Below are 70,047 nucleotides of genomic sequence, written 5' to 3'. Positions count from 1 at the left end.
TATCAGTGAAAATACTACTACGTGAGATGTCTGAGATTTTACTGCCTATGTTTTCTTCTAGAAGTTTTTGGTTTTGTGACTTACATTTAAGACTTTTATCCATTTTGAGTTTATTCTTGTGTATGGAATAAGTTGGTGTTCTAGTTTAATTTTTTTTGCATGTACCTGTCCAATTTCCCAACACCATTTATTGAAGAGTCTGTCTTCACTCCATTGTACGCTCTTGCCTTCCTTGTCAAATATTAATTGACCATGATGGCGTGGGTTGATTTCTGGGGTCTCTGTTCTGTTCCATTGATCTATATGCCTGTTCTTGTGCCAATACCAGGCTGTTTCGATTAAAATGGCTTTGCAGTATAGTTTGTTATCTGGTATTGTGACCCTCCAACTTTGTTCTTCTTTGGGATATGTTATTCAGGTGTGGATTTAGGTCTGACTTTGGAACAGCATTGGTGGAGGTGGCGGAGGGAGTGGCAGAAAGGAGATTGGGAAGCTGTGTGGTTTAAAACAAAGCAAAATAAAACAGTGGCCTTTTGATTGTCCTCCCAGGTGGGGCTTTGCACAGGTGTTTGTTGTCACTCTGGAAAAACAAGAGGTTCCCAGGTGCCTGAGTCACTCAGCTCCCATTGTCAGGCCCGGCTTCCTGGCTTGGAAATCTTCTTCCAGATCTGGGGGGAGAAGGGGGGAGAAGGGAGAAATCTTCTTCCAGATATGGGAGGCTAGGGGACCTGTTTCCCACCCTGCCAGGTCCCCAGTCTAGGGTCCCATAGTGGATGTGGATGGGGAGGCTGTGTTCCTGGGTTTAACTGTGATGTTCTATCCAATGCGTGCAATCCATGCCTATACCCACTATCATTTCTCAAATGCCTTCTGTGTGCCAAGCTTTGGGCTTTACTTGGATTATCTCATTTATCCTTAGGATCACCTGAAGGGTAGGTACAGTTATCATCTCTATATTCAGAGAGGAACTGAGGCTTAGAGAGGCCACCCAGGTAGTGGTTGAGTAGGGGTTAGGACCCCATTAATTAAATTCATAGCCTACATTCATAAGAGTGCTGAGTTTCTGTAAGACAGTAAGAAAAATCATGACATTGTAAAGGCAACATGGTGCAGTGAAAAGTGTACATATGCCGGGGAGCCCAGGTCCTGAGTTCCAACAATGGTTGCATCATTCAACGTGTGTGACCTTGAACAAGTCCTTTACTACACTGAGGCCTTGGTTTACCTACCTGTCAAATAAGGGATTATGATCAGTAGTCTCCATGGCCTCTAACGTGGTGGGGTGTCCTGAAGTCAAACCAAGACTTGAAAAGGGGTGGGTGGGTGGGGAGAGATTAACCTAAGAATTTATATGCATAACTCATGGACACAGTAGTGTGGTGAAGCCCTGGGGGGAGGGGTGCAGGGTAGAGGGGATCAATGGGGGGAAAGGGGACATTTGTAATATTTTCAACAATAAAAATACATTTAAAAAAAAAAATTTTTAAAAAAGGATGGAAGAGGTGGGTGCGGTCATGCCTTTGAAGAGATGAGTTTTCTAGAACATTGTAATTGTTAAGAAAAATTATCCCAAAGTAGGAATATAGGCAAAAAGGTGAATATGTAACATTTTTATGTTATACTAGGGCATTGTCCAAAAAACCCACCTAGGAGTCATCTGGCATTTTGGGGAATGAAATTATTTTCCGAACTCTCTAAGTTCCGTTAGACATTTTGCAAAAACAGCCGAAATAGTTTGGAAACAAAATGCAAATAGCTGGAGACTTCACTTTTTAAAAAAAGTAAATTTCAGTATTCGTGAGAAGACCTGGGCTGGGATTAAGAAGACAGCATTCTAGGAAGACGCCATTTGGGATGTACAAATGAAGAACAGGAAGAAAACCAGTTGGGGGGGTGGACCCAATGGGTAGAGTTGATGCCTGAGGGCTGCCATGTAGATTCTCATCTCCCTGCACCCTTCCCCTGGGTGACGCTCAGTCGTGCTTTGGCGTTTGCATTCCTCAGCTCCCTCCCTTTCTTCAAAATCTGGGTATATGTGTGCTTATTTTCATAATTAAAATGAACTTGAATTAATATTGTTTTGAGAATTCGATAACACCTTTGAAGTAACTGAAGGGATCCCAGGATATCACAGAGCCTGAGAGTGCTTGGATTAGGCATAGGTTTGGGGTGTGTGTGTGTGTGTGTGCCCGCGGGCACAATCACAGTTGATTGCCAGATTTCCCAATTTGTAAAATGAGGGCCTGTGTGAAATAGCTCCTCAAATCCTTTCGGAAATTAAAACTTACCCTCTTTAAAATAAAATGATGATATTAAAAAGAGAAAAAAAAAAGTCTCCCTAACCAAATTACTGTTCCTTATGGATCTGGGAAATCCCATATCTGTTGGGGTGATCTGGCCCACCTAAGATATACTAGGTAGGCAGGGCAGGTGGCCAGCTCTGGATTTGTCCACCTGGGTTTGAATCTTGGTTCAGCCACTTACTAAAGCCATCTAACCTCTCTGTGCTTCGTATATTTATGGTTAAAAAAAAAAAAAAAAAAAAAAGGCAGGTGGTGGTGGTGCACAAAACCTGTCTCACTAGGGTGGCCGTGCATGCAAAGTGCTTACAATGTCCGGGGCAGTCAATGTTAGCAGTAACAGGCGGATTCCTGAAGGGCCCCCCCAGCTCGGAGTTTCTGGGCTCTGCTACGCGGTCCGGGAGCGCCCCGGACGGAGCTCTGGGGCCTGAGCTTTACTCCGGCCGAGCCCCAAATGCTTACGTGCCTTTCGGCAAGTTCCTTCCTGGCTCTGGCCCGGTGCCCCTCGGCCAGAGGAAGTTGTGGGGTGGTCTCTGCGGCTCGGCTCGGCTCCGAAACTTGGGCGTTCAAAGTGGCCGTAGCCTCATCCCGGACCACGAGGCGGGGAGGACTGGCAGGGGCTGGTGAGACCGGGGGAGCGGCGGGCCCGTGGGACGCGCCACCCGCCGCCGCTCCGCGGGCTCTGCGGCTGTTTACCTCGCTGGGCCCTACCCCGCGGCTGCGGTCCCGCCGGAGAACACGGCGCGATTGGACGACTGGCCTGTCAATCTCCGGGGACTTTCCCAGGGGTGGGGCAGCCCGGCCCCCGGCACTTCCTCGTCCCAGCCCCTTCCCAGGAGCTGGCGGAGTGCTGCGCGGCTGGAGCCTGGCCTGGGCCGCTACCCGGTCACTGGACGCGGGGCTGGACGCGGAGAGAGGGGCGCTGTCCCTCAAGGCCCTCCCCCTCAGGTAAGCCGGCCGGAGCAAGGGTGGAGGGAGAGGAAGGGAGCCTGCGACCCGGCGGGTCAGAGCCTCAGCGGTGACTTAGCGTCGAGTGGGAGGGCAGGCCCGGCCAGGTGGCCTGGCCTCCTCGGCTCCTGGGCTCTGGCCCGTGAGGTCCCCGGTTTCGGGGCGCCTCCTGGGGCGGCTGGGGGGTCCGGCTGTGTGGGGAATCCCTGCCCCTCGCGGAGGGTGGGTGCGCGTGCGCACTGCGTAGCCGAGCGCTTCTGGAAACGGTGCGCCGGCGAGTGCAGGGCTCGCGGGCGGCGGGTGCCGGCCGGCGGGAGGAGGGAGGTGCGAGCGTGAGTCTGTTTACAGTGCGGGAGACCCGCTTGGGAAACGGTGTGCGCAGGGAATGGAAAGGAAAGTAACAGCTGTCGTGGGGCACTTTCCGAGCGCTGATCTAAACCCTTAACACGCATTAAACTCACTTAATTGTCACATTCCTCTTCAAAATGAGTAGTAGTATTACCCCCATTTTGCTTCCAACCGAGGCATTTGGAGACTGGGGTCACACAGATAGGGGGTTGCAAAGTCAGGATTTGAAAGCTGGCGTTTGCTGCCAGAACCCCTGCTCTACTGTTCCTGTTGAACATATTTGCACAGTGTAGGAGACTACATTTGTGTGCATGTGCAGGGTAGCTGTAGTGAGTTTCTGGGAGTGATTTTGGGTGTGGAGATTCTACATATGGGTGACTTTTCTACTGTAGAACATTTGTGTGCATACGATGATGTGTATGGAAGCGATGGCATTGTACATTCATTAATTTTGTGTATGGGAGCGGGTGGGAATTTTGTGTGACTGGGCCACCGATTGTGTTTTGGTTGGGGAGGGCGGGACTTTTGTGGATTACCCAGAAGAATCAGCAACATTCATCCCCACCCCTTTGCAGAATGACAGTGCAGGGGAAGCTGTGGATTCCTAATGCATCATTTTTATTTCACAGTATAGTCAAAATGGAATTTAAGCAGCACTTACTCACTTTCCAAACAGTGGGGTATGGTAGAGGGGAATTCGGCATCTGATGAGAAGTCAGGAAAGGGGACTCACAAGTTTTTTTTTAATTCCTGACAATGGATATTGCACTAGGAAGCTGGGATATTTATTAGTACAAACTCATAGCGATCCTGTGATGTATCAGTATTCCTATTTTACAGCAGAGGGAACCTGAGGCAGTGAAAAACTAGTAATGGTAGTAATAACAGCTTACATTTATGAACACTTACCATGTGCCAGGCATGGTGCTTTACATTCAGTCTCTCATTTAATTTTTTCAGCAACCCTAGGAGATCATCACTATAAGTAGCCTCAATTTTCAGGTGAGGAAACTGAGTCCCAAAGGGTAAGACTTACCCCCCAAACTAGTAAACTTTGAACCATGGATCCTGTTCCCTTTCCACTGGCCAAGGCTGTTGTCCTGGCTGTGTTCTGGGAAAATAATGTGATCAGGGACTGGCACTTCATGGAAGCACTTGATCATGTCCCTCTGGAAGCAGCAGCCATGAGAGCCCTGTGTTCTACATACTTATGTGACCCTGTTTTCCCCCACCTGTGGGTGTCCTGTGGATATGGCGTGGCACTCATGCTGAGAGTTGGTGCCTGCCCCTATGCCCACACCAGTCCTTTGGGGCCCCAGGAAGCCATGGGGTCTGACTCATACCCTTACCCCCAGTGCTGCTTGTCACTCGGGCCCGGATGTCCTGGGTTGGGTCAGGCCGACCTGATTTGAGCACCTTAGAATTGTAAAAGGTTGTCTGCCTCCCTCTCTGGTTGCCACTGGGTACTACCTTATTTCTGCACTCACTGTGGTTTAGCCATGGCACCTGCTTTTCTTCCCTGCCAAACTTGGTCTTTTCTTGAGGTCTTTGTATGTGCTGTTCTTTCTGCCTGGAACACCTTTCTCCAGCTCTTTCTATGGCTGGTTCTTCCTTATCTGTCAAGTCTCAGCTCAAATGTCACCTCCTCGGAGGGGCCTTCCCTGACCTTTCTATGCAAAGTAACCCTTTTTTCACTTTCTGTCATAAAACTGTTGTATTTTTTTAAAAAATACTTTTGTCATCCTCTGAAATAATCTTGCTTATTTGTGAATGAGAAAGTTTATGTGTAGCACTTAGTGTCTGGCATATAGTTATTTCAGTGTTTACTTGTTTGTTGTTTTTCTCTTTTCCTAGAAGAGAAGGGTGAGAGCAGGGACCTCTTTAGTTTCACGTGTTGCATCCGTGACACTAGATAAGAGTGTCTAGGGTAAGACGCTGCCAGCTTTGTTCAATGGGTGAGTAGAATTGAAGAAACTAGAATAATGGTGCATTTCCCAGGTGAGAAGACTGAGGCCTAGAGATGGAAAGGCACTTGTCCTGAAGAGGTGGTGGCAGAGTTGGGATGAGAACCAGAACTTGCTTCCCCAGGCATTTTTTTTTCCTTCTGATAGTCAGCAAAAATTTTGTGAGGACCCTCCTGCCCAGTGCTCTGAATTTGGCATGGTGCTCAGGTGCATAAGAAATTGGCTCTGCCCTCTAGGAACTTGTAGTGGAACGGGGAAGAATTGCTCTGAGCACTGTCTGGAAGCCCTTGTGTGGCAGCAAGTGCCTGGCAGTAAGTCTGGAGTGTGGAGCAGTTTGGGGGTGCCAGGTGGGCAGGGGGCTTCTGGAGGGAGGTGACTCCAAGGCCAGGCCCTAGAAAGATAATGAGGTGCAGAGCGGGGCTTAAACCCCATCTGGAACTTGGTAGTTGGGCAGTGGATTTGGGGTAAGGCTCTGCTGGGTTGAGGAAGCTGACCAGCCAGTCTAGGAAAAACCCTAAGGTCTTGACTACCAGGCAGAGATGTGTCAGTTTTTCCCTGTGGGCAGCATTGGGAAGTGATTAGAGCATTTGACTGGCAAACTTAAGCAGGCATCAGAACCACCTGAGTGGCTTGTTAGATCGCTGGACAATGTCCCCTGACATTTGATCCAGTGGGTACTGGTGAGGCGGCTGCTGGTCTGAGTGGCTCTTTGAGAACCCCTGGTGTGGAGTGCATGCTTCAGAGTTGGGCACACCGGGTGGGTACTGCCCTTCCTTCCTCATCTCCTTCCTCATCTGTGAGATTCTGTTACATCAGTGCTACCTTCTAGAGTGGTGGGAATGAATGAGACAATGCGTGTCAAGCGCTTAGCACAGGGCTGGTGCACGGTGAGCCGTCAGTAAATGCCCACTGCTGACCTTGTTAACGATGATAATCATAAGGATATTGAAGGGATTTCAGTAGGAGAAGGTGAGGATGGTCCATATTTCTGTGCTTCAGGAGAACTTGCCTCTGACCCTCTGCCACCTATGCTGTGTCGTCCTTTGCCTCGTCTCAGATGTCTTTCCATCCCTGATTGGAATAGTGGAAGTTTATCTGTGCGAGGGGTGCAGAGGACACCTGGCCCAAATTTCCTTAACAGCACCCAGCACCTGAGCTGGTGATCATCCAGCTTCCACTTGGCCTCCACCCTCAGGGCCAGGGAGCGCTCTGCCTCCCAGTGTTGTTACTGATGGCTTGCTTTTACGGGAGGGGGAGGGGCTTGGTGCAGGTTCTTCCTTTCTCACTTCCTCTTCGTTCCCTTATTGCTCACCTGACCACTTTGGGGGACAGAGGGAAGGAAAGAGGCAGGGTAGTAATGTGGTGTGGCAAAGAGGGCACAGCTGGCCACCAGAAGACCCAGGTCGCCTCCCCTCTGCATCACTGCCATCCCATGCAGCCTTGGGCAGGTCTCTTCTCTTTGCTGGCTCTGGTGTCCCAGCTGCGAAATGAAGGGATTACACTGGCTGGTGCCTCAGGGTGTCCTCTTCCAGCTCTAAAAATTCTGTAGCCCAGCAATTGGGCCTCCAGCAGTTTCTGAGCTTTTCCTGGTTGGCCAGGCCTTTTGTGCCCACCCTCCCTGCTTGTAAAGGCTGCGCCACTGCCCCTCCTTTCCCTGTCCTTCTTTGACGGGAGGATGTCTGGGGTCCTCTGGAGAGTTAACCAAAAAGAAGGCACAGGGAAGCAGGGAGAAGATCCCCAACTCTAGAGACAGACTTGGCAGCCACTGTTTTTCCCCATGACTGGCCCAGGACAGTCACTCTTCCGATGGGAACGGATGACTGGCCTGAGGAGCAGCTGGGTCTTTGTCTGAGGACTGCCCCCCTCGTGGAGCTTTCCTCTTCCTGAGGCCCTCTCCCAGAGGCTGTTCCCTGTGTCCTTGAGCACCTACGGGGTGGGCGTACAGGGTGGCCCGGGCAGATGGCTGTGTGCGCAGGGGGAGGGCAGTGGGAGGGGTGCTGTGGGAGTCATGTCACCAAGGAGTCATACTCAGAGGCCAGAGCTGATATTTTTAGGGCAGGCGTGGGGGGTGGCCCATGAGTCAGGGGCCTTTGGTTTGGCCTCCACCCACACTGAAGAGTGCTCACTAAGCTAGCCATTGCCCTCTGCCTTTATCATGGCCAGCCTCGTCAGAGGGCTGGGAACCTTGTTCCCTCTACACCCCACTTCTGCCTCTGCAAGTGCTGCCCCCTCCCATTCCAGCCCCTGGGAAGAGAGTTTGCGGGTAGCAACATGAACTTTTAGAAAATATGAAGGACTCTTTCAGACATAGAGGGTAATATGCAGATACCCGGGCATCCACTAGGACACATTTCTGTGCACCTGAAATTTCTCCCCTTCCCCTCCAAATTTAGAGTTGATTCTTTTGCTTTCCTCTATGTTTTTTAATAAGTATATGCCTCCCTAAGCAATATGTAGTAGTTTTGTATGTTTTAAAATGTTACTTAAGTGCTATCATATTGTCTGTATTCTTCTGAGACTTGCTTGTTTTGCTTAATATATTTGTGAGATTCATCCATGTTGATATCTCTAGCTCTGGGTCACTAAGGTTCATTTCATTTTTTATGGCTGTGTAGTATTCCATGATAAGAAATTGCCCCATTATATTTACTTATTTTCTTTTTCATTAGGTAGTTTCCAGCTCTTGCTGTTAAAACAAGACATATTTGGCTTTTATCTGAGTGGTCTTACCCCTGTCCAGCTGTCCCCTTCCTAGCCATTAAGGCTCCTGTTGGGATAGAACTTTAAAAATCTACGAAGAGCTCTACGGTTTCTAGTTGGTCATCCCAGCATTTCCATAGGGAGAAGTAAGGAAAGTGAGGTCACTCAGCATCATCTGGTGAAGGAGCAGAGTCAGGATTTAAACCCGTTCAACCCTCTTTCCATCATATTTGGTATAAAGGAATTCTCAAAACTGTCATCTTCCCTTTTAGAGGGGGCAGTTACAGGGCTGGAGAAACCCTTCATCGGATACACCAGCTCTGGGCATCCTGGGGACTAGGAGACAGAAGGTCAGTTAAGTTCCCCATCCCTTTTGTCCCAAGGTTGGGCTAGTGTCCTTTGTCCTGTAGCTGATAGTTGAGGTCCTTCGGATTGAGTGAGGTCCCAGCTGCTGGGAGGGAAGTAGGCTTCTAATCATGGAGTGTGTGCACTGTAGGTTCCAGGAGCTGAGAGGAGGCGTACATGTGGGGAAGGAAAGTGGGCTGGGCTTGCTTGTGCTGTCTTCTTAGCCCTCCTTAAGGGGCTGTTGGCTGTGGGGTGCACAGGGTGGGGACTGGTGATGGTTCCACTTTGTGCCTTGGGAATTGTGTGGCTTTGAGCCAAGCTCTGCACCTCTCTCAACCCACCTTCCTCTCCAGCAAAGCATGTGTCAGGCTGGGTGTGAGGACTCACAGGCAGTGGGCAGGGAGCTTTGCACCTGTTCCCACAAAGTCTGGTGCTTCTCTTTCCATCTTTGCCACCTCAAGGCCAGCCCTGACCTTCCTGAAGCCAGATCCTTCCTGGTAGGTTCCAGTCTGAATCTCTCCTCTGTAGTTGCCAACTCTCCATCCACCAAATTCCTCTACTAGGAAACTTGCTCCTGGACTTTTCCTTCTGATTTGTGATCATATCCCTATAGCCTTGTCTGTCCACGTGAAGCAGATACATGGCCAGGAGGCCCTCACCCCTGCCCACAGCCCTTCAACCTTATTTGGTGCCAAAACAATAGGCTTTCCTTATTGTTCTGACATTATTGTCAAGATACTTAAATTAAACAAACAAAAAAATTATTTAAAAATCTCCCCTTAAAAAGTTACAAACTAACATAGGCTCATTGGAGAGAAAAAAAGACCCAAAACCCAACCAATACAAAGGTATAAAGTAAAAAGTGAAGTTGTCTTCTCTCTTCTTTCTCTTCCCTGCCCTGTCCCTGCTGTATTTTAAAATTAATTAAAAAAAATAGAACAGGACTAGGTTTCCCATGTAAAGAGCTAAACAATTATAGGTAAAATAAAAGCTTCTTTTCATTCTAGTCCCCTATCCCAATTTCTCCTCTAGAGCTGTCTACTAGTAGCAGTTTGATGTGTATCTGTCCAGACCTTCTTCTATACACATTTGAGATTTTATACACACACACATACACACATAGTTGTATATTGTTGTTTTAAAAAAATATTCCTGTTATACATGTAAATTTGTACGTTACTTTTTTCCCTTAACAATATTTTATGGGCACCTTTCTGTGTCATTGTAAAGCAGCCTTCCCCGTTCTTTTTTATGCTGTATAGTATTCCATTGAATAAGTGCACCATACTTTATTAAACCAATCCCTTCTGGATGGACATTCAGGACATTTTTGCTGTTACAAAGCATGTGACAACACTTTGTCCAGCCCCTGTACACAGTGATGCAAAGATTTCTAAATTCTTAGGGGATTACTCAATCAGTTACCTCTGAGTCTCTAGATAATTGAAACCTCAAGCATACTTTTCTATAAGAGAACTTTGTTCTCAGCCAAGCAGGCATACAAGCAGGTTGTTGACATAATTGAGAAAGAGCATTCTTTACTGCAGGTGATCCAGCTGTAAGAAAAATACATGCATATTAGATGAGATCAGTAGAAACAATATATTAAAGGGTGGAGGTGAAAGTTTCTCTGTTTGGTCAGGCACACCACACCTGGAATATTGTGTTCAGTTTCAGGACCAGCTACAGATAGGATAGAGGAGGTGGAGGGTTGAGGGGGGCAGTGAGTGGGGAGGGGTCTGGAAGCCAATCCCTGTGAGAAACGATGGAGGGAACAGGGGCTGATCAGCTTGTAGAGAATGCAGCAGAGTCCAGATCTTTTCAGGAATGGAATGGAGAAGAGAGGCATCTTATTCCTTTTTCCAGGGGACCCCAGAGGCAGAGCGAGGGCTGGTGGAAGCAGAACTGGGAGTAGCCTGACCACAACCAGTGCTGGCCTCCCAGGGGAGGCTCTTTGGGAAGGAAGTCTGGGTCACTAAAGGTGATCAACTGCTGTCCCTTGGCTCCTCCCCTAGGGACTGGACAAGCAGAAGGCTGAATTTCCCAGAGCTTCCTTCCAGCCTGAGATTCTTAGCCCTGGTGACTGCTGGTGATTAAGGGCAGCCAACAGCAAGACTGGTTTCCTCCCCCTGAGCTTAGTCCATTGCCTTAGGCAGTGCTGGCCAGTGGACAAGGCACCAGTATTGGAGTCTGACAGATAGAGACTGGATTCTTTGTTCTGCCACTAACCAGCTGTGTGTCCTTAGGCAAGTGACTTAATCTCTCTGAGTTTGCTTTCTATGTGAAAAACAGAGATAAAGCTATCTAGCCTAGAGAATTGGTTTCCTTGCTGGAAACAGGGATCATAATTTTTATCTCTGTGTGGTGAGAGAAAATTTACCCAATATACATCTTGACGCAGCCCAGGGTTTGGCATATGGGAGCACTTCACAACTGTCAGGCCCTCTCCCAGCTTTAGTCAGGTGCTCCTTGGTCTTCTTGTGCAGTGATTCCAGCTGGCTATGGCCCTGGTCCACCCCCTTGTCCCCAGGCTGGTGGTGTGGAGCCTAGGTCTTACAGGCTGAGTGGAGACAGTGGGGCTCCCTCGTGGGTGAGTCAGGGGAGGGGAGGAAGGACATACGGAAAGGGAGGAGGACCCAGTGAAGGGCTACAGACACTATCTGGGAGTTTCTGACTGCTCTTGGGGAGTCGACAGCACCCACGATAGCACTTGTGGGGGCTTATGGGTCAGGGAAATCCACTTGGGTGTTAGGAGAACTGGAGCTGCAGAGAGTAGCCTTCTTAAGGTCATACAGAGGGGTGGTAATAAACTGTAAGTTCTGGAATGTTAGAACTAGAAGGGGCCTTAAACTAGCCTCTCCATTATGTTATATTATGGCTATTGTTGCAAACTCCTCCTTTTAGGAAACTGAGGTCCAATCAGAGGAAGATGCTTGCCCCTGGTGTACCTTGACTAGATCCCATGATTTCTGAGCCCCAGCTCCTCATACTTCATCTGATGATGCCTGCAGCCTCTTAATTGCTGAACTGGTTGCAAAGACTTAGTAAGTCCTTGGCTCCTCACTGGTGAGGATGCCAGAATGGGCTCTCTGAGTACACACTGTCTAAAGTAGGTGCTCTCTTTGCTGACAGTCATCAAGAGGGCACAAGCTGCTCTTTGTTGGATGGGCCTGGACCACAGTTTCCCTGGCTGTGAAATGGGTGGGGCCAGATTTTTGCTTTAGTTTGCAAGGTGCTTTCATGATGCCTTACTTCCTCTCATCCCTGGGGAGAAATGAAGGATATTTCCATTTACAGTTGAGGAAATGAGGCTCAGATGATTCTCAGTCTTGCATGAGTGTGGTACCGTGGTCCATGGACTTGTACCTACATCTTCACTGGCTATGGTATTATGTCAGTGTCCCTGCTTAACAGTTATTTGCAGTCACCATACATTGGGTGGATGCCACGACCCAGTTTACTGAGCCTACAAAGGAACCCAAAAACTTGTTAAAAGAAGGAATAAATGGGGTAGGGGAGACTTCCCTTAAATGAGCTGGGAACAGTTATGGGGCTGCCTCATCCTTTTACTAAGAACCTACTATGTGCTAGGTACTTAGCTAAGTACTGTACACACGTTATTATTATTTTGGAAATTTTAATTATAAAATGAATACATTTCCTGTTACATAAACCAAATAATGAAGAAGTATGAAATGAGAACTTCCTTCCAACTCTACGTATGTTGTTTCATATAATTTCTTTAATTTGATACCACGTAGATTCTGTTAATATTCCTGTTTTGCAGATGAGGCAGCTGAGGCTCAGAAGAGGTGAGGGACTGGTTCAGTATCACACAGTCTGCAGGGGTAGACAGAGCTGGGACTAGGGTGAGGCAAGCACAGGTGTGGCCCCAGGTGCAGCACCTGAGGCAGACTCTCGCTCAGGGTCACATGCTTGCACGTGAGTGCCCCCTTCAATGTTGCACCCTGCATGCCCCACTGCTTCACCCTAGATCCTGCCCTGTTTGGACCCGTTCTTCCTGACTCCCAGCCTGCATTATCTCCAGTGTGCTGGGTCCCCTCTCTTTCCTTGACTTGCTGCTGGCTCCTGAGGTGTCAGTCAGCCCTCAGGTCAGCTTTAAGACATCCCCCAGCTTTTCTCTAGTCCAGGTGCCTCCCTGTGCACACGAGGGAACTAAGGTGCCGAGAGTAGACAGGCTCACTCATGGCCCTGAGCAGCAGGGTAGACACTAGGACCCTCTGACTTTCTGTCCTGTGCCTTCCTTCCTGGAGACCCCTTTGCTTCACCTCTCTGTCACTCCCTTTGCTCCACCAGCATCCCCGGAAGCCCCTACCTCTGCCTGAGGCATTGATCATTGGCCTTTGTGACCTTTCAACTCACAATACCAGAGATCTGCCTGGGCTTTTCCCTCTGGGGCAGGGAGAGCTTCAGTTCCCCCCAGGGTTGCAGGGTACGGGGATAGCCAGTTCCCAGCAGCATTAGATCCTGCTGATTCAGTTCCGAAGTGGGCCTCGGTTTCCTCATCTGTCAAGCAGGCATCAGTCCTGCCTTCCTCCCAAGGCTGTGTGACAGTCAGATGGAAAAACAATGCTGGGGAAAATACTAAGTGTTTTGCAAATGTTACTGGTTATGCAAATTTCTATCATTTGGGGGGCCCAGGAGCCCCCCTCCTAGTGATAGCATATGGCTCAGATGGGCTGAAGCATTTCAGGGCAGAAGCCGGGATATAAATTTAATTCTGAATCTCACCTTTTTCAACCCTCTTCTTGGTTGGAGGCTGCAATTTGGGCCCACACTCCCACCCTCTCACACCCCCTTAGCTGCTGCCTGTCACCCTATCACACTGCTGCCTCCTCCTCTTTTTTGGGCTGGTAGCTCCTTCAGTTTCAACAGCATCACTTCCATCTTCACTGTGTGGTCACTGCCTGGCCTGTCTGGGCCCCTTTCTGCCCCCAAACTGGGGCTTTCTGGTTACAGTGGGCACCCCAGGCCACTCGGAACAGGCTGTGGGGACATCCCCACCCCACCCCCTGCCCCTAGCTGAGGTTTTGTTTTGGAAGGAGGTCTGAGCTGGCTGCCTCTTCACCGCTGGCTGTTTCTGATTTTGGAAGACAGGTTGGTGTTCCACTGCTGGAAGGGCATCTGTTGATCTGTAGCTGCTGGAACAAGGCCAGGTGATAGGGTCCAGCACAGACCCCAAAATAATCTAGGGTGGGGACTGTCCTTTCCAGTGAGATTCCAGTGCAGGAGCAGAAATGGAGGGCTGGGGCATGGGCAGGCTGGAGAGAGAGCAGGGACCTTCTGGTTCCAGCTCCATCCTGACTTTTGGTGACTTTGGTCTTCATGCTCTGGCCCTGACTGGTGGCCTTCATATCATGAGGGAGAGTTAGAGGGCTCCAGGACCCTAGGTGCTGAGTTCCTGCACTGCCCCAGGTGAGGGGTGGGATCTGTGACCCAGCTCACTGTCAGCCTAGGGGGCAGGAGAGTATAATGCGGCCCCTCATCTGGAGAGCCCCTGGACGCTGGTTGCCGGGTTATAGTCTTGGCCTCGTTGCCCTTGAAGATTCCTGTGCAGCTCTGTCATCCTGGGAATGATCCTCTCTCCAGGAAAGGTTATAAAAACCACCCTGGTCTGGAGGAGAGTTCCTGTCTGCCCAGCAGTCATCCTGGAACTGCTGACGACCATCTGGGTGTGAGGTCATAGAATGTGGAAATTCCCTTTTTCTCTCTTTGTCTGTCTTTTCTCCAGAAGTCCAGACCCTCCCTTGGGTGGCTCCTCTGATCTCCAGAGCTGGTTTTCTCACAGTAGGCTCTTTCATCTTTCTTCATCTGCCCACTGCCTGGCAGCATGATCTGCTCCCCACTGAGGCTGTAGTTGAGGAGAATGGCACTGCGTGCCCCCTCTTCTGCTTCCCCTGAACCCCCACTGGTCTCCCCAGCGCTGAGGGAGAGCCTGAGCGCTGTGTGGTTTGGAGAATGTGGAGGTAGGCTTTTGGTTCCTCTATCCTGCATCCTGCTGTGTCTCCTAGCCTTATATCTGGGCATCTCTGAGGGAGCATGGCTATGCCAGCCCTGATTCTAGAAGTGTGTGGTTGCTCAGAGTGCCTCTGATCAGCAGGTCATAGTCAGGCTCTTGGAATGTTTGCACGTGGCCTCTCAGGAGCCAGGGGCAGTGGCTCCTCTGGTCCTCTCTCTGCTCTGATTAGAGATTTATTGAGGCTTTCTTCTGGACCACTCTGAAGATACCCTGGTAGATAAGATCCACAACAGCCCCTGCCCTTGTGGAGCTTCTGATCTATTGGGCAAACCAGATGTGACGCAAAAAGCATGCCCAACTTATCACTTAGTATCTATCATCTGTCAATTCCATTGTGGGTGGGTGCAGAGTGGTGAGCAGGAACTGGGACTCCTGCGCCACTTATCGCCAAAGGTGGCTACAAGCCCCTTCCAGCTCTCAGTCTCTCCCTTGGTGAACTCCATTCAGCTGTCAATCACCAGCTCACCTTCCAAGTGTCACACCTGTATAAACAGAAAGTTCTCCATCAAATGCACAAATGCTTACGGCACTCAGATACAGTCCTTACTGGTCAGTGAGCGTGTTGCTGGAGCAGCACACAAGGGGAAAGGGGAGCATGGAGGAAGGACCCCCTCCCAACAACATCTACCAACATTTCTGAATACCTTGCTCCGCTCCAGTCATTGCAGTAGTGCTTTACGCACACTGTCTATTACTTAATTCAGTGAACATTTCAGGGCTTTCTTGTTCTACTGTGTAGCACTGACCTTTCAAGTTGAAAACAAGCCCCCACCCCCCCAGCTGAGTGATGACTTTTACGTGGGGCGGGCAGGCAGCTGTCCTTTGCCTCCGTGGGGCCCAGCAGGGCGTGGGTGCCTCTCTCTTTGTGTACTCATCTTCTCTGTTTGTCAGGCTTTGAGGGAGGGGTCCCGCTCACCAGAACTTTATTTTTCTTTCTGGTCCATGATAATATGGACCCTGTGGGCAAAATCCTTGTTATTTCTTGTGCTTCAAGGCAGGGGACACAATCCAGAGGGTACCTAAGATCTCCCTGTTACCCTACAGACTGGCTTAAACTCCTCTGTCCTGAGTCTTGTTGGGGGAGTGTAGCAGGGGTGACAGATTTCTTAGTCCGAGCTGGATTTGCATCTCGGCTGTCACCTGCTGGCCATGCAATCCCGGCCCAGTGACTTAACCTCACTGAGCTTTCCACATCATGTGAGGATAATTTAGTATGTATCTTAGGGTTGTCCTGCAGCTTACCTGAGATAGTATACCTGAGGCTTTTAATGCAGTGGCTGGCACATAGGGGATTCATGAATGGTGGCTGTTATTATTAGTCCCTTTTCACTGTTTTTTCAGAGAGCACTGTGTGGGTGCTCACAGGGCCTGTGGGGATGGTGATCTTGCGAGGGAGGTTTCGGTGCCCCAAGTCCTTCTGAGGTCCTGGTGGAGGCCTTTGGAACCTTTTTGTGTTGGGGAAGCTCTTTGTAGGGCTGGAGGCTGGATGAGTTTTTCAGCCTCAGAGCCTTTGCACTTACTGTTCTGTCTGCCTGAAATATTCTTCTCCCAAATATCTACATGGCTAGTTCCTTCACTTCCTTCAGATCTTTGCTAAAATAACTCCTTCTCTGTGAGGCCTTACCTGATGGTTCCACATACAATTAAAGTCCCTGCCTTATGCATCCCTGTTTAATTTTGTCCATAGATTTTTCATCACCCCTAATACTATGTCTATCTATCTATCTATCTATCTATCTATCTATCTATCTATCTATCTATCTATCTATCTATCTATCATCTATCTATCTATCTATCTATCTATCTATCTATCTATCTATCATCTATCTATCACCTGTCATCACCTCCACCACTAGAATGTAAGCTCCATGAGGGATTTTTGTCTGTTTTGTTGGCTGATAATTTCCCAGCACCCAAACTGGTACCTGGCACAGAGCAGGTGCTCAATAAATAACTGCTGAATGAATGAACGAATGCAAGAAATAAGTTTGATTCTGAAATCGCTTCGCAGAGTGGTTTCAAATGAAAGAAAGCAGATGAAATTGAACAGATTAATGCAAAAACATTTGTGCAAGTAGATAGCGGTTTAGTGGAAAATTCATCTGTTCATTAGAACTGGAAGGGACATGCCATACATGATATGAAACTGAAGGAGGAGGGCGACAGTGTCAATTAGTATATTAAATATTAGTCAGGGTTTTTTCTTCTTTTAAAAAAGGATGGTATACATATAAATGGAACTTTGGGTTGGATTGACTTGCTTATCCCTTAGGGCATAAGCATTTTGCTGTAAAGATCACTGATTTAGTGTAAGACTTTCATTTCCCCTCCACAGGGAGGGAAGGGACTGCCCATGATTTCACAGTGAGTTAATGGTTAGACCACTTATTTACTCAGTAAGTGTTCATTGGGCATTCATTTCATAGCTAATACTGTGCTGTGTGCTGGGGATGCTGTGATGCAGGGTCCCTGTCCTTCTGGACCTCACCAATAGGACATAAACTCAAGCTTTTTGACTCCAAATCCAGTGCTTTCTTATATTCCATCCACATTGCACTTTATAGTTGTTTGCTGTTCCAAATGAACCAGCAGTGCAGTGAGGCTACTGGAAGAAACTGATGCCATTCTTAGGTTGCATTAATAGAGGCAGAGCATCCAGATCAAAGGAGATGACTGTCTTGATCTGCTGTACTGTGGCCAGACCAGCCTGAAGTGCTGTGTTCTCTTCTGGGTTATGGGGATTGCCTTCTGGGGCACCTCAGTGGCCTGGCCAGCCCCCTGATTTCCTGCTGTTGTCCTTACAGCCAGGCGGGTACCACGGCAGGGGCTGAGCCACCCTCATGGAAGGGAGAGGACCGTACCGGATCTACGACCCAGGGGGCAGCGTGCCTCCTGGAGAGGCGTCCACAGCTTTTGAGCGCCTAGTGGAGGAGAATTCCCGACTAAAGGAAAAAATGCAAGGGATAAAGATGTTAGGTAAAACAGATGCCGCACTTTCCTTGCAAGCCTCCTCCCTGTAGCCTGCAATGCCAGCTGGCATATGCCTCCACCCACATCATCCCTCTGTCCTTCCTGGCCCTGCGCTGGCTCCTGCCCCACAGCTGTGTCTTTATGCACTTCCATAGCATGGTGGCAGCATTCCCAGCTCTGAGTCCCCAGCACCCCAGAACCACAATGACAGGACTCAGAACATCTCGAGGGACTGAGAAAGAAGTGTGGGGTCAGGGAGAGGGAGCTGGAAGGCCCATTTTGTGGATGTGGAAACTGAGTGGCCTTGTCTTCCAGAACACCAGAGAGAGGGAGAGCTGACATCACCGGGTCAATCAGGGTATGTCCTCCAAGTGTTGGAGCAGGGAGCCAAGCTTGGCTTGAGGCAGATGGGAGTAGGTCCCTTGATTTCCCTTTTCCTGGCTTTTCTCAAGCTGTCCCTACTGCCAAGAGGAGCCCCACCTACCTCCGTATAACTGAGTTGTCCCTATCCATCAGCACCCAGCTCAGATGTCATCTCCTCCTCCACGAGAGACATTCATTGATTTCCCCATGCAGAGAGGACTTTCTTTCCTCTAAACTCCTAAAACTCTTCCTTTGCCTTGCTGCCACCTTCTCTGGTCTTGGACTTTGGGGGCCAGCTCAGTTCCCCAATTTTTCAAATGTTTTCTCCTTGCTTTGCAGACCGCTGCTCAGAATGGCAGATTGGGGAACAGGGAGTGGGGTCCCACTGGTGGGAGGAGGAAAACAGAGGCCTGGAGGGTGGTTAGTACTATCCAGGGTCTTGTCCCTTTAGACTGCCCTTCACTGTGGACGCAGGCTGTGGGTGGCCCCCGGGTGCCATGACGGTAGGTTTAAGAGAGCCCTGGCTTTCTGTGGAGTCCTAGCCAGCTATGGCAGGAGTGGGGCAGGAAGAGGGTGCCAGGGGCCAGGAGTTTGTCCTCGATCCCCCTCCACTCCTTCTTCCCTGATTTCAGGGCCTATTCCCCTCCACTCCTTCTTCCTTAGTGGCCTATTTATGGCTGTGGGCTGGAATGATCTGTGTTCCACTCAACCCACAGGGCAATGATGGAAGTGTCCAGGGCCTGGAGTGTCAGAAGCCAGGCTTAGGGGCACAGGGTAGGGAGAACCCGCGCACAGAGCTAAGTAATTCTTTCACTCCTCCTTTCCCTGTTCTTTCCAGGGGAGCTTTTGGAAGAGTCCCAGATGGAAGCATCCAGGCTGCGGCAGAAGGCAGAAGAGCTAGTCAAAGACAGTGAGCTGGTCAAGGACAGGAAGCTGCTCCCACCACCGTCTCCCACTTTGGCCTCCTTCGATCACCTCCCTGAGCTCACAGGTCCAAGGGGACCCCGGGTTGTCTTCTGCCTTTCCTTGTACTCCCAGCTCCCTGAACATTTACCCTTGGGCCACAGGCCATGCTTTCAGTCGTGTTTTGGATAGGACTGCAAAATAATATCCCCAAAAGGCTGGTGACTCAGCCCTTCCGAGGCCCTGGCAGACATTAGTTATTGATCACAGTAATCCACTGCATCTAAGATATGGCCTCAAGATCTTTATCAGCACATTTATTCAGCAAATATTTAATGAGCAGCTACTGTGTGCCAGGCAGAACACTCCAGGCATCTATTTCAGGTCACTCAGAGTCGGCATATGAGTCAGTAGCTCTCTGGTCTGGCCCTCCTCCTGGGGAAGCTGACGCCCATGGAAGAACCTGGACTTGCCTGTTAGCCTACTGCAATGTATTTCAGATTGAGGTTACATGTGCTACCTGTTAATGGAGAGTGCTGACTGTGACTAAGGGTTAAAGTCCTGTGTGTGGTCACCGTGCATTCCTCTGGCATGTCTCCATGTCCAGGGCAAGATCTGGGGCCAGGGGAGAAAAGGTCTCCACACGTGGAGCTTAGAGGCCTCCTGCTGCAGCCCCACCTACAGTGTTAGCCCAGGCCAGCCTGCCAGCCTTCCATGTGGCTGAATGGACAAATGGAGGAAAGTAATGATCTCAGAGTCCACTGCGCTGTGTTCAGTGGGTGATTCCAGCCTCCACTTTTCCCCTCAGCAATGTTCTCTGAGTCCCAGATTGGTGCCAGGTCCATCCCCAGAGTGAGATGTCAGCTACCCTCAAGGGACTCCCTGTGGCAGTAGCGCCAGGAGGTCAGGGAGGGAGAACCAGGTTTGAGTTTTGGTTTTTCTCTTGCTGGCTATGTGACTGTGGGCCAGTTGGTGACTTTTCTATGCCTCAGTTTCCTTACCTTTAAAATGAGAATTCAAAGCTGCCATGAGAATTGGCTGAGATAATAAATATAAAAAATACTTTGTTAATTGTAAATTGTCATCCTTGTCATCATTGAGGTAGGTCCAGGGTAGCAAGCAGCAGTGACCAGCAAGTCCAGCGAAGATTCTCTCTGCCCAGGTTCTGTCCCTGCCATTTCAGGGCCGGTCATTTCCCCAGGCTCCCTGGCCCTGGTGGGACTACCTCCCATTTCCCCAGACTCATGGAGGGAACTCAGAGAACTCTTCTGGCCAAGGTTGTCCTCAGGGGGCTGGTATCTGCGCTTTTCTCCTTTCCTGCTGCTCATCCATGTTTTTTCAATTCTTCAGGAAAGAATGCAAATGTCCCAGCACCCTCTGCCGACCCTGCACTCCCCAGTGACAAGCCAGAGCCAGTCCAAAAACCTCCATCCAGTGTAAGTTGCATTTGGAATCCTGGCTGAAAGTTGCCTGGACTTCCAGGTCCTTTTGGTAGATACAAGGACATGAAGAGAGAGGGTTGGGGTTCTAGAAGCCCAGGTTCTGACTTGCTGGGTGATGTTGGGCAAGCTGATCTCAGTCTTTGTAGGGTCTCGGTTTCTGCATTTTTAAATGAATGTCACAGTTGAAACTTAACCAGGAAGACCCTGATATGCACAAGGAGTTCCTCCCATGTACTAAGTTACGCAGTGTGAAGCATGTGTACACTGTGCACAGTGCTAGGAAGACAGATGGAAGTGACATGGAACTCACATTCTCAGAGGGGCTGAGGATTTGCCTCCAGAAATTTCGCTTGGTGTCCTAGGACTGGAAGGGACTCAAGTAATTGTATCATTTAGCGTCTTCATCCTACAGATCAGGTCTGGAGTGAGAAGAGCATTTTCCAAGGTCACGTAGACAGAGGGGGAAAGGTAGAGGTGAAAGGGAGATTTTTTAGGGCAGGGTCAAGATTCAGAGCTGGCTTGCTGGTGGCCCTGAGGCTCAGCAGAAGCTGCGAGTGGAGATCCTCTCATTCATGTCCCTCCATCTGCCCTTTCCGAGGGAAGGCTGAGATCATCTCTGTAGACCAGGGTTAATAGCAATCCCAGAGCCAGTTGCTAGTTCAGAGGGACCATCGGCCTATCTGTTGGTTGCACAACCTGTACATTCTACTTGGAGTGGCTGAAATCAGAAAAAGACAGAGTCCTCGACCAGCCTGGATCTGGGTGAATCCTGAAAAAATCAAAATTGGTTCACTCATCTTTGCGATTTATCCCAGATCTGGGCTTTCTGAGGCTGGTTTGGCAAGGCTGGCACAGGACTGCCTTGGTGGTGGCCACACTGCTGTCTGTGTTCTCCAGGTGATCAGCCGGGGACACCTGGGAGACAGCTCTGGTGCCGTAGCAGAAACATTGGTTTTGTAGGCCTCGGGTTGAGTTCCAACTTTTGCATTAACTAATGAAATGCCCTCAGTTTCTCCATCTGTCCAAAGGGGATATAACCCTCTCACCATGGCAGAGTTCAGGAAAAGATTTTAAAAGTGCAAGTTTAAAAAAAAAGATCCTGAAGTTTTCGTGGTTCAAGATCAGCTAGTCCAGTATCCCTGTTTTACAGATGAGGAAACTGGTCACGGAGGGCCTGTGAGCTCAGATCTCACAGTGAGTGGGTTGTGGGCAGACTTGTTGTATCCTGCTTCATGGTCTCACATGAACTGACTGCCTGGGGAGCTCAGCTCTGCACAGAGGGGCTGCTGGGATGAATAGGATGTGCGAAAAGATTTTGTCCATCCATTCCCTACCCCTCCCTGCTGCTCTCAGCTGTGGGTTCCACAGGAGGAGCATGGAGTTTTTCTCTCAGCCACTAACTCCCTTTCTGCACAGGGCACCTCCTCTGAATTTGAAGTGGTCCCCACTGAGGAGCAGAATTCTCCACCAGAGAGCAGTGGCTGCACCAGAAACGTGATGGTGAGTGGATGGCAGGTCCCTGTGCACATCCCATGTCTCCTCTCTGTTTCAGTCACCTGGGCCTGGGTGAGAGGCACAGGACCTACCCAGGTCCCTTGGGCACCCTGGAGTCACTTGGGGATCCATGGGGGACCAGAGCAGGGGATGCTTCTCACTCACACATGCAAATCCCTTGCTGGTGACTTCCCCTACTTGGGTCACACAGGGACCTGCTCATTGTGAAAGCCTGGGCACATCATCAGCCTGCTGGTCTCCGCTGAGTGCCGGGCACCTCCACACACTCTGACTCAGCCTCTGGGCTGGTGGGCTTCTGCCTGGGTGGAATAGAGCAGCTTGTGGCAGGCAATTTACCATTTTTTGCAGGCTGAGTATTAGAAAGGTGCCGTGTTTTGTCTCCTGGGAATTTCTGTCCCCTTGTCCTGTTCTGTCCCTGAGGGCTCTGAACCCCCAGCTCAGAAAGTATTTGCCTTATGACCTTGAACCAGTAACTTCATATCATTTATAAGTTCCTCCTTAGCTCCACCATGTGCCTAGTCTGTGCTGAGCAAAGACAAGATGCCTCCCTGCCCTCTGGGAGCTGGTAGGCTAGTTGGAGAAATCAGAGGATGGAAGCAATTCATGGCCCTTAAGTAGATGAGCATTCGCCACCTCAAATCCTTTGTGAAGAGAGGCAGTCGGGGCAGGGGTGTGTGTGATGAATGCAGAGTTGAAGAAACAGCATTATCTCCTGTTAGAATAAGGTATAACAGTATTACATGGGCACTCACTGAACATCAGGAAGCCTAAGTTCCAGTCCTGGCTCTGCCACTGGCCCGCTGGGCGACTCTGGGCAAGTTCCTGCTCCCCCTACCTTAGTTCCCCAGCTTGAACCCCGAGGCTCCCCATAGCTCTGATGTCCTGAGACTTTCATAAATGTTTAGGGGAGGCCTGTTAGAGGAGCTGAAATTGTAGGCAGGGCCAGGAACAATGAGCAGAGGGGACACTGTGGGAATGGAGCTCAAGGAGGTGTAGGGGTTCAGCTAGGGGAAGGTGGGGTCTCAGATGCCTGGCAGGGTAGCAGCCATAAGGTGCCACTATTGATCCTCGGGCACAGTGTTGGCGTAACTAAGGCACTGTCTTTGGAAGGAATGTTGTAGGCACAGGAGAGATGGAGAGAGAGAGTTTGATTATTGAAATTGGACTGTCTTGCCCACAGTATGCTTCCTTTCTTATGTACTCTACTGGATTGGGATTCTTTAAATATCTAGAGCTATGATTCTTAACCTGTTTTGAGTCTTGGGTCCTCTGAGGAGCTGATGAATGCTGGGGCCATTCCCCAAAAGACATATGTATAGACATAAAAGTCAGGCAATTATGATCTCTGCATGGCTCCCTGGTCAAAACTCCCTGAGCCAAAGAAGCAGTACTGTAGAGTGAGGCCCTTTTCCTGGGCTTGCTTCTTTCACGTTGTCAATTCACCCTCCTGAGAACTTTGTGAGATGGAGGGAAGGGGTGTGTGTACATGTGGTAGATGAGGATTCTGGGGCTCAGCACATGAGTGATCCGCCCTGAGGCACTCGGCGAGGCCGAGTGTGGGAGGAAAGTGGCTCCACTGCTGGTAAGCCAGCGGGTGGCCTGGGAGTCCCGGGTCCTGCCCTGTGAGTCAGCCCCAGAGAGGGAACCTGCGTAACTGGAGAATTTCCCTGGGCTGAGCTGGGATCTGAGGGGGAAACTGAGTCATGAAGAATGGGGAAGCAGAGGGAGAATGGCTGGCAGCACCTACTCAGACCCTGGTAAAGAATGGTCCTTGTCCCCTCCCCCTTGCTAGGAGCTGGGCCCCCTGCCTCACGAAGACGGCAACCTGATGCTGCACCTGCAGCGCCTGGAGACTACCCTGAGTGTGTGCGCCGAGGAGCCGGACCACAGCCAGCTCTTCACCCACCTGGGCCGCATGGCCCTCGAGTTCAACCGGCTGGCATCCAAGGTGCACAAGAATGAGCAGCGCACCTCCATCCTGCAGGTGAGGCTGGCCGGGACAGTCACCTGGGGTGGGCAGCTCCCCCCCCTCCAGCTCTTCTTGGGAATCGAGGGTACTCTGAGGACTTCTGAGAATGACGTTGACATTAGGGGCTGACCTTGGGCTTCTTTAGGGTGGTGAGCAGGGTAAGGAAGTTGTGGGAAGGCATGAGGAAGAGGAAGGAAATTAGGAAATACGGGATCGGCAATGCAGATTTCATGGTTGGGGTATCCTCGGGCCTTGGGTGTGGGCACGTTGGCAACAGCCCTGCCCTGTTCTTCACAGACAGGTGGGGAAAGGGAGGGGACAAAAGCAGGAGGACCATCATTATCCCCACTTCATAGGTGGGGACACAGCCCTTGAGAGGTTATTTATTTATTTTTGTGTAAGTTTACCCAGCTGGTAGATGGTGCCCTTGGGATTTGAACCTCAATCTGTCATATTCCAAAGCCCATGCTCTCAACCACCATCCCAGCTTGGCCCCCCCAATAGAGGAGGCTTCCTTTCATAACCCTCCTTGTGCCATGGGAATGAAGCCAGATTTACTTCCTAGGCCAGCCCCAGGCCTTGAAATCATATGGTCCTTGATTCCAGTAGGGACTCTATTGCAGAATGACCTTGGACAAGTCATTTATCCTCTGTGTCCTTCACTGTCCCTGTCAGTGAAATGGTGCTGGGAGTGCCTACCTCATGGGATGGCTGTATTAAATGAAGCCCCTGGTACAGTCTGGAACATAGTAAGTGCTCGAAAAGGGCTCACTGTTAGGATGTGATGATGACCAGACATCCGTTCTGGGCAGAGGATCTTAGCCTTGAGGGTTTGAGGGTAGGGAAGGATTCACAGATGGTGAAACTGAGGCTCCTAAGGGACCTCCTCAGGACCTGAGCACCTGTCCTCTTAGTGACAGAGCTGTTACTTTAAGTCTCCTTCCTCCCTCCCAGGCCCTACTATACCAGTCACTGATCTGTGGGCTCATTTGTGGCAGCAAACATTCACGTGCCCAGTTAATGGGGGAAAGGACTACCGTGTGTGACCTCAAGAAGAGCCTAGGTTGACAAGAGCAGGAGGGGTATCCAGGCTAGAGACACAGTGTGGGGAGCAGAGGACCTCAGGAAGAGCTCAGGATCCCCATTTTACCTCAAGGAGTACGCTGGGAGGCAAAGCTGGAGAAGTGATTGGAACCCGAGAGTCAGGCTGAGGGAGAGATTCTCAGATGTCAGCAAGGCTGAGAGGTGTCAAAGCAGGGCACTGGGGAGGAGAACCCGGTGCATCACATGAGTGAGATGATTTTCAGTGTCAACTTTTCGGCTTTGAAATGGGGATCGATACTGGGCCTCATAAAAGGAGGTCCTGTCAACCTCGGCTATTTTTTATATCAGGCCCCTGTTTGTTTCCTTCTTAGCTCTTATCATAGTTTATAATAATTTTATTAGGTGGTTTATTTACTTTGCGGTTCTTTCCCTTGCACTTTCCGCTAGAATATAAGCCTCACAAGAGGGGCGGTACCCTGCCTGTCATATTCATCACTGTATCCCAGTGACTGACACTTAATAGGTGCTTAATGCACATTTGGTGAACAAAATAACGAATGTATGAGCGAGTGAACTGACTAACGAACTCAGAGGTGAGCTCTGTTAGCCCCTTTGGTGGAACGTGATGACCTTTCTTCATTAGCTGCTTTGTGCCCAGGTCATTTTCCCAAAAACTTAGAGGAAACCACTCTCTAGCCTAGAAGGGTAGACAGCACGTCCTTGCCTTGCCTTAGTGGCCAGGAGCAGGACGTTCTGTTCCCTGGAGGCCCCACCCAGGGCCGTGGCATCCTGGATCTTTTCCCCGCCTGCGGGTATAGGCACATTAATCCGGTTCCTCTTCATTCATTCATTGATTTGTTTCTTGGTTCACTGGACAAACATTTTCAAGGTCAGGTATGACGCAAGGCCTCTGCTAGGCATTGGAACCAATAACAGTAGTTTTCTGTTCTCTCTGCCTCAGACCCCTCGTGTCTGACCATCCCTCAGTTCCAAGCTTTGATGCCTTCCCAAGTCTCTCCTGTGAAACAAACAACACTGAAATCCCTCAAGATAACAAAACTTTTCCCTCATTCCGTGTGGCAGGGACTTGTTTCTGCTCCACAGTAACTTAGTGGCCCCTTTATCTCTTGCCCTTTGGAACATGAGGCAGACACAGGGAAAAAGAGACCAGAGAGTGTGCATGGGCCGGTCCAGGACGGACACTTAGCACTTCCACTCATCTTTCCTTGGCCAGAACTAGTCACATAATCGCAGCAAGTCTGGGGGAAATGGAAATGGAAGGGGGTGGGTGGAATGTCTGCTAAATTCCAGAGTCTCTGCCCCTAGTCCAGCTCACAGCCATTATCTCCCTTCTCTGCTCTTTCATCAGGCTTGGGGGAGGTTGGGGGGGAGAGATCAGGTTAGGGCCTGCCAGGTGGAGTTTAATCCCCCTCATGGTTCTTAACAGCTGTACAACCTCATGCAAATTAATTCACCTGTGTTATTCTACTTTTAAAATAGACATGAATTATGTAGCTTTGGGGACACTGGGGCTCCGATGAGGCAGTGAGTGGAAGAGCACCCAGCCATGTACTTGGGGCAGTTAGGTGCTCACTAAGTATTTGTTGAAAGATTGAGTACTTAATACTGACACAGCTTGTCACCATTGCTATTCGACACCTTCTTCCCCTCCCATCTGTGATGCCTTGAGTCTGGCTGTTCATCTTACGTGCCCCCACCTCTCAGTGCTCAGAACACAAGTCCTCAGGTATCATCAACTGATTTACAGTTCACAAGGTGCTTGCCCTCTCTTGGTCTTGTTTGTCCTCATAGCAATCCTACAAAGGAGGCAGACAAGGAACCGTTTCCCACATTTTATAGGGGAGGGAACTGTGTCTCAGAGGCGAAGGAAGCCTGAGCCACACCTGAGGGATCAGTGAGGTCTTGACCAAATACTCCGTCTTCCTGACCTGCCAGTTGACCACACTGGAAGCCTTGCCCTCTTTCCAAATCAACTAAGCTCATGGGGCTCCTAGGTCTCAGTTCTTCACTTGTTCGTTCATTCATTCAGTTGGCCATTCAGTCCTGTGTTCCTTGAACAGAGTTAAGTGTCAGCCTGTGCTAGGTGCTGAGCTGGGGCTGGGGATCTGGCAGTGGACAAGAGAATGGGGAGCGGGTCCCAGCCCTCTGGTTGCTCACAGACTAGTGGAGGGGGAGTAGAAATTGGATATTAAGAAAATAAGGACACAAATGGTTCTTTAGTTCTAATTGTCACACGTTACTGAGAGTGGGGGCTCTGAGTGAGGATAATGGAGATGATCTAACTCACTGAGATATATAGAAGTCTGGCTGACTTGAAGCAGGAGTAGAAATCAGGGGAAGGCCTGTGGGGAAGAGCTTTCTAGAGTGTTCTAGGATGTGGGAGCAGCAGTGAAGGAGGGGGAATGGAGCTCTCTGCTTTGGAGAACCAGAAGGCCCTTTGGCTGATTCTTGGTTGGGCATCTTCATGGTGGGCTCTGGAGGATGCATAAAGGAGCCTGGATGGGCTTAGTGGCTTGGCCGTCAGCTGTGCTGGGAGGGATTGGCTCAGGCCATGCAAAGGGATAGTGTGTAGAGACCTGGCAGCTGTAGCCCCTGTCCTGTCTTCCAACATCAACCTGCATTAGAAATGCACCCCTCCCCTTCCCTTGCCCTCATCTACTTCTCTGCCCTGCAGACCCTGTGTGAGCAGCTTCGGAAGGAGAATGAGACCCTAAAGGCCAAACTGGACAAGGGCCTGGAACAGCGAGATCAGGCTGCTGAGAGGCTACGGTAAGTCCAGGCTCCTCAGAGCAGGGGTGAGGAGTTGGATGGCCAGGAGGAGGGGGTTGGTGAATGGCGCTGATTTCTGGGCTGAGGGCTCTGAGGCTTTGGATGTCGCTTGGTTCTTCTTGGGTACCTTGGGGAGTGTCTGTTTATAAAATGCCTTGAGAACTTCAAAAGAAGGTCTGTACAAATTGCACTTCTATCTTGGGAACTTGTCCCTAAGCTTTGCCTGTTAGCTGCTGGCTGGATGTAGAGAGGGCTCAGGACTGTGCTGCCGCCTGCTGGTCATCAGTGTGTTCGGCTCTGTTTTCCTGAGAACAGTCAGGGCTCCCTCATCTGGGCTACTGGGTCACGGATTTAATTATGCATTAGGATCACTGAGGGACAGGCAAGGCATACAAGTTTACACTCCCACCCCTCCCTCCCTCTGCCAAGATTCTGAGTCCGTGGGTCTGAGGCAAGACCTAGGCATCTGTGTTTTCCAAAGGGCCCTGTGATTATGATGTAGGTTAGCTCAGGATCTCATTTGAGAAACACTGATCTTGACTGTCAGAACTCGAAGGGCCCTTTGATATCACAAGGGCTAAACCTTTACCTCTTCATGCAGAGGGAGGCTGAGGCCCAGCGAGAGGCATTGAGGTCCAGATAGAGTAATGTGTAACCACTGAGCCACTGTGCCATTTTGAATCTGCATATATTTATTTACTTCCAAGCAATTGGAGTTTTTTGTTTTTCTAAAAAGTATGTTTTTATTTCTTTGAGGGGGGAGGGAGAGGGGTAGAGAGATAGAAGTATCGATGAGAGAGAAACACCGATTGACTGCCTTCTGCGTGCTCCCTACTAGGGATTGAGCCCACAACCTGGTTGTGTGCCCTGACCAGGAATCGAACCAATGACCTCTTGATTCATGGGTTGATGCTCAGCCACTGAGCCACACTGGCTGGCAGCAGTTAGAGTTTTATAGCTATAATAACTCCATCCATGGATCCAAAAATCCAGGCTGGGGGAAAAACGCAGGACTAGAAGGCAAAAGTACAAGTCCCGGCTGTGTGACCTTGGAAAAGCCACTTTGTTTTTCTATCATTATGTGGAAACTCAGCTGGCAAACAGAACATAAATATTTCCCATATTTCAGTCACACCTGAATCTGCATCTCTGCTTTCATTATGTCCTGTATCATCTACCTTATTATTTACTGATGTTTTGACTTAAAATTATTATAAAGAAAGCTTTCACTAGGGTAAGTGGAAGACAGCATTATTTCTAATAAATAAAAGATAACTCTAACAATAAATGCAATGAAAATTGGAGGATGTTCATTGATTCTGGCTAAGTACCATTGCCCACTGAAGGCTCTGAGCCTGAAGCCTGCTCTCTCTTAGAACAAGGGAGCCTGGCAAGTACTGGAAAGGTGCTCAAGATGTATTAACATCAGACTGAGACTTTTTCCATGCTTTACACAGCAAGTTTGAACATAATAGGAAAGAATGTACCTTTGTCACTAGGGTGTGGTCCAGGGTTATTTAATGCAGGTTTGAATGCATCCTGAAGATCCCATGACTACAGGCATCCAACAGTTGGGGAAACCCTGCTATTGATGATTTGCGACTTCTAGGGAAGCCCACAGATTGCCACAGTAGCTTAAGGATGTCCTTTTGGTTCCACCCAAGGACAGGTTTCAGAGTCATGCCTTACAGCCCAGGAGTCAGCTGAAACTCAGATGAGAAATAGGTCTGAGGCCCCCAGCCTCCTTAACCCAGGGCCAGCAACGTGACTTCTGTGTTTGCCTCCGACCCAGGGAGGAAAACATGGAGCTCAAGAAGTTGTTGATGAGCAGCAACAAAGAGGGTGTCTGTGGGCTGCCCGGCTCGCCAAAGATGGAAGGCACAGGCAAGAAGGGAGTGACTGGACAGCTGCAGGTATGTGGTCAGAAACTCCTTCCACAGCATCCTGATTGCCGGTGCCCACCCTCTGTTGCCACCTCCAATGGCAGTGAGCTCACTGCCTCCTGCTGCAGCCAGTTCCACTCTTCGAAGGTTCTAATTGTTAGATAGTTTTCTTTAGCTTGGCCTGACAATCCACCTCCGTGGAGCTTCCGCCGCTCAATGCTTGTTCTGTCTTCAGCCACATGGAGCATCCATTCCCTGCAACACACTCAGGCTGCAGGCCATGACTGGCTCTGTGGCCCCCACAAACCCTCTCTTCTCCAGGCTGCATAGCTCCAGTTCCTCCAGCCATTGCTCATAGAAGGTGGTCTCGAGTCCTTGGCTCAGTGTGAGCGCATTCCCTAAAAACATCCCAGTTTGTCAAGCTCTCTCTTTTTTTAAAAAAATACGTCTTTATTGATTTCAGAGAGAGAAAGGAGAGGGAGAGAGAGCGATAGAAACATCAATGATGAGAGGAGTCATTGATCACCTGCCTCCTGCACACCCCCTACTAGGGATCGAGCCTACAACCTGGGCATGTGCCCTGACCAGGAATCTAACCGAGACCTCCTGGATCCTAGGTCAATGCTCAACTGCTGAGCCACGCCGGCCAGGTGTCAAGGTCTCTCTTACAGGGTGGCTCCTAAACGTCAATTTAACATCTCAGATATTCCTGGCAGAATCAGGGTGTTAGCCCCCTGCAAGCTTCTCAGGGGACTCTGCTAAGCTCCTGTGATAGCACCCTGGAGCCTCTGACAAGGAGAGAGGAGGCCACCAGGCCAGCCCACTTCACTTGCTCCCTTCCCACTGCTGCTCTAGCACTGGTTCACATCCATCACATCCAGTCTCCAAGCAGGACCTGGCTCTCTCCTCCCTTGCCCGGCCTGTGCCCCACCCTCCCCAGCACTGAGTCTTAGCTTCTTACTAACACACTTTTTCCCCGTTTAATGGGATTAATGGCTACACAGCAAGCCCCACACCTATGTAATAGTAATTATCCTAATAACTTAATTACTTCTTACTGTAGAGTTTACTCAAGACTCACAAATCTGTTGTCCTATTTGGACCTCTTCTGCCCCTGTAAGGTAGGCAGGGTCAGGACTATTACTCCATTACCCAGCCCTCCCTGGAAGCTGGAAAGGGTGACCTTCCAGAGGCCATGTGTCATCACTAATCAAGCTTCCTACACCACTAGCTGTCAGGCAGATCTGGGGTGGGGCAGGGAGCCATGCTGAGAAGTGGCCATCTCACTTCCATTTACCCCTTCTGTCTGAGTCTGCCTTGTCTGTCCTTTCATGGAAGTGCTTTGGGGACTCTCCTGATCTCCTCTGGGTTCTCGGGATTCTCTGTGCAGGCCTCTTTACTTTTCCAAAGCCCTTTAATACCAGCTCATCTCAGTTGACTCCCCAGAAGGCCAGATGTTCTTGCTGCCTGCCCAGAGGAAGGCCCTGTGGGAGGCATATGTATGGGCAGTGGGGAAGCCTGTGTCCTGGATTCCTGTGGGAGTTGAAAGCTGGTGCCACCTTGGACAAGTTACATATATTCTCTCTGGCCTCAGTTTCCTCCTCTGCATAATGGAGATATTAACACCTATCTCAGAGGGCAGTTGGAGGGTTCGGTGATGTGATACCTATAGAGTAGGTTTAGTGATTGGCACGTGGTCAACAGTGAATGTTAGCTGTTGCTTTTAATGGCAGATTTGGTGCCAGCAGCTAGGTAGTCTGATTCCTCTCTTCTTTGTGGAGGTTAAGAGTGTACCCTCTGCAAGCCTGGTACCCCTTCTAGAGTCAGGCTCACCTCATCTTTCTCAGAGGAGGTGGGGGTCCCTGGAGGGCTCCCCCAGCCTGCTCCCTTTTCTCCAGGTTCTGTGGTGTGCTTACAGACCTTAGCCTGCAGGGGGCACTTGAGCCTTCCAAGTTCTGCTCTCAGGGCTCACCCAAGCCTGTAAGTCCTATAAAACCATAGTTCAGTGATCGAAACTAGAAAATGAAGTATGAACTAAATTCAGACTTTACAGATTTCACCAGTTTTTCACTCATGTTCTTCATCTGTACTGTGATCAATTCTAGATGCCACATTGTATTTAGTTGTCACAACTCTTTTGCCTCCTCTAACCTGTGACGGGTCCCAGTGGCTCCTTGTCTGACACTTTGGGGTTATACTGGCCAGTTATTTTGTAGTATGTCCCTCAGTTTGGGTTTATTGGGTGTTTTCTCACGATTGGATTGAGGTTATGGATTTGGGCAAGAACACCGCAGGAATGACGTCATGCTCTTATTGCATCACATCAAGGGTATACGATGTCAGTGTGTCTTATTACTGTCAACCTTGATCACATGGCTAATGGGGTGTCTCCATATAAAGTGACTAATTTTTCTTTGTAATTAATAAATACTTATTTTTGAGGAGAAATTTGGAGGCTGTGCAAATGTCCTGTTTCTCCTCACACGTTCGCTCACTGATTTAGGTATCCATTGGTGAATCACACTGCAGTGATTATGAAAGCTGTAGTATTATAATGACAACTTTGTATTTTCCCTCATTCCTTCTATAGTCACTAATTGGAATTCTTGTATAAGGAAGAGTTGTCCCTTCTCCCCATTTATTTAGTTATTCAGCTATTTTTTTCTACCAGTATGGACTCAAGGATATTTATTTATTCTTTGGGTTATAATCCAACATTATCAAGATTTATTTTCTTGTTCACCTTGTTCCAGCTTGGCCATAGGAAGCTCTTTCAAGTTGTCTCTTATGCCCATTTGACATGCCATTATTATTATCATTATTATTTTTGAGCACTTCCTTACTTTCTGGCACCATGAGATGCTCCAGACTCAATCCTGGCCCCAGTGCTGGAATTACTTGTCTAAGGGTCCTGTTCCTTTTTGTTGGAGAATGGTATTTAGAAACCAAGATCTGGGCCCTAGGTATGCTCATTGCTATTGGAGTGTCACTGCTTTAGGCTTTTTCAGAGGACAGAGCTAGCCTAGGAAATATGTATACATGTACTAATCACACATACACATCTTTATTTTTGTATCTTCTTAAAAACATTTAAAAATAATCATTTTATAAAACACTAAAAAATATATCTTTTGCCTTCCAGGCCAGAGGATTTGGGGCTGACATGGCGGAGGAACAGTTGGCAGTACCTTAGAGATAGAGCCTGAGCTGGGAAAGAAGTGGCCACTGTGGGTCAGGGAGGGGCAGTAATGGTCTCAGTGGACTTCCAGAAGGGGTTTAGTCATGGCCGGGATGCATAGCAGTGTCCTGGTTCGGTAGGAGGGTAGAGCGGTAGGAGACAGATGTCTGGGTGAGGGGCCTTAGAGGAGCTCTGAGCGATGAGAGAATTGTTATTTGAGGATTTGCTAAAGGTCCTTCTGTGTTTCTCCCCAGGCTAGTGCGACAGCAGGTAAGGTCCCAGAGGTGGGAGCCTTGGGTGCAGCTGAGAAGAAAGTGAAGATCCTGGAGCAGCAGCGCACAGAGGTAGGTGGCCTCCTGGAACCCACAGGACAAAGGCCCTCTGTGGCCCCCTTGGCTCTGGCTAGTCCTTGGTCACCGTGGTGAGTGGCCACGGTGATCACTGAACTATCTGCCCATTGGAGAAACCTACTGGACTCTTTTTTTATTAATCTTCACCCAAGGATATGTTTTCATTGATTTTTAGAAAGAGAAGAAGGGAGGGAGAGCGAGGGAAACATCAGTGTGAGAGAGAGATATCTGTAGGTTGCCACCCATACACGCCCCAACTGGGGATCAAACCCACCACCTAGATATATGCCCTGACCAGGAATTGAACCTGCAACCTTTTGGTGTACAGGATGATGCTCCAACCAACTGAGCCACCCAGGCAGGGCTGTCCTGGACTCTTGTCTCTTAGTCAGTTCCCTAGCCCACAAGGGTCACTCTGAGGAGGTGGCATTTGGAGCACAGCCTAAAATTGTTGGCGGGGGAGGGGTAGTTTAGGAAGGCTAAACCCTGAATGATGGAAAGAGGTTGCGATAAGGTTGGGTGAGTTTCAGCCTCAGGAATGGGGAGCGTGGGGTTCATCTGTCACCTCACAGCTGGTTTAGGGAGGGACTATCATAGAAGGAGAGATAAGGTGTCTTCTTGTGCACTGCTTCTAACCAGCTGAGAGTCCTCAGAAGTTGAGGTTATTTCCTTGTGTCTCATGCTTGCTCCTCCCCCATCTCCCACCCCCAGGCCAGTATTTCCAGGTCTTCTTTGTTTTCTTAGCCCCTCCTCTACCCTGTCTGCCTCCCTGGCTCCAGCACATTTGGAAGTCAGGTTCCATTAGCCTTTTGCTTACAAACATTTATTTTAGTTTTCTGTTTGCATTGCGGTAGGGTATTTTTTTCTGATTATAAAATTAATACAATGTTCAATCTTATAAAAAGATTGAGACTCTCACCTCCTAGAGATAACCACAGTTAGTAACAATTTATTGCATATTCTTTGTGTTTTTTTTCTATGTACTTACTAATGTATAATCTGTTTCTTAAATTAGCAGAAAAAAAATATACATAGTGCATTGCAAATTTCTTTTTCCATTTTTTCTTTAAAATAAACTATATCTTCAAGGCTATATATAGTATATTCCTTTAATTCCGAGTACTTGTTATTCTGTTTCTGAAATTGGGATACCCTTTCCTATTATTTTATTTATTTAATGATGTAAGGTTGTTTTTTGTCCCTGAGGAATTGTTATATTGAGAGTATGACAAATAAGCAGTGTCGTCTTAAACTGAGGCAGTGTTTTAGGTTTGCTGAATGGTGCTCGAGTTCTGATTATTCTGTAATTTCTGTAACCCATCTCCTATGTCTAGGTTGGCCTCTAGATTTTTTTTTTTGTAATACAAACATTGTTGAGATGATCAGTGATATAAATATATTTTTATGTGCAAGTGTTTCTTTTGGCTATTTTTTTAAGAGTGGAATTATTGGGTTAGAGAGAATGAGAACTTAGAATTTATACATAGTCCCAAACTGCCCTCTAAATGGGTGTGTGTTACATAATTCTACACCAGACTTATATACTGTTTTTGTGTCTTTGTGTTAGTCTCACTGCCCTAACAAGGATAAAATGTGACATGTGCTAAAGGGGAATCTCTTTGATGAGCGTTGAGTTACTGAGAAGTAAGGGACTGAGGTGGCGTCTGTGGCCAGCGTTTGCACACACTGCGCGCATCCTTGGGAAGCTGGTGTGCATGGAGTTGGCTCTGTGGTCCTCCTGTGCTTATCCCCCGCTAACCCCCATCTCTCCCCACAGCTGCTTGATGTGAACAAGCAATGGGACCAGCATTTCCGGTCCATGAAGCAGCAGTACGAGCAGAAGGTAGTGTGGGAGTTATGGGAAGGCAAGGCCGAGCCCAGGCTCTGGGCTGCTGTCAGCACATCCCCACTGTCCTGCTGAGGAGCTTTGAACTTTGGCTGGTCATGCTCAAGCACCCCCTCTCTCTGCCTCTGAACCCAGATCACTGAGCTGCGCCAGAAGCTGGCAGACCTGCAGAAGCAGGTGACTGACCTGGAAGCTGAGCGGGAGCAGAAGCAGCGAGACTTTGACCGCAAGCTTCTCCTGGCCAAGTCCAAGATTGAAATGGAGGAGGCAAGTGTGACTGCTGGGCCCTGCTGGTTCAGCTCCGAGGTCTGCTTCTCCCTCCCCAGTGGAGTAAACAAGCTGGGGCAGGAGTTGGGAGACCTGGGGATTCCAGCTCCGGCTCTGGTGCTAAAGGGTTGTGTGGCCATAGGCAAAAGCACTTTCCTTCCCCTTGCCCCAGTTTCCCATCTAAAAATTGGGAAGAGTGGATTCACTATTGCTTTTCATATTTTCTTATTTTCCAGCAGAAGAACTTTTTGTTCAGTTAGAATCTTATGGACTAGGGAAGCACAGAATATAAAAGAGAGAAGCCGGCCAGTTCTGGTGCTCTTGATGGGGGTGCGGAGCTGTTGCATGTTTAGAGTTGTGATGGCTGTTGGTTGGGGACACAGCTTCTTTATTCACTCATCTAGTCATTGCTCAGCAGAGCATACACTTGGCACTGTGCTGGGCGCAGAGACTCAGAGGTGAACAGTCCAGTCCCACCTTTGATGGGGAAGAGACGCTAAATTACTGATTACAGAAGCAAATAAGCAGAAGTGTGTTAAGTACCACACAGGAGAAGTTACTAGGACCAGGGAGGGGGCAGAGAGAGGAACCAGATTCAGTCTGTGGGGCCAGGAATACGTCCCCTGAAGAAGTAGCATCTGATCTGTCATGTGTGTGACTGATCCCAGCCAAGGCCCTTCAGGATCCTGTTACAGCCTAAAGAGGAAAGGCCGTTTGACCCCCCCAGGCTCCTGGGAGATTTTATTTATGTCGCAATGTCTTCCCTTTCATGGGAACTGGGCCCAGGCTGTTATTGCTTAGCTTCAAAGTGGACATATTCAACACATATTGCATTTCAGAGTTCCCTCTCATCAGCATGTAACACCCAGGGGCCTTATCTGAGCTGTCATCCTGTCTCAGTGATGGCGCCTTCCCTTGAAGATGAGCATTAGGGAGGACACTGCCTGCCTTTTCTCTTGAGTGCAGTCACATCTTGTGACTATCAGCCAGATCCCTGGGTCTTTTGGCCCTTCCCTTGGCTCACATCACAATAGGTGGACAAGTCCCTGGATCTGACAGCACCTCCCTCTCAGCTGGGGGAAGATGGGATGTTTCAAGACAAAGGGTGGCCCTGTAGATAAGGACACATGGCAGTAGAAGCCATGCTAATCCTGGAGCCTCTTTAGCAGGAGTCCAGAACAGCTCCCACCAGTGCTAACCACGGCTGCCCTCAGCAATCTCTGGCTGCCCACCCCAATTTTAAACACTTTCTGTGACTTTCAGGGTAGAGAGAGCTCTGGAATTGAGAGACCTGAGCTCTAGCCCTAGCTCACTGTGTAGCCTGGGAGAAGTCACCTCCCCTCTCTGCACAGTCATTTCCCATCATATAAAGGTGCTAGGACTTTATGCTCTGTAAGGGCCAACCCAGCTGGGCCCTCTGCAGTGAAGAAGCTGTGACTGCTCCATTGTGGGTGTGGGAGCCGTGCTTCCACCTTGAAGCCTTCCCTGCTTTCTTAGCTGTAGTGCTCTCTCTCTTAATCTCACATTCCTGTTTCTCTGTGGAGGAACACTTTCTGCCTTCTGCTGCATTTATTTATTTGAGTGTCATCTCTCCTCTAAGTTCAGAGACTGGTGGTTTCTTACTTTCTGTGTGTCACAGAAGATCCCTATGCAAATCTGGCAGAAACTCTGGCTTTTCTTCCTAGAAAATTGCACAGACAAAATTTTGCATTCAGTTTTGGGCCTCACGGATCTCCTGGAGCCCATGTGTGACTCACGTTAAGAACTCCTTGCCCTGGCCAGTGTGACTCAGTGATTAGAACATCGGCCCACGCACCAAAAGGTCTCAGATTTGATTCCCAGTCAAGGCCACGTGCCTAGGTTGCAGGTTTGATCCCTGGCTCCGGTCAGGGTGCTGCAAGAGGCAACCAATCAATGTGTCTCTCTCACATCGATGTTTGTCTCTTCCCCCTCCCCTTCTACTCTCTCTAAAAATCAGTGGAAAACAATATCCTCAGGTGAGGATTAACAACAACAACAAAAGAATTCCTTACCTAGAGCAGATAGGTAAGCTTAGACCAGAGAGGGCTGTGACAGTGCCCCAGGTCTCAGCTTGCTGGTAGAGGAGCTGGTAGAGAACCCAGGGTCTTTCACTCAACCAAACACCTCTTTGAGGACAAGACCACATGGGCATTACTGCCCTGACCCCAGGTGCCTCGCATGGTGCATTGTGTGTGAGCCCGGGAGGGCTGCTTAGTGAGAACAAGAGAGGAGGCATGCCTGCGTGAGGTGGGGCAGGCAGCGCAGGGAGTCCCAGCCTCCTGGGGGGGCTTCCTGCTTACCAGCCCTGTGCTCCCTGCAGACCGACAAGGAGCAGCTATCAGCAGAGGCCAAGGACCTGCGCCAGAAGGTCAAGCACCTGCAGGACCAGCTGAGCCCACTGACCCGGCAGCGGGATTACCAGGAAAAGGAGATCCAGCGGCTGAACAAGGTGAGTACCTTGGCCCTAGTCTCTTGGGCAAGCAGAGCTTCCCTGAGCCCAGCTGCAACACCCACCCCGTCACCAGTGCCCCCGACCCTCAGCTCAGGAGGGGCCAGTCTGGGTCAGCGTGCTGGTGCTGAGGGCCTCGGTGCCGCCCGCCCTGAGGTTCCCCCGCCGCCTTTTCCTCCTCTCACACTGAGTGGCCAGCCCTGGAACGAGCCTGTGCTTGCTTCCCCTCCATGCCCTTGGACGTGCTGTTTCCTCACTCAGTGCCACCATGCTCATTGTTGCGGTTCAGTGAGGCCTTCCCCTAGTCTCGTTTAGGTCACTGTTCTATATACCTAGAGTACCAGCGACTTCTTTCACACCCCTTCGTGCATTTTCTTGTGATTACTTATTTAACATCCTGTCTCCTCATGCAGTGGTGGGGCATGTACCCCCAGCGCCTGGCACAGTGCCTGGCACCAAGCATGTGTTCAGGGAATACTTGCTGACAGGAGTGAATGAGCACAGGCCCAAGGGTTCCCACCCTTGTGAAATGGGATCCAAGGAGACAAGGCACCTAGGGTGGGCTAGGTAAAGCAGAAACCCTCTCCTCTGAGCCAAGGCAAGTAGCAGTGGCTGGACCCTCTGGGCCTACATGCTGCCATCTGAATCCTGGTTAGACTCATTCTAGCCCTGCCTACCTTCCAGTGCAAGGTTAGAGGAACATACTGACAGAGAGAGCTTTGAGAGTAAACTTTTCTGAAGGCCTGGAGGAGTTGTTGAGTTTGGGCCAGCTCTTTCTTTCTGTTTGGTTTTGGTTTTTGAAAAGCATTGATTATGCTGAGTCTGGGGTCCTTGGGACTTGATCTTAGAGAAAATAATGACTTGTCCCAAGGTGGGGAGTTTGGGGTTGAAATCCAAGCAGAATACTGTATGTACGTGGTGCTGGTCACAGAGGTCGCCCAGGCAGGATCACTGCCCCCCAGGTTTCCCTGGCATAGCTGGGGACAGAGACACGGGTGTGGATGACTGATGTGAGGCTCTCCCTGTCCCTGGACTTCAATCTTCCCACTTGAAAAATGGGGCAGATGGAGTAGAAGGGTGAAAGGGAGCTTCAGCCTCCCCTTGCAGCATCCTGGATTGACTCTTGGCTCAGCGGTTTCCTTGTGTTTGTTGGGGAGTCAAGGAGACCAAATGGGGGCCCCAGTCCAAGTTGGGGAAGGTTTCCTTTATCTTTGTGCTGTCCAGGGAGGCACCATGGGCAATGCTGACATGTGGCTGGCAGAGGCCCTGCTGTCCAGGGGCTGAAGTTCAGGTGGGGATGAGGGTGGCCAGTCCTGAAAGGTGTTCCAAAGTTCTTGAGTAACATGTTAACAGGGTTGAAGGAGAAAAACAGTTAGTGGAAACCTTTTAAAATATGAGCAAGTTGAAATGAAAATCCAGTCTAATTTAACTTCAGAAGAGTTGAGGATGGAAGGGTTGGCTTGGTGGGAATGGGTTGTAGAAGCTGAAGAATCTCAGTGTAGGACAATTGTCCAGGAGACTGAAGATTCTCCCAAAGGATGAATATTCCTTCCAGGTCTGGGTGCTGGGCTTGAACCACACCGACCCAGGGAAAGGGAAATTCTCCCTTCTTCATGAAGACCTGAGTCTAGACTGGTGGTTAACAGCACATACTGGCTTTGAATCTCTACTTTGCTGCTTCCTAGCTGTATGACTGGACAAATCACTTCAGGTCTCTGAACCTCAGTTTTCACATCTGTAAAATGGGGATGATAACCATTTCTTCCAGGATTGTGGAGAGGATTCAATGAAATGATGTGTGTGTAGTGTTAATAAATAAGGTAGCACTTACTAAATAGTACTGGTGGCAGTGGTTATTATCATTATTGTTTTCAGGAAAGGAGTCCCTGAAGATGGCCCTGCCAATGGGGCCTGACTTTCAGGACTTCTGCTGATGGGCCCATCTTCTCTCTTCCTGATCTCAGGCCCTAGAGGAAGCACTGAGCATCCAGGCCTCGCCATCCTCTCCAACAGCCTTTGGGAACCCAGAAGGATCTGGGGGCCTTCTCAGAAAACAGGAACTGGTCACGCAGAATGAATTGCTGAAACAGCAGGTGAGCCCTAGGGGAGGTGGCCAGGTAGGAGGTGCTCAGTGGGAGCTAGAGCATTCCTGAGTGCCCAGGATGGGCTTGGAGTCATGTGGACGCTGTAATTAGTAGCCCACTTTCTGGCCATTGGCCAGGACCCCAGCCTGGTTATAGGTTTATCCTTTCCTGTAGTGTGTCCTTAACTGGGTCGTTCCTCTGCCCCCTCTGTGATTTAGCCATCTCTACCCCACCTGTACCATTACCCACCTAGTATTTAAGAGTAAATTTTAAGTAAATTGCTTTCAGTAAGTGTAATTGAAAGGGAGCTTTATATCACTACTATAAATAGAAAAACCTGTTTGTAAATAAAAAAGTAACTGTAAGCAAGAAATACAGTAAAAGCACAACTGTGTTATTAGACTTGAGACGGATACTCTTTTCTGATGAAGACTCTGAACTTGAGTCCACATTTCCTATTTAAGGGAAACTAATACGTACTAGAAAGGCATTAAAGACATATTAGCATAAAAGAGACTTTCTCCTCGAGTGACGCAGGGGCTTTGAAAGGGGATTGAAAAGGTCACAGCTGTCCCATGTGTTTCTATGTGAAGCCATACTTTAGATGCTCCTGTCATCTCGAACCAATGAGCGTCTTACCTGTGGTAAGGATTTGAACCCAGCCCCTTCGCTGCCCGGCACCCCGAGCCTCGGGAGAGCTTTGCATGCCTTCTGCTCTTGGAGGATCTTTCATCCACACTCTGGCTGTGGCCTCTGCCTCTGGGTCCAAAGCAGAGTGAAATGATTGGACTGGCTGATAGCTGTCGACCTTTTTTTTCTCCTTTTTTAAAGCCACACATCCCTTGTTTAAATGAAGCCCTATGTTGAAGCCCAGAATATAAAAGAGAGGGATCCAGAACTACTCTGTCTGAAGTCAGTGGTGGGGCTGGAGGTGTATCCGTTCCCCACCCCACAGGGGCTGTTGAGATGGAATGACACCAGCTCTGATGTCTGTGACTCCCAGGGTTCTGGACCCCAGCAGGCCTGAGCCTCCCCTCAGAGCTGCCCCTCCTCGCTCACGCTTGCCCTCCTCTCCACTCCTCGCTCCTCCAGGTGAAGATCTTTGAGGAGGACTTCCAGAGGGAGCGCAGCGATCGGGAGCGCATGAATGAGGAGAAGGAGGAGCTGAAGAAGCAGGTGGAGAAACTGCAGGCCCAGGTCACCCTGTCGAACGCCCAGGTGAGAAGAGCTGGCCCAAGGGAGGGACCACTGGCCTATCCTCGTGTGGATGGGGGCAGGGATTGGAGGGTTCCTGGTGAGCCTGGATGTTGGGATACACTGCTTATCCTTTCAGCTTTGCTACCAAGTTTCTGTGGTCCTCAGCGAGACCTCTGCCCCCTTGATCTCTAGCTGACTTTTCACAGTCAGTCTGGATGCCTTTAAAGAGCAAATTCAGGGATTGGCCCTGAGCCCCTCATTCTCCTGTAGATGCAACTGAAAAATGTCAATATGGAAGCACAGAGATAGTGAGCTCACTGGAACCCTTCTGACCTGTGTTCAGACATCCCACAATGAGCAGGCCTTACCTGTAGCCACTGGCATGGGTTGTGCTCTGCCCCACAGGGCCCTTCCCCAGGGCTGGGCCAGGCAGGACAGCCCACACTGGTACATCAGTCAGTCAACCCTGGGGCTGCTTAAGCCCAGGTCCAGGTTTGGCCAGGAAATACCTGGGCCAACAGTCTTCTCTCCGTCCTTTCCTCTCTTAGCTAAAAGCATTCAAAGATGAAGAAAAGGTGAAAGAAGCTCTCAAACAGCAGAAGAGGAAAGCAAAGGTGAGGGGGCTCGAGGGAGGAAGCAGCACTTACCTTGCTGACTTTCTTCAGGGAGCTATAGTCTGATGGGAGAGGCAGTGTGTGCTCAGGTGTCCAACTAACTAATGAGGTAATGCAGGTAGAGCACTTAAAACAGTATTTGGGACAGAGTAAGTGCTCAGGTCACATTAGCTGTCATCATTGTTAATATTCTTTGCCCATGTACCAGCATTCTGTACCCATGTACCAGCATTCCATGCCCATGTGCCAGCCATCTGTGCCCATGTACAGCATTCTCTATCCATGTATCAGCCTTCTGTGCCCATGTACCAGCCCTTCTGTGCCCATGTGCCAGCCTTCTGTGCCCATGTACCAGCTTTCAGAGAAGTAAAATTCTAGAGGATGAGAGACGAGATGGGTATCACTGGGGATGGCCGGTGCAGCCTGCCACAGGCCAGAGCCAGACATCAGCCTTTCTTGCAGGCCTCGGCAGAGCGCTACCACATGGAGCCCCACCCGGAGCACCTCTGCGGGGCCTACCCCTATGCCTACCCGCCCATGCCACCTATGGTGCCACATCACGGCTTTGAGGACTGGTCCCAGATCCGCTACCCCCCGCCCCCCATGGCCATGGAACACCCGCCTCCACTCCCCAACTCACGCCTCTACCATCTGGTGAGTCTGTGTCCCTCCTTCACCCCAGGACACACACACAGGCTGCCCCAGACACTTTCCAGAGGGCAAGGTCAAGTGAGGGTGTCAGAAACTTCATCCCTGTCTCCTTCCTAACAGCACTGTGGGGTGCGGGCAGACGCCCAGTGCCCAGCTCTGGCCTGCTGTCCCAGGGCAGGACTCTCCAGCCCGGAGCTGCTCAGGGTCACTGATGTAGGACAGAAGAGGCTGAGGAAGAGGGCTGGGCGGCAAGGAGGGCTCCCTCCAGCCAACCAGGCCATAGGTGTCAGAGTTTGGGTCTGACTTTTTCTTCTAACTTCCCCACGTGGCCAGGGACCACCGGTCCTCAGCGTGCATTCTCTCCCTTCCCTTTTGCTCTCCCTCCTCTTTTTGAGTTTCCTTTTCTCTCTCCTCTCGGTCTTTTTTTTTGCTTTCTTCTCTTTTCCTTGCTTACCATTATTTCTCCAAAGAGCTGCCACCACCTATCCCATCCTGCCCCAGCTCCCCTCAGGCATCCCACTCTCACCTGGACAGTGACAACAGCCTCCTGTCTGGCCTCTCTCCCAGCTTCTCTCCCTATGACCATTCTTTACGCACATCTTTAAGCACTGGAATATAGCCTGGGCTTGAGATTGTCTTTGGGATTATAGAGACCTGGGTTCTAGTTTGGCCACTTTCCTAGATGGATGACCTTTAAAAAGTTACTTAGCCCAGCTGGCACAGCTCAGTGGTTGAGTGTTGACCACTGACCTCCTATGAACCAGGAGGGCACAGTTCAATTCCTGGTGAGAGCACATGCCTGGGTTCCGGGTTCCATCCCCAGTTGGGGGACGTGCAGGAGGCAGCCGATCAATGATTCTCTCTCATCACTGATGTTTCTATCTCTTTCTCTCCCTCCCTCTCTGTGAAATCATTAAAAACTTTTTTTTTTAAAGTTACTTAACCCCCCCCCCGCCCCCGTGCCTCAGTGTCCTTACCTATAAAATAGGGATGGCATCCTGGATTGTTGTAAGGATTAGATTACAGTTGACTCTGTATCCACTGGTTCCACATTCATGGATTCAATCGGGTGGATTGAAAACATTCAGAAAAAAATGTTACGTTGTTGTTGACTGAATGGTTGTCTGTACTGAACGTGTGCAGGCTTTTTTTCTTGTCATTATTTCCTAAACGATACAGTATAACAACTATTTACCTAGCATTTACACTGAGTTGTGTAGTATAAGTAACGCAGAGATGACTGAAAGTATATGGGATGATGTACACAGGTTATATGCAAATACTACATTTCATACAAGTGACTTGAATGTCCTTGGATTTTGGTATCTTTGGCAGTGAGGGTCCTGGAACCTATGCCCAAGGATACCAAGGGACAACTGCATACTGGATTAATATGTATTTAGTACTGTTTTGATGTGGTAGCTGCTATTGTAATTCTCAAGTGTGGTTGTTGATTACTAAGAACCAGTGTTGTTGCAGCCGGACTACAACTGGCGGCCACCCTGTGGAGGGATGCGCAATCAGACCTCTCAGATGGACTCACCCACGGCTAGGCCTGCAGAACCAGGTAAGCATGATCCCCTAGGACAGAGCAGTTTGGGAAGGGTCTCAGCTGTGCCAGAACGGAGTGAGCTCTGCCAGGAGGTAGCGGGACGAAGGTTTCAGGCGGCTTGGAGGGAGTGTGGTTGGAGGAATTAGTGGTCAGGAGGAGGGACTGGGCTGCTCAGTCATTTTCTCATGGTCCTCACAGAGTCTTGGAAGTTCTGTGGAGCCTCCAGAGGCTGCTCTGATGAGGGGCAGAAGGTGACCAAATGGTCAGGGCTGTCTCCTCTTCCTGAACTGCCCCACTTCTGGGATCAAGCCAGACTGACTAGGCTCCCACACTTCCTAGATCTGGGACTTTGTGGGCAGGCATTTTAAAAACCTCTCTGTGCCCCAGCTCCCTCCTCCATAAAAGGATAGTTATCTGTCTGCTTCATAGGGCTGAACTGAGTGGATTGAATGATGAATATACCTAAGGTACTTCGCCCAGGGCCTGGGACTTGGTAACACTCAATAACTCCAGCTGTTACTTTTACTGTTACTGTATTGGTTTCCACCAGACTTTGAAACCTACTGTACCACCTCATCTTTAAGCCCTCAAAATTTTTTGTTTATTTAGACTCTGCAAAAAATGACCGCAAGGGGCCTCAGTGAGACCAGATTACACCACTTGGCTCCACCTTCGTCTTGCAGAGCCAGCTGACCTCAGATTTCTGAAAAACTAGAGGCCACATGCTCTCTGTGGCCAGAGTCTGAGCCAGACAGGAAGCTGAGATGGGCCACCAGCTTGTGCCTGGCCCCAACCTGAATTGTTTACAGACTGAAGGATGTCTGCCCAGAAGGCCTCCATCTGGGCCCTTCTTTTGGTGAGATGGGAAAAGACTCACTATCCTGCCACCCAGCAGAGAGAAGACCTGCCATTGTTTGTGGAATACACCAGGGGGCGTCATTCTCAAGAGTGGGGTGCAGCTGAGACTCCTTTCTTTCAAAACTTCCCCAGAATTGGTTCTAGCCCCTCTGGGGATCATATTCAATTCACATGTGTTTAATTTTTTGCTTCAAGCTCTGTAGTAGCAGGACCTAGACTATACCCATCCCTTCCCCTCTGTGAGGAGCTGTGGGAAGAGGAGGTTTGCTTCTCGGAGCAGAAGAGAACCACAGGATGTTCTGCTGTGGGGCCCTCCACCTCTGCCCAAGGCAGCCCTGCTAACACCATCTTCAGCCTGGGATGAAGGCTGTGGCAGCCACATCCACCGAGAGGCCCCAGCCTGTAGCTGCCAGGCCCTCCTGGCCAAAGGCTTGTGGTGCTGGAAGCCCAGAATAGGGTGGCTGTCTGCACCTGGGCAGCTCTTTGCACGAATCTTGGACATAAATCCAAGTAGAAGATTCTGTACCTGGTGTTTTCATGTCGCGGCTAATGTTCCCCTCTCTGTCAGTCAGAGTGCTGCTTTCTTGGTCCCCTGCCCCCTGTGCCCCGTTCCCCCTGTCTCCCAGGAGCATCACCATTACTCTTGGCTGATCTCCCTTGGTGTCCTGCCCAGAGCCTCCATGAGAGTGGGGCACCCAGGGGAGGTGGAAGGAGCCTGGGGTAGGAATCTAAATTCCTGGTCTAAATTTCTGCACCTCTCTCATCAGGAGACACTGGGCAGGGCCTGGGCCTTCTGTGAACCTCATTTTTCTCACCCGTCAAATGGGACACCTCATCTCAGCCCTAGCTGCCTTGGAGAATTGTGGGAGGGAATGAGAACAAGTAGATGTTTTATAAACTCCAGATGCTGAGTGAGAGAAGCAGAGTGGGCCTAGGTAGAAACCAAGAAGCAAGAGCCTGAAGCATTCCTTTCATGTCTTTTCTCTTCCTCCAACCCGCCCCCCCCCCCATCTTTGTCCAGGCCCGGTGGCCCCATTGAAAAAGCACCACAGAAGGCTCAGCTGCTGCAGAAAGGCCTTTACTAGGCAGACGGGTGCATCTGATGCCAACAGGCCAGGGTGAGGGGTGAGGACACATCCTCTGGAGTAGCGGGGGTGGCATCCCTGCCTGGGGTGTCAGCCTGAATGCACTAAGGGCTGGCCCTTCAGACAGGCTCAGGGGAGGTCCGCCCACTAGGGCTTCGGGCCCCTCCTTCATGGAGACGCCACTCCTGACACACGGAATGTGGCCCTTGCTCTCACGTCTGTCTTGGCTGCTCAGAGAGCACTATGGGGTGGGGTCGGGGGCTTGGGAGGGCCCTTCAGGAAGGAGAGAGGCTGTACGTTGCAGAGGAGGGAGGTTGGACAGTGTGGTAAACCCAGAAACTTCTGGGTACTTTAGTGGTGGTATTTGGAGGCAGTGGGAGATGCTGGCCCCAAAGCTGGGGTTTAGGTAAAGCAGAATAATTGGATCTAGGGTTGGTTTCCTTTGGGTTCAGCTAAAAGTGAATTGTTATCACTGGAGCAAAGAAATAGAGAGAAGGGGGTGGTGTTCTCTAGCACTCTGCACAGCACACAGGTGTGGGCACACATACTGGTACACATTCCTTGGAATTCACACAGGTAGACATGTGGCTGCACACTCGTGCATTCACACACGTCACACATCTTTAGACATGTGGGCAGACACCCACATGCACAGCAGTAGATACATGCTTGTATGCACACTTCTGGGTCAGGCTGGGGCCTTGTATAATAGGAAGGGGTCTATGGTGGGAGTGGTGTGGCCGGAGAAATGGATTCCTTCCTGAACAGAGTCCCTCCCAGCCCTGCATGGTGGATGTGGGGTGGGGCAGGCCTCATTTACTTCCTGGCGGCCGCCAGGGCTTCCTGCTGCCTCATGTAGGCCAGGATGTCCACCTTGACGTTGCTGACCGTGGTCCGGTGGTACCAGCGCATGATGGGTTTGCCATCTGGCCCCACCAGGAACTTCTCAAAGTTCCAGCGGATGTCATGGACCTTCATAGGTTCCCAGAAGAGGCGGTTAGGCGAGCCCAGGAGCTCCGAGGTGGGAGGACAGGAGTTCTGGAACAGGGATGAGTGATGTTAACGCTGCTTGGGTCCCCTCCCACCCTCCTACCCGGGCTGAGAACAGCCTGCCACTGAGAAAGGAGCAGCAGTTTGGGAGGTCAAAGACTGGATCTCAGAACCACCTTTGTAGCAAATCGTGAGACCCTTAACTGTCCCTTCTGGGGCCCTGCCTGGGCCTTATTTATAAGATGGGCTGATGAGCTCTAGGGTGTGCAAAGCCCTCTAGTTGGAACAATAGTCAGATGCCAAAAAATTCCCCAAGAGCAGGGCAGGGCAGCATGGGCCTTGTCTGTGAGGGCTGGAGCCGAGTGGCCACAGCCCCGTCCCGAGCCAGCAGCACAGGGCAGAGCCACGCCTGCAGAGGCTGCTCACTCACCTTCAGGAACGTGTAGACCTTTTGTTCATTCTCCCCATTCACATCTCCTTTCTCAAAGAGCTGGAAATTGGGGACGAAGCCCCCCCCCGGTCGTACATACCTACGAGAGATGTTCTTAGGTGGGTGCCAAGGATATGGATGGGCACAGAAATGAGGGGAAGGGGCAGAACAAGGCAGCAGGTGTTGGGAATCTGGATGTTATTCCATAGTGGGCAGTGGGAGCCAGTGAATATTGACTGGTCATAGGCATAATGTGTGTCTGCAGCCTTCCCTTTCCAGTTTGGTACCTTCTCAGTAACCCCTGCCCCCCACATGCAGCCTCCCATCCCGCCGGGCACTCACAACCAGTCCTCCCTGTCCTTCTTGTCCCCTCTTCCCCTCATTCCACTAAATGGGGTTCCTGGAGAGGGAGAGGAGTTCTTGGGAGCTGATAAATGTCCATCATGAGTAGGAGCCAATGCAAGAGATGCCTGGAGCTTGGGCTGGGACACACCCATGGGGTGGTGGTGCTGGAGGAGCTTTCTCTGGGCGCTGAGTGAGCACTCACTTGAGGGAAGGTAGGATCTCCGAGTTCTGTCCTGGCTCCTGTTTTCCGAATTGGTTGCAGGGGAAGCCCAGAATGACCAGACCAAATGGTTCCAGCTCTTCCTGTAGTGCATTCAGTTCTAGGCCAGGAGGAGAGCGCAAAGAGCAGTAGCCTGGTGAGGAGCCCTGCCTGCCTGTCGTACAACTGCAGTCACTGAGGCCCAACAGTGGGGGCTTGCCAGGATCACTCGGTGAATGTGTCAATGCTGGGATTCAAGTCCCATCTTCCTGGCTCTAAGCTGGTTGGGTTGGAAGTTTGGCGGGAAAAGAAAGTAACACCCTTTCTCAAATCAGTAGTCAGTCACCCTCCCACTGCCAAGGTCCACCACCTGAGCCAAGTTCCTTCAGGATTCTCAGGATTGAGTTTCCTGGAACCATAACTATCCACTCCAGAAGGAAGGCAGAGGATTTCCCTGGGCTGGGGTAGGGCCCTCACAACCCTCCTGTACTCTGGGAATTCAGAGGTCTGGCCCAGCTCCCTCAGTACAAGGCCATACCCAACCCTACTCCCGCACAAATGCACCGCTCTATTCCAAGGGCCTGGCAGAAGCACTCCAGACAGAGCGCCTACCCACTGCACATACAGCCCGCTGTCACTCCACTTGTAGGAATTTCCCGTCCTTGCCAGGCAGAGCATTCAGGTTGCCCTGCCTCCTTCCAGCCCCTCCAGCTAACTGCTCAGCCCAGAGCATTTTCCTGGGGGTGCTGTCAGCTGCCTGTGGCCTGCATGGTCCCTCTGTTCAGCTAAAAGGAGAGGAGTGGAGACACTAGAGATTGTAAAACCTGGGTGAAACGCCTCAAGCCCACTGCCTGCTTTCCAGATAGGGGCCAAGAGAAGTCCTAAGGGCAATGTGGCTAGGGGCAGAGGAGAAATTCTCAGCAAGAGAAAGCTACCATTTCTTTCTCCAGTGAAAGAACACGTTAGGCACAAACACAATCTCCTCCATCCCTCTGCACTCAGGGAAGCTGAGGTGCCCGGGGATGAAAAAAGATAGTAGGGAATCTTCTAGAACATGTCCAAGGCAAATGGATCTCAGGCTTAGATAGTTATCTTCACCAAACCATGGAACACAGAATTGGGATACACGATTTGGAATCTCATCATCGCTGTCACCCCCTCCCCCCTGTACCAGGAAAACGCCTGTGACTGAAATATCCCCAACTGGCAGAAACAGCCCCAAATAAAGCAGGGGAGGAGGGGTGGGCTCTTACCAACGTACTGGCCCGTCAGGCCTCAGTAGCTGGCCACGTTGACAAAGAGGACGTATTTGCCAGCATACTGCTTGAAGGGGATGTACTCCTCCCCGTTGAGGGTGAGGGCTCCATAGTCGTAGATGGTGCCACTCACTTGGGAATGGCAGTCCGTCTGCAACAGAAGACCAGCGCCGGCGGCGGTTAGAGCTGGGAGGGAACTCAGATATCAGCACTTTCAAGACCATGCCAAGCTCTGGAACTAGACTAGAACCGAGGTCTCCTAATTCCTTGTACAAGACAATGATTTTGAAAGCACTTAATACGCTGGTAAGTGCTATGGAAATGTGGAGAATTACTTCCTGTCATCATTAGTTCACAGCACAAGTCGATTTATAAATGTTTACCAGGCCCTGAAGGAGACGACACTGATGCCGGCGGTGGCATTACTGGATGGGCTGATGGAGACTGGTTGGGTGGCTGTTGCCATAATCCAGGCAGGTGATGGTGAGGGCTGAACTAGACCACTGTAAAGGAAGAACTGAGCAGAAAGAAGGATGTGGCAGGACGCAGAGTGGTGATTCAGAGGCTCCATACCTGGGGGACTGGAAAGCTGAGGCTGATGTAAATAGGGACGGAGGAGTAGGAGCCAGGAATGGGGAGAGGCCTGCTGTGAGGATGAAGGGTAAAGAACAGCGCCTCACATATACTAGATGTCCCTGTAAGTGAGCATTTGTGACACTGACCCTTGTGCCTTCCTCTCTGCCCAACCTCTGCTCACAGTCAACCTCCAGGACAAGTAGGGACAGGGTACAATGGACTGTGAGTCGGGGGGCCTGGGTTTCATGTCCAGCTCTGCCACTAACTCCCTGTGTGGTCCTGGACTGGCCCTTTCTCTTCTCTGGGCCTCAGTTTCCTCTTCTATAAAATGAGAACCTTGAACTGGATCAGCTGTTCATCATGATGGCTGGACAGCATCCTATCAGTGGGAATACTGCTAGCAAGCAGGAGATCACATTGACTCCACTGCCCCTCCTTCATCTCTGGCTCCGATTACAAAAATCTGGGTCTACTCTTGAAAGGATGTCATGGCATCAATAACAACCAGCAGGTGTGCTGGTAATGACGGGAAGGAAAAGAGCTTGCTGCTATTGTATCAGGTAGTCTCTATGGTGCTTTCTGGCCCTGACTACCTATGAGAAGTGGAAAGATAAACTAGCATTGTAGACGAGGAGAGATGGAGACAGGTGATTGGAGCAAGTCCACGCCCTCTCTTCCCATCAATCCTGGAAGACTTGCTGTTGAGGTGAGGTACCTGGGCCCAACTGTGTGAAGGGAGCCATCTGGGCTGGCAGGGCGTGGCTCCAGGTGAAGAAAAGCCACCTCTGTCTTGAAGATGCCACAGGCCTGCTGAGCCAGGTGAGGCTGGGTCCCTCCATTCCCTGACAGCCACAAGCTCTCTTGGCTTCGGTGCAAATTCCCTGCTTTGCATGAATCTAATATTCCATGCCTCATGACTTGGTGGTGCTAAGGGCTGGTTCCTCCAGCCCCTGGGCCTCCTTGGCCCCAGCTGGGATCAGTTCCACTTGAAAATGCAAACAACTGAGGGCACAACAAACACACACCCCAGCGGGGCGCAGAGGTCTACAGCCAGGAGGTGAAGCCCCTATGTGCACCTCTCAACCTCCTCCACTCCTCCCCTTCCAGAAAAAAAAAGCCAAGAGGTTGTCCAAATAATGGAAGCTTGTAAACAACAGGAGGATCAACTTCTGCGCAGTTTCAGGGTGGGGGTGGGGCAAGGGGAATCTCCTCTTTTGGGTTTTAGTCTTTGCTGGCTGTGCAGCTCTAGGCAAGTCACTCTCATACTCTGAACCTCCTAGAATGACCGTGATAATCTGATGACAGGTCAAACTGCCTCGAAAGCCTCTCAGAAAAAAATCCCCGCATCAAGGGATAGCGATTATTCTGCCTGCAGCCAGGGTAAAGGGCGCGCTGTTCCTACATTATTGTGAAGAGACCTTTGATGTTCCCCAGCCACTATGAAGCTGATACACTGGCAGGGTGTCTCCAGGAGGGACCAGTGACAGAGCTTCCACGCTTTCTACTGGGGACAGTGAGGTCAGTGCTGTGGGTTCAGACCAGTGGGGGTCAGAAGGTGGCCAGGGTCGGGGAAGCCATGGCTTGCACTCACCACTGGGCACTGCAGCCCAGTTCTTACATGAGCCCCCTTCCCTCCTCTGGGCCTGTGGAATCCCAGAGCCTTCAACAGAGAAGACAGAGGGGAGAGGCAACGAGAGTGCCTCGGACCTCCCAGTTGGACAAGACAGGAGAGTTCTGATGGCTGGAGAGTGGGAGGAGGAGAGGGACTCTGCAGGCTGGCTGGGGCTGCTGCTCTTGTGTCTTTCTCCTCTCTGGTCTTACCACTCCCATCAGTGTGATGCTGTGAAAGGAGAACTGGCCTGGGGACAGGAGACCTGGGCTCTGGGCCTGGCTGTGCCTCTGACTCTGTGAGGACTCCTTTTCCAGCTCCCCCTCCGTGAGATGGGGTCAGACTCAGCGCTGTCATAAGGGCCCTTCAGCTCTGTCAGCCTGTGGTTCCATGGTTCTCTCTGCCTGATTTAGTCACCTAGAAACCAGCGGTTACTAGGATCCTGTGCACGTCAGCAGTTGTTTCTCTCTCCAGCTTCTGCACAGTCCTTTTGTAGAGCAAGCACAGGGAGCCTGGGCAGCCTTAAGCTAGACTGGAGAGGTGACACAGCAAGGAAAGGAGGATTCCCTTTGTTTTCTAGCCCACTTCTCTCAACTGGGACAAGGCAAACATCTCTCTGGGTCTGTTACCTTTGGTCCGTCCCATTCTCTACATGCCTCCTGCCCCACCTTTTGGCCCTGGAGTGAGTGTAAGTTAAGTGGTTGAGTCCTAGAACCAGGGTTATGACATCTCAACTCCCTAAGGTACTTAGAGGAAAGATGGCCATGCCCAAACTGTTATTAGCCAGCAAGTCCTAGCTGGTAGCATCTGATATGATCATACCTCACCCTAAGACTTTTCTAGACCATACCCATCCTGTTATCTCTAAATCCATCTATTCCTCCCCAGAGTTCTGCAGAGAACACACAACTATGATGAGTTATTCATGGGGTCCACGTTCTTACCTCCAGCCTTCCTGAGGCAGGGCCCAATCTGCCCTTCTCTGGCTCTCCCCACACTGAGGGTACAGGACTGACTCCATGGTGCTGGCCTGCCCATGTCTGCCCCCACCTCCCCTCCACACCCTAATCTTGAAATCAGTCCCATCCCTGCCCTGGAAAATGCCTTTTGAGTTGGGGATTATGAACAGGGCTGGAGGAGGCTTGGAGGAAGTGGCTTGATAGCCATCTAGTCTCTAAGCTGACTCCAAGGAGGGACACACGGAATGAGATTTAGGCCGAGGACAAGACAGGGGACAGAAACAGAGAGAAGGAACCCTGTGCTTGGAATGGGCTTCCTGAGCAGTGGATGGAATTTTGGAAACAGAATCATAGGCTCTTAAGATCTTAGGATAAAGACCCAGAAGATTTTAGAAACACAGAAGCTCAAAGGTTCTCTTGAGTTTACACAAGCATGGGGTGTGTGTGTTGGCAGGTTGGAGACAGAAATCTCTTTTTCTGGGTCTAGCCCTATGCCTGGCTTCTGCCTTCCTAGTTCCTTTTCCTGGGGAAGGGGAAAAGTCTGCAGGGCCCACCTTGGCATATACAATCTAAGGAGACAGGTATGCCAGGTCATCCTGGCCTCAGCATCCCCACTCTAGCTAGCGAAGGGTCACACAGCCTGCCGGGGATAGACGGGGGCTCAGGAGAAGTCTGCCTCTCCGACTGAGCTGGCAGCCCCCAGCCTGCCCCACCACCCAGTATGCTCAGGCCAGGATGGGCAGTGGGTGCCCACACACGCCTCCGGCAGATGGAGGAACAGGCCCAGAAGGGGCAGGGCCCTGGGTGCTGTGCACTGCCCGTCCAGAGCGCTTTCTGCCCCCCGATCTCCAACGCCCCAAATCCAAGGGCATTTCTACCTGCGTTTACTCCTGGGCTAGAAGAGCCTGCAATGCAAGGGGACCCCCACCCGCCACCCCGCCCCTCCTCCTGGCCTGTCACTCTCCCTGGGAACCTCCACAACCAGATGCCAAGTCTCTCGGCCTTTTCCGGCGACTGCATGGCCATCACGGTGGTCAGGCCTGCCCGGAGGGGAGCAGCCCGGGTCCCGGGCGGCATGGGTGTCGCAGGGAGACCCCGAGGTGGCCAGGGGGAACTCGTGAACTCGGGGAGAGGCACTTTCCTGCCCTGGGCACCCAGCGTCTCCAACAGGTGGACCCGCGCGGAGGCGGGGGGCCTGCGGGGGGGGACCGGCGCCAGAGAGGGAGGCAGCGGGAGGGAAGGGCGCCCCCGCCGCCTCGGTGTCGCCCTCCTGGAGGGGAGCCCGGGAAGGGACTCGGGCCCCCTGGGGCTGTGCGCGCCCCGGCCCCCGCCCCGCCTCGGCCCGGCCCGGAGGCGCACTCACCTTTGACCTCTCCTGCCCCCGGCTCGGCGGGACGAGGCCGGCCAGGAGCAGGGAGAGCAGGCAGGAGGCCGGCAGCAGCCGGGCCATGGCGGGCTCAGGGCGCGTCTCCGGCCGCGCTCGTCTGCGGCGGCCGGTGCCCTCGGCCCCCTTTCAAGCGCTCGGCGAGGGCCAATCCTCGGCCGGCCCCGGTCCTTGTAGCCAATGGCGGGGCGCCTGGCGCTTCAGGGGCGGGGTCGGTTTACCCGCTTTTCTGCCGCCCCAGGCCCGGGGCGACAGTGACGTAAGCAAGGCTGGGCGGACACGTGGGAGCCGGGTCGTGGCGAACCCGGGAGGCGCCCCCTCTTTTTCGGTTCTGAGGAGTGGGAGGGGCAGGCACGGGGGCCTCCAGCGCGGCCGGGGAACGGGCTTTAGAGGCTCAGTGCTCGGGAGCGTTTCTTACTCTTGGGCTTTAAAATACCCCATGATGTACCCGCTACCCTCCTGTGCAGCCTTGAACAAGTTGCTTTCCCTCTCTGGGCCTCGGTTCCCCCATCTGTTTAATGGGATCGGTTGGTGATCTGTAAGGCCCTGCTGGTTCTGGCTAGATGACTTGCTTCTAGAGGACAGACCAGGAGTCCCTCTAGAGTAGGGACCGTCATCACAGCTTGGCACAGGGCCTAGAACACTAAAAGGTGTTTAAATATTTGTTACCTTGCTCAACCAATGAACTGATTTGTGTGCTTGGAGATACTGATGCTCAGATTAGGCCGCTGTAGGTCTGGGCTGTCTAGGCGTGATTCTGTCCACAGGTAGGGCAGTGCGTTGACATCAGTGCTTCCCAAATCCATCTGACTACCTGGGAAGCTTGTAACACAGACTCCAGGGCCCCGCTTCCCAATCAGTGCATCATTAGAATCTCAGGGGCAGCCCGGCTGGCGTGGCTCAGACATTAAGCATTCTCCTATGATCCAGAAGATCGATCCCCTGTCAGGGCACAGGCCCAGGTTGGGGCTAGATCCCCAGTAGGGGGTGTGCAGGAGCAGCCAATCAATGACTCATCACTGATGTTTCTATCTCTCTCCCCCTCTCTTCCTTTCTCTGAAATCAATAAAGATATGTGTTTTTTTTAAAAAAAGAATCTCAGGGACAGAGGCTGAGAACCCCCTTCAGACATGATCCAAAGGGGATTCTGAGGCAGGTGACTCTCCATCTTCTGATGGAGAAGTACCTTGAGATACCATGTTTTTATTATGATTTAAGATATGTTCCCATGGGAACTTGGAAGGTCTGTCTCAAGTCCCACATTGTCCATGAAGCCTTCCTTACCTCCAGCCACAGCCTGTTGAAACGAAGGGACCCTTGAATGCCAGGAAGTCTTGAAATGAGTGAAAGCACTGACACATTTGAACAGCGGCTGACACAGAGGATGTGCTCAATAAATGTGATTTATTCAATCACCTCATTTCACTGAAGCCCGGAGGTGGGGAACGATTTACCCAAGTTCCCATAACAGATAGGCGGCAGAGAGGAGACCAGAATCCAGGTCTCTAGGCTCTAGTCTCAGGCCCTCTTCAGTTTGTTCTGTTACCTTTTGACAGTCATATATACCCAAAGATACGAGCAGCTGTGTGCCTCTCCGTTGGTCAGAAACCCATTGCTCATTAGCATCAGTAGGCATCTAGTGACCCTCAAAATGTGTGCTTAGCACCATGTTAACACCATGAGACATTTCAAAGAGTTTTCTGGAAACTATTATCCCTGCCCTCGAGGTGTGTCCAACAGAGTGAGGACTAGGATGGGGCAAGTGGCACCTAGGATGGGGCAAGTGGCACCTAGGATGGGGCAAGTTGAGCACCTCGGGTCATGCAAGTGCGGAGCTGGCACCTGACAGTGAGCGCCTCCCTAAATTTTGCACCCTATGTACCTGACTTGCCTCACCCTAGTCCCAGCCCTGCTGTTCAGTTTCTTTGGGGGAAACGAGAAGGCTTCAGAAGCCCGAGGCTTGCTCTGGGACCACAGACACGTTACCTTCCTTTTCTGACAGCCTCTCAGTGGTGTTCTCTGTGGCCCTACATTTCCAGGGGTCTAAGGAAGGCCTGTGCTGCACCAGACTCAGGGGTCCCAGTTCCATGGACAGCGGGGTGAGAGGCTGGGGAGCATGGCCTGGCACCTAGGAGGCCTTCAGGCGACAGGCGGCTTTCAAAGGAGGCCTGAGCCTCAGTACAAAGAGCGTGAAGGCAAAAAGGAAAACGGCACTTCCCGGTCTTCCTTCCACCAGCTTTTAAAGCACATTTTGGTGACTTTTCCCCAAACACCCTATGTTTTGAAAGATGTCATTCACCAGGCGGTTCACTCCTTACCCTCAGGTTAAAGTCCAAATTCCTCAGCACTCAGACACTGTCCTCAGAGCCCAGCCACCCCCTCATCCTTTGCCACAGTCCCCTTACTCTCTAGCCCGGCTGTGCTGGACTTTAATCGATTCTTCCAGCATGCTGTTCGACCTCACCCCCATGTTTTGTCCATGCTGCTCCTTTGCCTGGAGCACTCCACTGTCTCTTTAACTGCTTCTCTCCTACTGTGTTCAGGTCTCAACTTCAATGTCACTTCTTAAGAAAAGAGTTTTGTTCAGGTCCTCTTATGTAGTCCCCTTATTATAGTTTAGTACCCCGTATAGTTTCTAGAGCATTTGACACTTTCTACATCAACCCTTTGTGGTACTTCATCATCATTTCTTATTTGTCTGTTTTCTACACTAAATCATAAGGACCACAAAAGCTTCATTCCCAGCACTTTGCACAGGGCTTAATACATAGTAGGTGCTCAATAAAAATTTATTAAATAAACGAAACACTATTAGGCATAAAGAATAAGCAGAGCTTCAGGTCAACATATGCTGACAAATTTGAGCGCACAAAATTGGTCTGAGTCCAGCTGGTAGCAAGGCTCAAGCCATGGGAGTTATGCTGAGTGAGCTGCTCAGGGGAGGGGAGGTGATTTGCATTGGGTTTTGGGAAAGGAAGGGTGGAGATAGATGCTACAGGCAAATCATAGGCCAGTTTTGCTTCCAACCCGAGAAAGTGCTCTACTACATCCCAGACAAATGGGCACCCAGCCCCTCTTCTCCCTCCTTTTTTGAGACATACACAGGGAGCTCACTGCCTACCCAGAATATTTGCTTGGTGGGTGAATGGGGACTGCAGATGACAGAAGGAGGTTAAAAAAAAAAAAGTGCTGATGGCCCTGGCTGGGTGGCTCAGTTGGAGTGTCGTCTTGTGCACCAAAAGCTTTCGGGTTTGATTCCGGATCAGAGCACATACCTAGGTTGCGAGTTCGATCCCCAGTCAGGGCCCATATGGTAGGCAACTGATCAATGTTTCTCTCTCACACGGATTTCTCTCTCTACCCCCCCCCCCGTCTCTTCCTCTCTCTAAACATATCCTCCGGTGAAGATTTTTAAAAGTGCTGATGCTCTGTGTCTTCAAAGAAGATAGAACACAAGTTAATAAACAATAAAAGCTGTAAAAGCCAAAACAGTGGAAGCCAGCCCTGTCATTGCTGAGTAAGCGCTGGGCTAGGCGCGGGGGTCAGCCCGCCCAGGTAATGGGTCTGGCTGGAGGCCGCAGCAGGAGGCCCAGCCCCCATCACTTCGCTGCCAACTTGAAATAGTGGCCCTGTTTTGCAATCCAAACAGGATTGCAGAACCCAGGTAGGATCAGAGGCTGGTTTGGTGAATAAGTGGCAGATCCTATCTCAGAGCCAGCCAGGAGAGAGGGAGTCAGTCAGGAGGAGAGGTGGCCAGAGCCTTTGCTTTGGAAACCAGCGCCTTCCAAACTCTGAGCCTGTTTGCTCACCTATGGAACAAGGAATCCGGCAAGGCGACCTCGAGGGCCCAGCGTTTGGATGAGTGACGGCCAATGTTCCCCCAGCATCCTGTATCCCAGGTGCTGCCTTAGAGTTGCGAGCTTTTTGAAAAGCCTGTGCAACCTCGTGAAGCAGCTGACATTATTAGCTAGCTGAAGCAGCTGACAGTCTACAGACGGGGAAATGACTAGATAGAGAAGTCAATTTGCTTAAAGCCGTGCAGTTGGTAGGTGGCAGAACCAGGATCCTGACCCGGAAGCCCTGCCTCCAGAGCCCTTGTCATTAATCTCTGAGCCTGTGCCATCAACATAACAGCCACTGGATGGGTGTCACCGGTGAGCCCTTGGAATGTGGCTGGTCCGTGTGAGATGTGCTGTCACTGTGAAATACGCAGTGACTTTTCAAGACTTAGTATGAAAAAAAGAACGGAAAAGTATCTCGATAAATCTTTATATCATTACACATTGAAATGTTAATATTTTTATATTTTGGGTTAAAGAAGCTATTTTTTCTTGAAATTAATTTCACTTTTTTAAAGTTTTAAAATGTGACTGCTGGAAAATTTTAAATTAAATATGCAACTGATGTTATATTTCTATTGGACAGCACTGGCTAAAGCTATATATTCATAAGAGATTGGTATAGGATTATGGTCTCTGTGAAACCTAGGCTTATCTCCTGTCTGAGGGCCCCCAAGACCACCTCCAGGTTTAGTGGTTCACCTGGAGGACTCACAGAACTCAGCATGTGACCATACTCACTGGATGACTTATTCCAGCGAAAGGATACAAAGCAAAATCAGCAGAGGGTAAAAGGTACACAGGACAAAGTCTGGAGGGAACCAGGCACAAGCTTCCAAGAGTCCTCTCCCAGCTGAGTCCCACAGGGTGGGCCTTAATTCCTCTAGCAACAAACCGTGACAACACTTGTCAAGTGTTGTCTCAGGAAAGCTCATTAGAGACTTAACACCCAGGGCTTCTGCCGGGGGCTAGCCACGTAGGCATCCTCTGCCTAGCATGTAACTCCAGACTCCCAGGGGCAAATCAAGTGTTCAGCACAAATCACATTGCTTGTACAAACAGTTCAGTCACATTTATCAGTTCTGGGAAAAATAGAAAGCCTCCTGAAATCAAAGTCCCTTCATGCCAAACAAGGACAAACAGTGCAAGCAGATCTTTCTAAGGATAGCACTTTCAGGCCTGCTTTGTTAACTCTTTTCTTCAGTCTCCTGGTTTAATTTCAACAGGACTTAGCCTGGCAAATGTAGGCCTTGGCACATGCTGAAATGGACTTAATAACTCCCACTCCCTCCAAAGTCTGCTGTGTTGGAGGGAGAGTTATAAAAAGGGTAAGAGTCCCTTGAAACTATCACATTCAATCCTCTCACCTGAGAAGTTGAGGCTCAGAGAGGCTGAGTGATTTGTCCAGGGTCCCACAGCAAATACAGGTGTCTACAAGAGTCAGACCTAGGCTGGATACAGTTCCAAGCTTTCAGTCAACATGTCCCTTCCCTTCTCTTGAGGTCCTTATATGTTGCTGAAACCCAAAACATGTCCCCTTTCCTCCATTTCTTAGTAGGAGCCCTACCTATGCCTCTGCTAGCCTCACTCCACCCACCCTCCAGCCTCTCTAGGTTATTGTTAACTGGGAGACAACGGTGCTGGAGCAGCAATAACAGCCTTCATAAAGTAGTCACCAAACAGTGAACAACCCACATCCTACTTCTTGTGGGTTAACTAACAACGCACAAAACGAATGAGGTCTAGCCCAGGCCAGTGTGGCTCAGCTGGTTGAGGGTCATCTCATGCGTGGAAAGGTTGCCAGTTTCACTGTCGGGGCACATGCCCGGGTTGCGGGCTTGATCCCCAGTAGTGGTTGTGCAGGAGGCAGCCGGTTGATGTTTTTCTCTCTCTCCCTCTCTCCCTTCCTCTCTCTCCCCCTAAATCAATAAAAGAAACATTAAAAAAAAAAAAAAAACCACTAAAAAACCCAACAACAACGAGGTACAGAAGGAACCAATAAACTCGAGAGTAGAACAACCAGATGGATGGGTAGTTTATCAGCCCTCCTACCACTCTTCTCCCAACAGGACCACAGCTAACAAATGGCCACGCCAGGTCCACATCATTCTTACCCCTTCCTCAGCTCAGAAGGTTTATGTCAAGGGAACTTGGGAGGTATGCTTGAGAAAGTTGTGGACTAAGAGTCTGGAGTCCTGATCCTATCTTAGGATGTGCCTTAGCCTAATTCTTTCTCTCTGAGCCTTGGACTCCCTCCAACTCTGAAATGAGGAAATTAGAATTCTGAGATTTTGCCCATGCTCACTGGTCTATAATTATACAGTTTCTCATGAACTGACCCCAGGGGAGGAATTCCCGAGGACATATGGGGTGATGTCCTTGAGTGTTTGCCCAGTTGGGGTTGGGTTACAGGGTGAGGGTGGACTATGGGTAAATCATGTCTCCTCCTTTGTGGTTATTGTCACACTCAAATGGTTATTTTGACTTTATATATATCTGTATGTATATAAAAAATGCCTTTGTTGATTTCAGAGAGAGGAAGGGAGAGGGAGAGAGATAGAAACATCAATGATGAGAGAGTCATCGATCAGCTGCCTCCTACACGCCCCCAACTGGGGATCCAGCCCGCAACCCAGGCATGTGCCCTGACCGGGAATCGAACCATGATCTCCTGGATCCTAGGTCAAAGCTCAACCACTGAGCCATGCCGACCAGGTGGTTATTTTGATTTTAAATGAGCAAGGACATTTAGTTCAGAGTCTGCATATTACCACCCCTTCCACATGCCCTGCAAGATGAAGGGGTTGGGCCCGGCGATGTCTCCCATCTGGGGGTGACCTTCCCCAGCTGTTAGATGAAGTTAATAATTTCTGCCCTGCCCACTCAATAAGCCGTTAAAGAGGCTCAAACAGAGGGTCGGGGCTGAAAGACGCTGCAATATGAACTCCAGCAAGGACTGAGGAATTGGTTTTTCCCTTCCAACTCACTCTTGGTCTCCAAAGCCATATCTTGTCAATACTTCTCCTCATATTACTGAGCTCTTAAACTTACTAAGTGTTAATTAATTTACCAGGTGTTTATTAAGTTCACTGTGCCAACTGCTGAGGTTCAACCATTCAGAGCAAACAAGACATGATTCCTGACCTCAAGGAGCTCACAGCCGGGTGAGTTGGTGAAAGTCAGCTGGCTGCACAGGGGGATGGCTGTGCTCGTGGGGAAAGGGACAGCAGAGATGGACAGCTGAGCCAGATCGGTGGGAGCAGGGCTGGCTCCCACCTAGTAAGCTGGGAAGGAGCACAAGGAGTCAGCTGTGTGAGAGACAGGAAAGCTGTAGAGAAAGAGGGAAAGAGTGCTTGGGGTGGAAGGAACTGTGTGATCAAAGGCTGCTTGGCCCTTTCCAACTTTCATCCCTCCATGTTCTTTGTGGCTGATGGTAAAAAGTGACCAGAGATAAGGCTGGAGCAGTTATCAGGTCAGATGGCCTTGGACTTTACCTCGAGGACAGTGGACAGAACAAGAGCCCCACCACCTTGTTTTGTTTTTGTTATCCTTTCATTACTTTTCACAATTCTAAATAATCTCATTCATTTATTTATGTACCTATTTATAGTCTACCCCATTCTCCTCCCAACTGGGATATAAGCAGCATGAGGCCTAAGGCCGTATCTTTTATTCTGTGTTGTAAGTCCAGCCCCTAGCAGAAGGCAGTTTAGTCAATAAATAGGTTTTTTATAAAGAATGAATGAACGAGAGAAAGGAAGTGCAGGCACATAGATCTGCGAGTGTATCTCATTCCTCCTTTGTCCTTTGACTTTATTTAGGGACAAGCCTCCATAGGGGAGGGGGTGTGGCTCAGAAAGTTCCATCTCTTGCTTTCAGGTAGTAAAATGCGGGTGAGGCTAAGAAATGAACTAGTGAGGAGAGTCTGGGCAAGCTGACCCCAAGGCTGAAAGCCTGCCTGAGCTCTGGACATAAAGTTCCTTTTTCATAAGGGGGCTGTGGCTCATGGGAAATAAATAACCTGAGGGCTCTGTGGTCCATGGGAAATAAATAACCTGAGGGCTCTGTGGCTCATGGGAAATAAATAACCTGAGGGCTCTGTGGTCCATGGGAAATAAATAACCTGGCCCTCCCGCTGAACTCCAACATCTTTTATTCTCAGGCCAGAAGGGTCCTTAGAGATGACCAAGTTCCTTTTTACTCAAAAATGTGGTCCTTGGACTCCACTGACAGACGTTCCCAAAGCTGCCTGCCCTGCCCTTTATCTTTTCCCGTCTAGTGTAACGGGGCATTTGGGATCTAGTTCTGGCTTTGTTATGTTTTAATTAGCACCCCCCCACATCCATTACCCAACGGGTCCCTGAGGACCAGCTCTGCAGGGTGGGTGCTGTTATCCTCACGCTTCCAATGATAATTTTCAAGCTCACAGAGAGGATTTGCCCAAGGTCCCAGGGCTCGTACATGGCAGAGCTGGACGCTGAAAGGGCCTTTCTGATGCCCCAGCAGTAACGCTCCACCTTAAATCCGCACATTTAACAGGCTATTCCACATGAAATGGCTTTGAAACATAACCCACGTAGGTGTAAGAGATTCTTCTCAACCTTTCCCTCCCTCTGTTCCTCCTCTTCTTTAAGCCCTTTTTAAGCCCATTTGAAATTGCTCCGTGAGGCATTCTTTCCCTGCCCTAACTGGTTTCTCTTAAAATCCACCCTTGCATAGCCTCCCCCTTGAACTGGTAGGGTGGGAACAGCACTGAGCTGAGACTAGAACGCCTGGTCCTTGCCACTCAGCCCTTCGACCCCCTCACTGGGCTATTATCTCCTTACCTGTAGAAGGGGAGGGGGGAGGTATGTGGACTAGATGACCTATAACCTCTTCAGACTGAAGCCTATCTGCGCTCCAGATAATGCTAACCAATCCCCTGAGTGGGCAAGGCTAAAGGACCCCTTGGGGAGAAAGAATCTCTTTCTCATGCCTGCTTTATTGTAGCCCCCTGGATGGTGTATTTCTCCAAGCAGCTTTGCAGTCTTTTCCTGTTTAATTGCCATTCCTAGAGCCACACTCTGGCCTGGCCCTGGCCCTGGTTTGGCGCAGCTCTTTGAATAGATTGCTAAACCCAGCAATCTGTTGAGCTCTGAAGAAAAACAATTGTCAGCTTGACACTCAGTGTTTGAGCCACAGTTACCCACCCTGAACTGTATAATTTTAAAGCCTTTGAAGTAGGAACTACCATGGTATCTATTTTACAGATACGGAGGCGTATAGAGTCAGAGTGATTTGCCCAAGGGTGATAGGGAGCCACGGAGCTAAATACTAAAATGCGGGTTTTCTGACCCAGCTTTCATTCTCTCCGTCCATATTTTCATTCACTTTTCATATGTTTATTGAGCACTGACTATAGTCAGGTCCTGGGTTGGGCAGTGAGCTTACTGTAGTGAAAATAACAGATGGGTTGCCGCACATGTGGGAAGGCAGACTGTATAATATATATCACGTGTCTCTTACACTACATTAAAATGACAAATTCATATCATCTTTCAACTTTACATGTTTTGAGAGGAAGTTCTTTTTCAGGTTACCCCCTTTCTTGCTTCTCCCACTTTCCATTTGTTCCCAATCCTCCCGTCCAAGTCAGTGAAGGCCCTGGCTGAAGTTTGGGCCAGTTAGGCCCATAAACCCAGGCTCTAAGCCCTCCTTCCCTGCCTCGGACAAAAAACAGCCACTGCTTCTCCCCCTGACGGTGGGTTTAGAGAGCATCACGGCAGGGCCCCTGAAGGAAAGGACCTACCCTCCTTCACAGGAGCTACTCTGCCATCAGGGCTTGTGGGCCAGGGTGAAGATGACCTGGAGCCCAGGCTCATCCACTGTGTTATCTGCTTGGCCAGCTCAGCTGGACAGAAATGGAAGGTCCTTACTTTTCTGCGTTGTGGCTCAGGCCCCAAGTTTGGCACTGGGAAGCATTCAAAGTGTGTCACATGAGAACTCTGGCTTTGGCATCAGAAAAACCTGCATTTGAATCCCAGCGCTGCCTCTTTCCGGTTGTTCCACCCTGGGCAAGGCATCTTGCCTCATCTGTGAAAGGGGATTTTGTATGGACTGAGGTAGAATGTATAAAAACATTTGGTGCAGTCTTGGGATATATTCCGTCCTCCTTACGTGGTTATTACTATTAAAGATGTCAGTGATGGCCCCACGTATCTTAGCCTTGGAGTGGGTGCCTAAACTTAGCATCTTAGAAGGACCAGAGCCTGTGCCTGAGCCCTCAGCATCCTACCGTCCCAGTGCCCCTCCCAACCCTTCACGCTCTGCATAGCGCCATCTGCAAGTCTACAGCTCATCGTGGCTTTGTCCTGTCATCACTCTGGTCCTCCTGCCCTTTCTGCACCATGGATCACATGGCCTCCAAGGGCTCCATCTGGTTTGGAAAGTCTTCAACTAGTTTCCTATGGCCTCCCTGGGACAGTCAAGTACTTTGTGTACAAGATTCTGAGCTGTTCTTATCCAGAGGCCAACAAAGAGGAGGGCTGTGAGGTTTCAGGACTTCAGAATACCCTGAGAGAATACCCTTCTCTCCCACATGCACACACCCTCTGTTCAACCTGCCCTGCACCTGTAATAGCTAAGATTCACTGAGCGAGTGCCTACTACAGGTTAGGCTCTGGTCTACGTGTTTTTTCTTTGTTTTTTTAAATTTTTTTTTATTTTTTAAATATATCTTTATTGATTCAGAGAGAGGAAAGGAGAGGGAGAGACAGAAACATCAATGATGAGAGTCATTGATCGAACCCGCAACCCGGGTATGTGCCCTGACCGGGAATCGAACCCCAATCGCCTGGATCCTAGGTCAATGCTCAACCACTGAGCCACGCCCGGCCGGGCTGGTCTACGTGTTTTAAACAAACTATGTAATCCCATAACAACTCTGTAAAGTGTGTATAATATAAATTCCATTTTAAAATTGAGGAAACTGGGGCATAGGGAGGTTAATAACCCAAGCTGCTAAGTGGTACAGATGGGTTTCCATTTCAGACAATCTGGCTCCAGGGCCTGCACTCTTCACTTCTTTCCCACACTGCACTGAAGCCCAGAGAGTGAAGGAGACTTGCCCAAAATCACACAGCAATTTATGCAATGATCTCTGACCATTAAGCCACTGGATGAGTCATATCAAAGGCAAAAATAAACCAAAGGTTAAAATATCCTGGTCTCGCCCATTCTACATTCTCCCTCCACCCCTAGATCTTATGAGGCATTTATTAAAATCAGAGAGTTCTAGGGTGTGGCCTTGTGGGTCAGTGCCAAGGCTGCCCTGGCTTGCCTGGCACCACAGTGGTCAGCCCTCTTACTTTTTTGTGTGTGTATATGTGCTGCCGAAGCGAGCACATGTCAGCCCTCTTTAGAGCTAAGCCTGGTCTCCCCTCTCTCACATCCAGATAGGCACATGCAGATAGGCACCGTAAGAGGGCATGTGAGTGCTGGGGATGGAGGTGAGGGCAGGACCGGAGCAGGAAGGGAAAAGGTAGGGGCCAGGATTAGGGAGGAGGGGTGAAGCAGAGGGGGGCAAGGGGGGAGAGGGAGGCGAGGTGTGGAGGCCCTGGCGCTCTGCCCAGCAAGGTTGATGGGCCCAGAGCTGACCTTGCATCCATCCCAGAGGGCGCGCTGGGCAAATGTTTATGAGCAACCTCAACATTGGGAAGGAGCGTGACCTCCCAGCCCGTCTGCCCCTAACCCGTGACTGCCCCAGGATATAAACAGCCTGTGTGTTAACTGCAGGGGACCGGCGCCTCTGCTACTTAGCTTTATCTCCTGGGATGGGCGGGCATGGAGAGAGAGCAGGAGGTGCCTGGCCAAGAGTTTCCAGACTGGGAGGACCTGCTGCCAGGAACTCGATGACCCTTAAAGAGCTGGGCCCAAAGGGGCCACAGAGAGCGCACATCCTGCGTCCACCCCTTGCGGACTTGTTCAAGGCTGCGTAGTAGGTTAATGGGCCTAGAAGCCTTTGACCCAATGGTTGCCACTTTAAGGGAATTACAGCTTGACTCATCTCATTATTTCCCCTAATGACCCCCGCCATTAGAGTGCTGTGGCGAAATGAGATGAAATCATGGCTGAAAAGCACCTGAGAAGTTGTTCCCTAGTCCAGTCACTCACTCCTCCCCAGTCCCTACATCCCACCTTCATTCAGTCCCTTAGGACAAACTCGAGTAGTGAGACACCCACACACTCGCCCATCCCATCTTACCTCCACACACCCAAGTCTCAGCTGTGCAGTGAGGGCTAGAATAGTATTGACCTACTGGGTTGCTGGAAGGCTTAAATGAGATGCTTTCTATGAAGTTTGGCACAGTGCCTGGCACCTCTCTGCGCTCAGTGTTAGCTACGTCTAGTCCAGTGTCCCCTGAGAAAGTCCACAAGAGGCCTCCCACAGCAATCCTCTTACAAGTGACCTGGACTGGGAGTATTTCTGAATGAGAGACAAGCGATGCGGTGGGTATTTGCTGGGGCTGGAATGGGAGCGAGTGGATTTCATAGGCAGCTTGAAGGATTGGAATGAAAACACCAAGAAGAACCACTGCGGAATTTCTGGGATGGGAAGGGCAGGTCCACACACAAGCACTGGATGAAAAGTCCTAGGACATTCACAGCGCAGGCGAGAACAAACAGCCTCATTCCAAGGCAAGTGGTGGGTCATGGTGACCTTTACAGGACACAGGAGTTTGTGGCTGTAATTGAAAGGTGTTAAAAACTAACAGCGCTCACAGGGCTCACCCAGCTGGCTGGCCGCGTCCGCAGGGTTTTGAGGGCCCTGCCTGCCCCTCCACCTCGCAATGCCAGGCACTTCTCCCAGTGTCCCCAGTAACCGCCCCACCCAGAGCCTCAGAGTGGGTGCCCATCTCTTCCATCCTTTCTTCTTCCCATTGCATCTAGATATTTCTTAATAGTTGGAGAGCTTTTCCCACACAAATAATACATGGTTACCTCCTTCTTGCAAATTAAAATTTGACAACTGAGGCTAAAATCCCATTTCACCCCGTCTGCTCTCCATTTTTGTGGCAAGTCCTCTCTAGCACAATTAGCAGTATACCTGTTCTTCCAGAATTTTCTCTACACACACACACACACACACACACACACACACACACACACACGCACACACCATTTAAAATACAGAGGGAGCAGCATTTTGGCCTTCTTTTTCCATAAGCACCATTACACGTTATAATTGTGCTGCAACTTGCTTTTCGCACTACTGTATGTTTTAGAGATCTGTCCCTGTTAGTATCTGTATTAGACTTAATTTTTAATCACGGCACAGTGTGGGTGTTTTGTGGTTCGTGTGCTCACGCCTCCCATCACACAGCCTTTCACGGCTGCAAACGGCGCTGCTGTGACTAGCCTTAGTACACCTTCCTGTGACTTTATTTCTCTAGGATGGAAATCAGGCAGTGGAATTACAGATTATTTTAAGTACTTACAGGCCCAGAAAAGGGTCCTGGGTCTGAAACTCTACCTCTGTAAGCAGAGGGCAGGGAAGACTGAAGAAAGAAGCTGCCGGCTTCAGCCTGGTCATCGATAGAGGGGCCTTACGTAGGAGACGTGTCTGGGGCGGCTGCAAGGCAGATGGACCCCCGCACCGCTGGCACAGGCGCCAAAGAGTTACGCAGAAAGTGAAAGGGGGGGACACTCACGGGTGCTAACACGTGTGGGGAGTTATCTTACATGTTTGACCAGATCGGACAATGACCTGTTCCAGGAACCAGCATGCACCAGGAAGCGGGAGGGGGGCTGGTTTATGTCAAACGGGCCTCGGTATGGTCAGCCTCCGGGGGGCTGCAGGAAGCAGTCCCCCCGCTGCCCGGGTCCGGCTCGCAGCTCAGGCGGCAGCCAGGCCTTGGAGCAGTCTCTTCCCAACAGGTCCCCGGATCCCAACACCCCCGCTGAATCTCAGGTATAGACTCTCCCTGGCTGGCTCCCGGGTCATTTCTTCTGATTCTCAGGTGACATCTAAATCACCAGCTTCCTACTTCTAGCTGCCCGCCGAACAACCCCACCGAGAGGTCCCTCCAGTTCCTCCATCTCATATAACAAAAGTGACGGTCACACTCCCCCCGCCCCCTTGGTGTACACTCACATTCTCCCATTGTCCCCGAACGGAAACCTTAACCGTAGTTCTCTCCCCAGGACATAAGGAGATGTCAAATCTTGTGGGTTTATCTCAGTAATGTTTTTTTTGGCGCTCGTTCCTTCTTATCTTTAGCCGGAATTATTTTAACAACCCCTGACTAGTGTCCTGTTCCCTTCTGTAATGCACCCAAGTAATCTCCATAAAGTCAGGTGATGGCATTGTCAGTGGTTGGTTCCCTGCCTCAACATAAAAGATAGTGGGAGCTCCTTGGCTTGCTCCTCACAGACTTCTCCAATCTGGCTCTAGTTCTTACTGTCTTCAGATCCATCGTCTTACACGCCCCACGCACACTGATCCCCTTGTATTCCCAAACGTGCCAGTATTTCCTGCCCCCCGGATTTCGTTCCTGTGTTTCCTTCTCCGCGAGTCTTTCTCCGAGCTCTGCCCGTTGAAGGTCTACCGTCCCTTCCAGGTCCTACCGCACAAACATCAAGGATGTGGGCTGCAGGATCCTCTGCGAAAAGGGGCTAACCTTCTGAGCCCACGGGGGGCTTTAAATGAGAGTCTGCCTCTTACGGAGAAAATGCGAAATAAGCCTTAGCCTGTACTGTGGTCCTGCCTCTTTTATCAAGCTGTGCCCAGCCGCGCTGTCACAGTGACTTGCCCGCCTTCCTGGGCTCTCTGTATTCTGGGGGGCATTTAGTTGTGCAGCTATTTATGTATACGTCTGTGCTCCCTTTTGATAATGCCCCCTCCCCCCCTTAGGACCAGGGATCCTCTTATTTATTTCTGAATAGTGACCCAGCACAGTTCCTAGGACTGAACTGAACGTAAGGAGGAGGCCTTACTGCTGCCAACTCTGGGGGCTCAGTGAAAAGGGGAGAGCCAGCTTTGAGCTCCGCCTTGGCACTCAGTGGGTGATGAGAATCTGCCCGCCTTGCTTACTCTCCCCACACCCGGCCTCCTCTATCCACGCCAAGGGGGAAATACTAATATCCGCCTCGCAAGGTCGGGGCGAGCTTATGTATGCTGAAGAACTTTCTAGTTTGGGGTTTTTAATCTTAGGTTGTCTTCTCACAGTAGCCTGCTTCCCCCTTGTGGATAAAATTCAAACCGCATATTAAAATCAATTATAAATAATCTAGGAACTGGAGGTTTATCTCAGCATTATTCTTTTTTTTAACTGAAAAATTGAAAACAAACCAGGCCTCCAAATAGGAGCTTGGCTAAACATATTATGGTACAGCCACACAAGGGAATAGTATTGAGCCATTGGAATATAATGAAATAGATGCCTGTGGTGTACTGCTAAGTGAAATCTTAGTTATAAACATATATACCATGCTCCATTTTTGTAAACATCTAAGGTTAATGGTGTTGATGTTGGGAGGTGAAATTCAGTTGCTTTTCACTTTCTTCTTTACAGTTGTATGTCTGAGTTTTTAACAATGACCAGGTATTATTGCTATTAGAAACATTTAGCTCCTTTTATTGTAGTAAAATAAGAACCCCATTGGTTACCTGTTGTGACAGGCCAATCAACCTGAGTCAGGGAGTACTCTGAGTCATATATTTAAAAAATATCTCCTGCTCTAGTCCAGTGCATGCACGTACATACTAACTAATGTTGAAGTCAGCCGGAGAGACGCGGACCTGGCCGAGAGGCAGCCTCAACAGCCATTTCTCTGCCCTCGGACCTGCTCCACGCAGAGTCCTGGGTGGAAGAAGGTGGGAACAGCAACCAAGGAGAATAAAGGACCCAGGGCTGGAGGGCTGGGTCTTCCGTCGGGGTTTGTCTGTTCACCTCATAGACAGTAAAATCCCTTGGGGGAGTCACTGTGCGCAGCACACACTCAAGGGCTGAGAAGTTAATGCTCTTCATTCTTGAGAGCAGACTGTCTGTTGATTTTAAAACCACTTACTATTTTCTCAGTGGTTGCTCTAGGGCTTAGACAATATGTTAATTTATCATAATCGCCTTCAGATTAATGTTAACATAATTCCAATGATATATAAAAAACTTGCTCCACTCTGAGCCCCTTTGTGCTATTATTGTCATATATGTCTACATATGTATTCTAATTGTTGCTTTACCTAGCTTCTTTCACGGAGTTTCCATCTCTCTGCTTATATTGCTCGTCTGTTACATGCCTTGTCATTTTTTATTGAAAGCTAGACATAGTATATTAGGCAAAAGGAAGTTAGGTAAACAGACCTTTCCTATGAAGTTTTATGTTTACCTGGATAGGTGTTAGGCTGAGATTATTGTTTGTTGTAGATGTAGGTGTAAGAGACTAAAATTTCCTCTAGTGTCCTCATTTTTGTCTCCTCTGTTATTTTTGGTTTTCTCCAGAGACTCCTGCTTAAATAGCATCTGAGCTTTGCAGTTATCTTAACTGTAGCGCACTGTTATACAGGTTGGTTGATGTGATGGTAAAATGTAGAGGGAAGGGAGCGTTCTAGAATCCTATGGTTAGGTTTCCGTCTTTGAGTAAGTCTGTGTTTCTGGGTGTGACCTCTGTAAGTGCTTTCAGCTTCTCCAACATCCAAGGGGAGACATGAAATTTGGAAGAGACTGGAGTTGGGTATTTCCTTTAGTCCATGTCAAAGGCTAGAGGGGGCTGGAGTTGAGTATTTCCCTTGCCTTGAGTCAGTTCA

At 50.2% G+C, this 70,047-nt stretch overlaps 2 protein-coding genes across 4 annotated transcripts; one reads left to right on the top strand and one right to left on the bottom strand.

Annotated features, from left to right (window-relative positions):
- The first annotated feature begins 16,752 nt into the window (after positions 1-16,752).
- TNIP1 (TNFAIP3 interacting protein 1) lies at positions 16,753-45,114 on the top strand. Of its 3 annotated transcripts, none has more exons than XM_087816931.1 (17): positions 16,753-17,621; positions 18,817-18,969; positions 20,232-20,317; positions 21,740-21,823; positions 23,631-23,822; positions 27,547-27,641; positions 29,434-29,554; positions 32,957-33,046; positions 34,830-34,895; positions 35,034-35,165; positions 37,507-37,635; positions 39,600-39,728; positions 40,812-40,937; positions 41,465-41,530; positions 41,993-42,184; positions 43,661-43,748; positions 44,417-45,114. In XM_087816931.1, the coding sequence occupies exons 1-17, from the start codon at positions 17,486-17,488 to the stop codon at positions 44,446-44,448; spliced, it is 1,917 nt and encodes a 638-aa protein (XP_087673057.1). In that variant the 5' UTR covers positions 16,753-17,485; the 3' UTR covers positions 44,449-45,114. The 3 variants fall into 3 exon arrangements, with proteins under 3 accessions (XP_087673057.1, XP_016069441.2, XP_087673058.1); XM_016213955.2 differs by having other exon boundaries at positions 44,343-44,461; XM_087816932.1 differs by lacking the exons at positions 41,993-42,184; positions 43,661-43,748 and having other exon boundaries at positions 44,343-45,114.
- Positions 45,115-45,653: 539 nt separating this feature from the next.
- Positions 45,654-53,517, bottom strand: GPX3 (glutathione peroxidase 3). Its single transcript, XM_087816930.1, has 5 exons — positions 53,404-53,517; positions 48,894-49,047; positions 47,644-47,761; positions 47,097-47,196; positions 45,654-46,714 (listed from the first exon to the last, which is right to left on the bottom strand). The coding sequence occupies exons 1-5, from the start codon at positions 53,488-53,490 to the stop codon at positions 46,493-46,495; spliced, it is 681 nt and encodes a 226-aa protein (XP_087673056.1). The 5' UTR covers positions 53,491-53,517; the 3' UTR covers positions 45,654-46,492.
- Positions 53,518-70,047: the final 16,530 nt, after the last annotated feature.

Source organism: Miniopterus natalensis, chromosome 4 (genome assembly GCF_054644295.1).
Source record: "Miniopterus natalensis isolate mMinNat1 chromosome 4, mMinNat1.hap1, whole genome shotgun sequence".
Lineage (NCBI taxonomy): Eukaryota > Metazoa > Chordata > Mammalia > Chiroptera > Miniopteridae > Miniopterus > Miniopterus natalensis.
Note: the sequence above shows the minus strand (reverse complement) of the source record. Positions and strands in the feature narration are given on the sequence as shown.

Excerpts from the sequence above, each read along its gene's own strand:
- TNIP1 (XM_016213955.2), top strand. The coding sequence starts at position 17,486 with ATGGAAGGGAGAGGACCGTACCGGATCTACGACCCAGGGGGCAGCGTG. Across the intron at positions 29,555-32,956 it reads GAGTGACTGGACAGCTGCAG|GCTAGTGCGACAGCAGGTAA; the intron begins GTATGTGGTCAG and ends GTTTCTCCCCAG. Across the intron at positions 41,531-41,992 it reads AGCAGAAGAGGAAAGCAAAG|GCCTCGGCAGAGCGCTACCA; the intron begins GTGAGGGGGCTC and ends CCTTTCTTGCAG.